We start from the raw sequence: 72,089 nt of genomic DNA, 5'->3' as shown, positions 1-72,089 counted from the left end.
CAACACAAGGTCTCCACTCCCTAGTTGAATTTATTTTAGACATAGGGTCTCCACCCCCAAGTTGATGATATTTTATACATAGGGTCTCCAATCCCTAGTATATTTTTCAACATAGGGTCTCCACTCCCCAGTTGATGATTTTCCAACATAGGGTCTCTACTCCCTAGTTGATGATATTTTAGACATAGGGCATCCACTCCCTAGTCTACTTTTGCAACATAGGGTCTCCACTCCCTAGTTGTGATTATTTTAGACAAAGGGTCTCCACTCCCAAGTCTCTTTCCCAACCTAGGGTCTCCACTCCCTAGTCTCTTTTCCAACACAGGGTCTCCACTCCCTAATTGATGATTTTTAGACATAGGGTCTCCACTCCCTAGTCGCATTTCCAACATAGGGTCTTCACTCTCTAGTTGATATTTTTAAACATAGGGTCTCCACTCCCTATTCGTTTTTCCAACATAGGGTCTTCACTCCCTAGTTGATCTTTTTAGACATAGCGTCTCTATTCCCTAATCATTTTTCCAATATTGGGTCTCCACTCCCTAGTTGATGATTTTTATACAGAGGGTCTCCACTCCCTAGTTGATAATTTTTAGATATATGGTCTCCACTCCCTAGTAGTTTTTCCAACATAGGGTCTCTACTCCCTAGTTGATGATTTTTAGACATAGGGTATCCACTCCCTAGTAACTTTTCCAACATAGGGTCTCCACTCCCTAGTAACTTTTCCAACATAGGGTCTCCACTCCTTAGTAGTTTTTCCAACATAGGGTCTCCACTCCCTAGTTGATGTTATTTTAGACATAGGGTCTCCACTCCCTAGTCTCTTTTCCAACATAGGGTCTCCACTCCCTAGTTGGTGTTATTTTAGACATAGGATTTCCACTCCCTAGTCTTTTTTCCAACATAGGGTCTCCACTCCCTAGTTGATATTATTTTAGACATAGGTCTCCACTCCCTAGTCTCTTTTCCAACATAGAGTCTCCACTCCATAGTTGATGTTATTTTAGATATAGGGTATCCACTCCCTAGTCTCTTTTCCAACACAGGGTCTCTACTCTCTAGTTGATGTTATTTTAGACATAGGGTCTCCACTCCCTAGTTGATGTTTTAGAGATAGGGTCTCCACTCCCTAGTCGCTTTTCCAACATAGGATCTCCATTCCCTAGTTGATTTTATTTTATACATAGGGTCTCTACTCCTTAGTTGATTTTATTTTATACATAGGGTCTCCATTCCCTAGTGTCTTTTCCAACATAGGGTCTTCACTCCCTAATTGATTTTATTTTAGGCATATGGTCTTAATTCCCTAGTCACTCATTCCTACATAGGGCCTCCACTCCCTAGTTGATTTTATTTTAGATATAGGGTCTCCACTTCCTCGTCTCTTTTCCAACATAGGGTCTCCACTCCCTAGTTGATTTTATTTTAGACATAGGGTCTCCACTCCCTAGTCTCCTTTCCAACATAGACTCTTCACTCCCTAGTTGATTTTATTTTTAGACATAGAGTCTCCGCTCCCTAGTCTCTTTTCCAACATAGGGTCTTCACTCCCTAGTTGATTTTATTATAGACATAGGGTCTCCACTTCCTAGTCTTCTTTCCAACATAGGGCCACCACTCCCTAGTTTCTTTTTCAACATAGGATCTCCACTACCTAGTTGATGTTTTTAGACATAGGGTCTCTATTCCCTAGTTGCTTTTCCAACATAGGGTCTCCACTCCCTAGTTGATATTTTTAGACATAGGATCTTTACTCCCTATTTGATTTGATCTTAAATGGAAGGTACACCGCTCCCCGATATCTTTGCCAATATCAGGTATCTCATTCCTTGGCCACATTTTCCCAACATAAGGTACATCAATCCTTAGTTGAGACATATTTTTAATAATAAAAGAACACCATCCAAAAAAATAATGACTTTTTCAGGGTACACCAGTTCCGACCTTTTATTGCTTTCAATAAAGAAGTAGTTTAGAATTTTGTAATGATAACTCACGAAATTTTCTGTAGTGCAAACTGGGGCAGAAATATTTCGTTTGTTTGTTTGTTTTGGTGTCTGAGTAGGTTTTACCTCGAGGCACAAAGTTCGAGATGACCAAAAGAAGAAGTCTCAATTCAGAATAAAAGAAATTAAAAAATAAGTGAATCCAAAATGCAAAAGCAATTGAAAAGATGTGGAATGCTCAAGACATGACTGAAGCCACAAGCATTGGAGTCCCGTTTTGATTAGAAGAAGCTATAGAAAAATGAACTAGAACCTACAATTAGCGAGCAACAAGGTTTAGATCAGAGTCTGCATGAAGAACCAGTCAAGACTCAAGATCAAGTTTCTGAAGACTCATAGATAGGAATCTTGTAACTCATAACTAATAGGCTTGTTTAGTTTCTTTTTTATTTTGATATAATAGCTGGACCGTGGACTGGAGCCTCGACGGAACCTCACTCGACTCCTCAACTCATAATTACACCATTCTCCTTGAACTACACGTGACCTGATTCCCCTATAACCCAAGATATGTAGGTTGTCCAGAACCAAGACTCAGTAGCACCCTATCTTTTATTTCTTTTCCTGTTGAATAATGATTTGGTCAAAAATTAGTCACATGGATCACCTAATCTTTGCCTAAAAACTCTTCATGTTTCCAAGCAAAGAAGGGACGCTGTGAGCACCTAATTTTTTACTATATTTGAATTTTTATAACCTTCTACTATGTAAATATTTTCAGAAATTTAATATATACGTTTTTTAAGCTTTATTACAGTTTTTTAGATAGGGTAAAAGTTAATAATAATTTAAAAGGTCAATTATTAATAATAGTATTATTTTTATTTTTATTACTTTTCTTTATTTTTAAATAAAATGAATTTAAAAAAACATGAAAATAAATAAAAATTAATTATTATTTTATTTTTAAAAAAATTGCGGATGGGAATTAAAAAAATTGTAAAAGTAGAAATAAAAAAGTAAAATTAAAAGTAGGTGGAAATTGTTTAATAAAAAAGTAAAAGAAAGTGAAAAATTAAAAAAATAAAAGAAAAAGAATGTAGAAATTTAAAAAAATAAAAAGTAAAGAAAAGTTGGAATTAAAAAAATAAAAGTAAGGGTAGCTGAAATTTCTTTTTAAAAAAAGTAAAATAAGTGGGAAATAATAATAAAAAAAAGTATAAAAGTGGGAATTTAAATATAATAAAAGTAAAGAAAAGTGGAGAATTACTTCTTCTTTTTTAAATGGGAAGTGGAAATTCTTTTTAATTAAAAATTTAAATATAAATTTAAAATAAATTTTAAAAAAATCTGAAAATTCCGAAATTGTTTTCTATAAATAGAAGAAAAATGTGAGGGGAAAAATGAGGAGAAAAAAAGAGGGGGGGGGGGGGGAGGAAGGAATTGAGAGAAATTTATTTTTTTTCTTCTAGGATAAGAGAATTTCTGCTCTTGTCATTCTTTCTTCGGCTTTCTTTCGAAAAATCCAGCAATTCATCACCTAAACTCCAGCCCTGAACCAACTGAAAACCAAGCTAAAAAGCCCCACAAAAACGTGCCGAAAACCCAGCGAAACAGTCCCCTTTTGTATAGAAAACAAGAGCTCCAAAGTTGAGTCGTCGAGTTCGAGCTCCATTTGTCGATTTTGGTCAAGGCTCCATTTACATCCTTGTCCATTGTCAGAGCTTCAAAACAGTCTTGTAAATGTCCATTTCTCTCACCATTATTTTATTAAGATATTATGCTTGAATATATAATTTGATCTTATTTAGATTCATGAAGATTGAATTTTTGTTTTTCTGTATTAATTGTTAGGTCTCATTAGCTTTGTTAAATTTTGCTACTTTCTTGATGATTAACATGAAAATTGATTAAAAAAAATATGATTTTTGGGCACGTAGTGAATGCTTGAACTTTGGGGATAAAATCTATGTCTGCTAGTTGAAATTGAAAAATGAGGTTTGGACTTTAAAAAAATAAATAATGATTGGTCCCGGTGTTTGGGCTTTTGCTTAATAAAACATGTACTACTATAATTGACTAATTGATAGGGGGTAGCTTGATGAACTAGTAACTGAGCATACTCATTAATTGGCTTTAAATGGTCAATTATACTACAATTCAATTTAATTTATGTGGTCCAAAATAGTTTATGTCATGCCCAATTTAGTAAGAGCAAAAGCTAATCCATTTTCCACAATTGATTTCCATAGCTCTTGAGCTTACACAGATCTCAAACCCGTAAGGAAAAACAAATCAGGAACACGTGCTAGTTGCTTTAGGCGCGATTAATAAATTATCGTGACTATGTGTATGGTTCCCGTGGCATGGTCACGATACGTAAACGCAACTCAAGTGCGCGTTTCACGCGACTTGACTTCAACTTCGAATAATAATAAAAATAAACATGTTGTAAATCGCGGGTGCGTTTCACGTGACGTGATTGGCAATATGTACAAAAACAAATGAGTTTGCGACATCGCGACTTGTACAAATAAGTTTCATAAAAAATTAAAAGCGGATAAAAGGAATAAAAATACACATATAGGTTTAAAACATGTATTAAATCAGATAACTAGGCCAATTATTAATAGTTGAGCAACCGTGCTAAAACCACGGAACTCGGGAGTGCCTCACACCTTCTCTCGGGTTAACAAAATTCCTTACTCGGTCTTCTGTGTTCACAGACCATAAATAAGAGTCAAATTTCCTCGATTTGGTATTCTAAAATAAATCGGTGATGACTTGGGACACCATAAATTATTCCAAGTGACGACTCTGAATAAATAAATAATATCATTTCGAATAATGTCACTTAAATTGAAAAAACTCTCTACTCCCCTATTTCGGGAAAAAAGGAGGTGTGATAGGTATATCTAGGGAATCTCTATATTCCTTAAAAATCACACAAATTGCTTCACACCTTAGCAACTTGAAGATGAGCACGTTTTGCTTTTCTTCACCCAAAAAAAAAAACAATGTCCCCTCTAAATCACATATACGTTTGGAATAATTCAATTACACTAAAAATCAAATTAAAGTCGAGAAAAGATCTCAGAGTACTCTAGCATATTCTTACACTTAACTATTATATTTTGGAAGACTAATTCATGCCATGTTTATTCGTCGCACATGTGAAGATGAGAGTACTCTGATGTAATGGAATGAATTAGTCTATATCTATGTTTTCACTTGGTATAATCAGAGGAGAAACTAAGATTTTAAGTTTATTAGTTCGAAATTCTAATTGTTTTAAGTTACTGATTTCTAAATTAATAATTTATATGCATATTCAATGGATTTTTAAAGATAAATAAATATATGACTCGACCAAAGCTATTGAGTTCGACCGAACCTGCTCCTGATACTCTAGCTCGAACCCTGGGTATAATCATGGATAATGGAATATATGATAGTTCAGATGCATTAATGCTTAAGTCACACTTCCAATCATTCATTGTTCATACGTTTGCTAAATTAAATAAGATCTATAATTATAAAGCACTAAAATAAGTTTATACTACTAGCTGGTTACACAAAAAATAATTACAGGTATGAGGTATGAAAATAGTAATACTAAAAATAAGATAGATAAACTGCTATAGGTTAAAATACCTATAGTGGACTTAGGGAGGAGGGGTTGAAGTGTGACGGATAGAGAGCGAGCACACAGATCTTCAAGCGTGGAATTTCCATGCAAGAACCGTGTGTGCTCACTCTCTTCTGTCACTATTCCTTTCATCGAAATAAAGTGAACTTGTTGCGTTACCTGTAAACAGAACTGTAACTTGTTGTGAGACGTGATACATCCAGCAGATAGTTATATCTACAATTTAGTAACGGATAACCCAATGCACTAAATTCCCCTTATACATAAGGTTCAGGAAAAAAATTACACTATAATAGGTTTGTCTTATACAGTCTTACCTCCAATTTCTTCTAGAAGTTGTTTCACAAGTTGAACTTCACAATCGCATGAACTCTATTATCATTGTGCCAAAATTCTCTTCTTTCTTTGCAACCTATTAGGGCAACAAAATAAGAGGATATTTACTAGAACACTAAGCTCTTTCTTGCTTCTATAATAAATGATGTGGTCGTCCATCTAATTGGATTTTTATAGAAGGCTAAAAGTGGTTTCTTCCTCTTCCATTTCATATTATTTTCCCTCCTTTATCCATTTGTTGATTAATTAAATATTAGAATGTATTAAAACAGCCAATTAGGATTATGCATTGGTTTAGTTATCCGACATGTGTATGTTTAGCTTTTCTTTTATCTTTTTAACACTCCAATCATACTAATCTAGAATCAAGGAAGTAGTAGTGACGAACTAGAATTAATACTTCAGTATTCTTTAATCACTTTCTCTAATGCAATTAAAATTTCCTATGATTTTTTAATCCTTTTATCTCTTCTCCTTTTAACAGCATTAACGACTTTGGAATCACTTGATGTTTCCCCTTCAAAAGCTTCAAATTAATGCGGCTGCTGGCCAATCCAATTAGGTGGTATTAATTTATGATGATTAATTCAGATGTTTCCATCTATTTGGTCTCCTAAATATATCTGGTCTAAAATAGTTGTCGTTTTAGAAAATCAAAGTATAATTAATGTATTGTTTTTTCATTTTACCTTTAGTATTAAATGTTCTTGAAAGTAAAAGCATTGATTATATAGCACACAAAACTTAATGGTGAAGAGTATTATTAAATAAGGGCATAGTTAGTTAAAAAAAACACTCTTATTAATAGTTTCTTAAGGACTGTGTAAAAGAGAAACATGACAACTAATATGGACCGGAGGAAGTAATAACTACATGATGTAACCGTCTATAAAAGGTGTAATTAGTGAAAATAAGGCAAATTACATTCTATAACATTAAAAATTAATACACTAGTTGCCAATATATATAAGTTAAGTCCTTTTAAGAATTTAAATTTCCTCGACTTCATCAAGGTTGACCTAGAAATAAAAATGTAGTAAGAACTAACTCAAAAAAAGATTTTTTTATTTATTGGATTAATATATCTTGTTCAATATTATTCTCTTCCGGTGTACGTTTATCACTATGAGATGACTGAAAGTACAAGGGGGGGGGGGTTCATTGTCGATTTTTCTTTTTATATCTTAAGTAGTTGAGTAGTTTACCAAATAGTTGACTGAAAGTAAAGGCGGAATAAAAAGACAGAAGTAAATACCTAGAATTTTTATATTGGTTCGGATTCAATGTGAATCCTACTCCAGTCCCTTTGGGTTGCAAAGGTGTTCTCTCTTCAAAGCTCCTTGAATAACTTCGTACAATTGTGTTGATGTTATCTCCGAACACCAACTCACTCTTGGTTCTAAGTACACTCATAATAATTGATACAATGTCTCACCAAAGTATTTCTTCTCTCTACTAATTATACAGTAAACTACACTTAGATTACAATGCTTGTTTAGAGTAGAACAAAGAGCATGGAGTTGGTTTGATCAAAGTATATGATTCTTCCTTGATAATCTGCAATATATACTCGAACTTTGGCTTGACTAATTTCAGCAGATCGTTGAGAGATTTGCGATCCCAAGGGAATTGATCCTTGGAGTTGAATATGTTATGATTCATTACAAGAATAAGTGCAGAGCTTCCTTAGTTTGGTTCTTGATTGCCGATCTTTTCTTTTTGAAATAGAATCTCCTTATGTGAATGGTCCTTAGATTATTCCTTGATCTAAAGGATTGATAGCTTTCCTTTGCAATGCATATCTTTAGTAATCTGAGCAGATACAATTTCGGCAACCTAGATCTTCTCAAATCTTGGTCCTTCCTTCTTTATACTCCGTCATCTGGGTTGTCGTATCTTTTACAAATCTCTTTATTCTTGGACTTTCCTTTCTTGTTTCTATTGACAGATCTTTGCATTCTTCCTTTCTTTCTTGTCTTCTTTAGCACATTATTGGCAGACTTGCTCGCATCTTCCTTTGTGTTTTGAATGATCCTGCAAACAAAGATATGTTATTTTTTATCATTAAAATCTAGATATAACAATGACCAATTACACATTTTTCATTTGTGTTCACTATCAACAACTTACAATGGAGTTTAAAGAACAACTGATAACTAAGAGTAAGTTCTTCTCCTTAATATATGGAAGATACAAGATTTCAACTTTATGGGTGATTGGGTTCTAGATTTTAGAGCGACGATTTCAAGTGCTTATAATTGAGTTCTAAATTTAATATGTGTACATATTTAATTAATTTCTTAAGAAAAATATATTATTTGAGCAAAAACTACTGAAATTTTGAGCTTCTAGCTTTGGCCCCGGAAGACAATTCAACCAATAGAAGTTCGACAGACATATATGAAAAACAACCAATAAAAGATCGACAGACATTCAACAGTATTATGTTCCAAAACTCAAAGACTTTCACTAATTAATTAGCACTTATGCTAGCTTTTGCGTTAAACAAAACTACTTTTACAAGAACCATTAATTCTGAGAATATTAACCTACTGGAGAGCATTATCATTATGACCTCATGCCTTTACAACATCTCTGATCCTATAATATAGCACTACTGTATTTTGCCACTGTGTTTGTGTTGCTAGATCGTATTCTTGGGAATGTTATTCAGCTCAAAATTAGGCTTATCCAAAAAGGAAAAAGCCATATCCAAGAATGCAAGCGTCCCATAATATAATATTCAATCATTGGTACTTTAATTTCATGCAAACATCAATTGGCTCAGTAAGTGTGATTCTTTCGTGTTGCCATAACTTTTAGCTAGCATTTGGACATAGATTTGATTAAAACTTGAAAAAAGTTGTGTTTAAAAGTAATTTTTGGAAGTTGAAATTGTATTTGGACATGCATTTTATTTGAAAAAAAGGTTGTGATTTTGTGTGTTGGAAGAAAATTTTCACCCAAACACTGCCGAAAACCAGCTTTTGGGAATTTAAATTTTTTTTTCTCAAAAAATGATCATATTTTATGAACAAATATTGTTTTCAATTGTTTTTCAAAATCACCAACCAAATCTATAGCCAAACGGGTGCTTAAACTTTCTTTTGATTGTCTTTGTCTTTGGATTATATCGTACTCGAGTTGCTAGATATGTGTGGGTACTAGTCAAAGTAGGGACGTTATAGTTATAGGCAAAAGCTCTTCTATATTAAATAATAATAATAATATGAAACGTCTCATCGGAAAAAGACAAAAAGGGCATCCTAGTGTACAAAGCACCCCGCGTTCATGCACGATCTGGGGAAGAGCTGTATCCCGAAGGGTGTGATGTAGATAACCTACCCTAACACAAACATTTGAGCCTCATCTCAAAGATTGATTTATTCTCGCCTTTCTCATATACATGTTAAATATATAATTAAGCAAAAAACAAATATGCTAACAGTTTAAGCTTTTAAATGATATGGTCACATACTTCAACATGGTATCAGAGCAGACAAAGGTCCTAGGTTCGAATCTCACCGCCAACCAACATCAGAAACAATTTTCACGTGCTTGGCTCATCAAAAAGATCAAGCCTACACGTAGGGAGGTGTTGAAGACATAATTAAGTAAATAGAAGTGTGTTATCTCTAACAGCCATTTATTGAAGCTAATAGAGTGCAATGAATCATTACATCAGGACAAAGAAGCAGAAACAAAATGAAATTGGCTAATTTATTTAACCATATTAACCTAGTCAAGATGTTATATGCAAAGCCTCGAGAGGCGGCGAATTCTATTATGAATCTGAAATGATGAGGCCTCTGTTCTAGAGAACAGATTCAAGAACTAATGTAGAAGGAACTACTCTAAAATGTAAGATAAGTTCTTATCATGGTTGCACCAGTTGGATCAGATAACAGATGTCTGATTAGGCCTTTTCTCATGTCATTTGGTGCAATAATAAACATGTAGAAGGCAAATAACATGAGGTCTGCTGATGAAAGACTAGAGCCAAGAAATCCTTGCCACATCCTGCAATAAGTACACTCCTCATTAGTACTGTTGAAACTAGAAGTTTCTTTTTGTATTCGGGAAGGACTTAACTTATATACACTGACAGTTTAAGAAATTTACGCTATTGGGATTCTTATGTCAGTTGGAAACATAGAAAACTTGTAAGTACTTTTCGTTTTGATTTTTGTTTCGTATAATGTTGACTTGAGAAGAATTTAAATAGGGAATATGGTTCATATAGCTGCTAGAGGCGGAGCCAAGATTTTAAGTTTATGGGTTCGGGATTCTAATCTTTTTAAGGTATGCTACATCATCGAAGATAACGAGGTGATGGAGCAAGATCAAACCATACCATTTTGGCACAAGGAAGAATGCGCGGAAAAATGACCTAATCCCCTCAATATCCAACTGCAATATGAGTGCCAAGCCAAATAGGAAAAACGATCTTTGCCTTTTTCGTTCTTGTGGCCAAAGGGTGTTCCAAGCTGAAGAAAATATGAGCAACTTGCTGAGTCTATATAGGTCAGGACACTACCAATGCAGTCAAAAACTAGTATAATTGGATAACAAGTACCTTGAGTTGAGATACTTGTGGTACTTGAACTAGTAAGCATGTTCTTGACATGATTTTGTCTTAAAATATTAGCAAGTACTGAGGCGCATTTTGGCGCCTCGGACAGTGATCTGACAACTGAATAACCTGTTTATGCAGTAGAGGAAGTTTAAGAAGCATTGCATTTAAAGAACACAGTAATAGTAATGTATTTTCTTCTCTTATTACCTGTAGCTGGATGAACCATGCTAGCAGCAGCGCCAAACGCAAGTGTTTTCTGCTCTGTATTTGGCAACGATCCACCAACTGGTATGTAAGACCATTCCTGCATAAAATTTTTGTTATCGTCATTTTTCAGTCATTCTCTAGTGTGTTCACGGGGAGCCTTGACGTAACTGGTAAAGTTGTTGCCATGCGACCAGGAAGTCACGGGTTTGAGCCGTGAAAATAGCCTCTTGCAGAAATGCAGGGTAAGACTGCGTACAATAGACCCTTGTGGTCTGGCCCTTCCCCACACCCCGCGCATAGCGGGTGCTTAATACACCGGGCTGCCCTTTTTTTCTCTAGCAAAAATTGCATGTAACTAAAGGCAGTGTGGATTACCTCCTCGTAGATTTGCTTAATTCTTACACCCAGTGTGTTCAATCGTAACATCAGCTTTTTCTTTAACAAATCAAATGGCATTGCATCTTTTGAAGCCAAACAAGTTTCCTGCAGATGGATACTTTTATCTGTCACATATAGCCAAGTCGTAAAGTGTGAGGCATAATATCAAAAACTAACCTCGAAAAAGACTCTTGTTTTAGTCATGGGCATGGCATAAAGAAATGTTGGATATTTAGCTTCTAAAGATTGAGCGTCGTGTCTGACATAGTCTCTATAATCCATGAAAACCATCAGACTTGGATCATACGGATTGTTATCGACCTAAAATTTGGCGAAAAGAAAAGACGAATGATCATATAATTGCAAAAGTAGCCAAGTTAGATGTCATAACTAATAATTGAGAAATGCAGATAGCAGTTTCTTGAATGTCCATAACATTATAGTAGTTTCCTTTTATCTGATGAATAGGAAGTCCCATTCTACGTTTACAATAGAAACAGAATCGCCAAATTGAATACATATTCTCCGAGACGAGCAGTGTAAGGATAAGCCAAAAAAAGGAATAATGCAACAATTTGTTCATATAAGCTCGTAAACGATAGCTAGAGATAACAGTTTAATGTTCTTCGAGTGTATAACATGAAAAAACTTCAGAGTTACTTATGTTTGATGATCTTTCTCTACCTCAACTTCCACTCCATAAGCTGTTTGAACAGAAACCCGAGGACCTCCCAACTCATACTGCAAGAATTTCCCTGAGGCGGCTCCAGATGCAACAGTGACAAACCTGTTATCATAAGTTAGAAGCGTCAGAACAAGGATGCAGTTAAGTTTCTAACGTGAACAGCGACAATTTGAAGTAGCGGTCCAACTATACCTGCAAGGAATGACAATGTCGCCCTCGCACTCTACAAGACTGTGGCCACTTGTGGACTCAACGATCCTATCCACTTTCGAGTTAAGATATAAAACACCTGCCTCCACACACCTAAGAAGATTAATGTGAATTGCAACTTTTAAGGAAAATAAAATGATGAAACAATTGAAAAGAATAAATTAACAACTTGTATTACATAAGGAACAAGTTCAGTGAATTTAACCTTTTGAGTAACTCCTCGTGCAGTAAATGGCGACTAACTCTTCCATAAGCACGACCGATAAGAATTGGATCGGCATCGTCAAGATATACAATGGTATCCCTCCATACATGTTCAATGCACGCTTGAAGTCCAAGATCTGAAAAAAAGAAAGTATAAGCATATGAAGTTTGGAGAGTAATTTTAGCCTGGAATATCATATCCTAAACATCAATTTTGCAGTGAAAAACCAAGTTGAGTATCAAAAACCTCAAAACCAATAATGACAGATCCAGTGCTCATGCATATATCTATCGGAAACAGTCTATTTACCTGCACAAAGTAGGAGTAAGGTTACGTACTCACTACCTTCCCCAGAACCCACTTATGAAATTACACGATGTTGTTGTTGTTGCCGGTGCTCATGCATATAACTAAAGTAAAGTGATTACTTCAAGTATCAGTTTATGTCTGTGAAATTAACTATCTCTTGGATCTCAAGTTGACAAATTGCTAAAAGGGTGAATGTAACAAGTCCTATGAATCTAGCATTTGATAAAAGGAAATCCAATGTGCTTTTTAGCTAATTGTTTCAAGAAAGTAAAAAAAAATGTCCTGTTTCTTGAAAGGATAGGGAGACAAACAAGTTCTTGATAAAAGCCAAATAAAGATTACGACCTTTGAACTCATCCTCCCAAACACCATAGTTATTTGTGAAAGGAAGATCAGGACCAACGAGCCCAACGTTCAATCCGAGTTTAGCAGACTCCGCGGCAAGAGCAAGACCAGCAGGACCACAACCTATGACCACCAAATCCAGTATAGTTTGTCCAGTTGATGATATTTGTCGCAACTGCAAGCTGAGATAGTATGATGAACAAAGCAATATAGTTGCTAGATATGAGAACTAATAGTTGCTAGATATGAGAACTAGTAGTTGCTACCATATTACAGAATTTACACTAACATTGCAAATATTTTCTCAAGCTAACTACATATTGCTTTAAATACTATGTGTGAGATGGCAATATAGGTAAGTAACATATTACAACCGGTTAAATAGTATTAGGAACCCGTTTGGACATAAGAAATTTTTTCTTTTTTTTCAAAAAAATTTTACTTTTTTTTTTAAATCAGCGTTTGTTCATAAAATTTCCAATTTTCACTTGAAGATCATTTTGGAAATTTTCCAAAAATTGAAAAACTCCAAAAAGTTGTTTTTCAAAATTTTCACTCAAATCACTCACAAAACTTCAAAAACAACCCAAAATTATATTCATGTCCAAACACAACTCTAAATTTCAAATACCATTTTCACTTGAAAAAAATTTCCCCCTATTTTGGAATTTTACAATTCTTATGTCCAAACGCCGACTAAAACTGTAAAAAAATTCCTACACTATAAGCTTATTAAACTGCACAATAGTCTAAACATTTTTTACTACAACAACAAACCCGGTATAATCCCACAAATAGGGTCTAGGGAGGGTAGTGTGTACGCAGACCTTACCCCTACATGGTGAAGGTAGAGAGACTACTTTCGATAGATCCTTTGTTCAAGAAAGGTGAAAAAAGGAAGCATTAGCAACAAACAGTAACAACAAGAGGATCTAAACATTTTTTACACAGTCAGTATATATGTTAATCCTTTTTAAAGAGTTTAACTTATATAAACATTGATAGACTAAAAGAAACTCTATACTATCAACTCGTGCCTAAGAGATAACTATAGTAACCATCCATAATAAGTGGAATTAGCGATCTGGAAAATAAGACACGTAACGTGCTACAACAATGTTAAAATCCACTAAAATTGTAAAATTTGTTACCTTGTCAATGCATACTTACACAATCAGGTTACTTATAAATTAATTACATGCAAATATGTATGATAAGCATTAATTTATAACCTAGTAAAGAGTTTACCTACTATCACATCTTAAACTAGGGGCGGAGCTAGGTGGGCGGGAGGGGTTTAGCCGAACCCATTTCGCGAAGAATTACATTATCAGTGTATATATATATATATTCTTTTTCTATTTCTTGAATCTTCTCGGTGAAAATACTGCTTCCGTCACCGTATTAAACTACACTGATAATGTAAAATATCTTTTATACTTATTAAAAATGGGATCAAGAAAATCACCTTATCAGAAAGCTTAGACTGCAGATCCATGTCTTTATTCTGCTGCATTTGAACAAAAACAAGTTCTGAACCACCAGCTTTTATATAATCCTCTTCATCAGCAAAATCTTCTTTAACTACTACACAACTCTCATTTCCACTACACTTCACTTGCATATGTATAGGCCAAAATGGTTGCTTTTTTCTTGGCATAATTCTCCTTCTTCCTAATGATTTGAATCTCGGACACGTAAAAACCGCCATTGTAGCAAAATTTCGAGCTCCAATACACTCCATTTTTTAGTATATATTATCTCAATGTAAATATATACTCTTTATCTGACTTCTCTGTTTTTATTTTTGTTTTCTCGAGATTTTTCAAAATATGAGATTTTCATTCATTCTTTTGGTTTAATGGAGTTTTGAAAATTGAAAATGCACGAAAAATTAGCAAGAATTGAAGCTGAAATCAGAATGGAGTTTTGTGAGTCTTTGCTGGTTTTTTGGATGGACAGAGAGCGAAGTTATGGATAGGAAGGAGGGAAGCTTTTTGCTGATGTGTTATTGTCATTTCTCAAAAATGACACGTGGATAGATTTGATTTGCTGGAGTTATTTCGTTCTGAAAATGTTGAGACGCTTTTTTTGAAGGTCAGTCCATAAATAATTTTCACCAAAACTAGTCCAAAATAATTTATCTATCAAAATAGCCCAAATATCATTTTGTAACACATCTAGTAGGCGTTTGGACATAAAAAAAAAATTAAAATTAAAAAAATAGTATTTTGAGTTAAGTTGAAAAATGATATTTGAAATTTGAAATTATGTTTAGACATGCATTTCACTTGAAAAAATATTGTAATTTTGTGAGTGAAAAATAATTTTCTGAAAATTATGAAAAACCGGTCAAAACCACTGTTTGGTTTTTGAAAAACTCATTTTCAAAAAATTTCCAAAAACTAGCAAACTTTCATGGATACCTTAACTCGATTTAGAAATCACTATTAAACATTAGTTTGTTGGATTGAGTGAATGATTAAACTGAAAACGTCGTGGATAACTATTGAAGCTTGTTTAAGCTTGAATTCAAAATTTTGAGTTTTCGAAACTGGAATGTATTTCAAGTGAGTGTTGTTGGAATAGATTGGGTACATCTTAATAAGTGTGAATCTCATTTTTGGGACGATTTGGTGGAGATTTTAGGTGGTTTAAATTGAAATTTGAGTCAAATTCGAAGTACACAAGATGAACATGGAAGAAGATCACGTGTATCACATTGTGTATCATTTATGTATCATATATGTATCAAATGTGTATCACACATATATATCCATGTATACTTGTATGTGAGATACATGCATGATACATGTTTGATACAACGATCGCAAAAGAATTTTTTAAACTCAATTTTAACTACGAGTTTTGATACCAAACCAGTCCAAATCACCTCCAATCTTGCTCAAAATTTGTATATTGCCTCATATATATATTTTTCAATGAATTCCAACTATACCCATTGGAAAAAAAAATCCCTTTTTGCATAATGTTTTTAATACTGTTTATCATTGGTAATGAATTTTGACTCAAAACTAGTCTAACTCATCTTCAAAGTTTGTCAAATTTTGTACCCTCGTCTATGTATTTTCAATGAATCGCAATAATACCCACCGGAAAAAAAATTCTTTTTTTGCCTATGTTTTTTGAATGTTGTATATCATTGATAATTTTTTCTATTTTTGGTAACATGACTAAAATGGCTAGTTGTTGGTAATTAGTATTTTTTTTCTTGGTACATTCCTATAAGATTTCTTTTTTTAATAGCACTCTCTATCTTTTGTGTTTGATTTCTTTTGAGTTCTCTAGAAAATTGGTCAACATTGGCGTTGTTTTCAAACATGTGAATAAAATTTCTGATTTTTTCTTTTTCAGTTTTTAGATTTTTAAAACCAAATATTATTAAATAAGTCTTTTTCATTTTGTGTTTGATTTCTTTTAAATTCTCTAGAAAATTGGTCAACATTGGCGTTGTTTTCAAACATGTGAATAAAATTTCTGATTTTTTCCTTTTCAGTTTTTAGATTATTAAAACCAAATATTATTAAATAAGTCGTTTTCATTTTTATAGAAAAAGGAAAGTTTGAAAGAAACTTCGAAAAAATAGGAGGCATATTTTCTTGTATTATATAAAGGGTTCACTTGCTGATGAAGAGGATTATATAAAGTTTGAAAACAAGTTCGGAGCCATATAGCCTCATAGATGGATACGTGAATTCATAGTTTCTCCGCCAAATTAAGTAAGGGATTGTTACACAAATAGCCGGCCAGATTAGTTATACATATACTATTATACATGAATTATGTTTATATTATACATTCCGTCGGCTATTTTTAGTTTAAGAAATTAGGCAGACAACTATTTGGGTTAATTCTTCTTTGTATAATCCATGAACCCTTGGAATAAATAAATTACCTAATTTGGCGGAAAGATAATAGGTTTCCGTGCCCATATATATTAGTCTGACCACTTATATTACTGATCTTTACTGTGTAATTCTTGTATTATTAATCCTTAAGTATAATTCTTGTATTATTAATCCTTATATTATGATCTCTGCATAATTATAGCATGTTTGACCAAGTTTATTTTTGGGCCAAAAGTACTTCTAGCCAAAAATTGATGTGTTTGGCTAAGCTTTTGGAAGAAAAAAAAGTGTTTTTGAGGAGAAGCACAAGCAGTATTTGAGAAACAGAAAAAAATAGTTTCTCTCCAAAAGCACTTTTCTGAGAAACACTTTTGAGAAAATACACTTAGAAACAGTTTTCAAAAGCTTGGTCAAACACTAATTACTGCTCAAAAGTATTTTTCAAATTAATTAGCCAAACACAAACTGTTTCTCACCAAAAACACTTTTTAAAAATGTATTTTTAAGAAAAGTATTTCTCAAAATAAGTTGATTTTAGAATCTTGGCCAAAGAGGCTATTAGTCTTCCAACCAAACGACCCCTAAGTTGTTTTGTGTTTGGACTAAGCCTGACAAGTGGGCCGGTCCAGGCCCGGGACCGGCCCAGGACCGCGGGCCAGACGGACCAAACGGCTAAACGGACTAGGACCGTTTGGTCCGATTTTAGTGGGCCTGGTCCGGTCTCGTGAGCCGGTCCTATGATTTGGCCCGCCAGGGCCCGGGACCGGACCGGGACCGGCCCGGTCCCTTAGCAGGCCTAGCGGGCCCAACGGCTAAATTTTTTTAAAATATTTTTTTTTTTTAAAACGTTTGACTGTAAAAAATAGCCGTTGGCTATTTATGAAATAGCCATTTAACCCATCAACTTTGTTTTAATCCCAAACTTTTTATAAATTAATATATAACTTGTATTTTGGCACATCTTGATTAGTTTCTTTTTCTTTTCAATGGTGGTAATTAGCACCTTGTTGTGCTCATTCCATAGGGGGGAGGAAGACTAAGAAAGATATTGCCATGATTTTTAATGCTATAATAAAAATATAACGCATTGATTTGAATATCTCTTTACAATATTTTTGTTCTTTTATATCTTAAGCAATACATATAGTATAATATAGTATATATACATAGTATACTAGATATATTTTCGATATACTACATATAGTATATACTATATATACATCTAATAAGATATATAAACTATATTCGATATAATATATATACATCTTAAGATATACTATATATACATAGTATACTAGATATATATAGTAAATATACATGTATATATAGTATATCTTAAGCTATACATATAGTATAATATAGTATAGTATATATATATATATATATATATATATATATATAAGCTTATATTTATACTATACTATAGTATACCATTTAACAAGATCAAGTGTCGGGCGGTAATCCGCCATGACTTCTCAATTAAATTAAAACAGAAATTACCGTTTTACCGGGAACTGGCTTCGTTTCGCACCTTCTTCGACACTACAACGGTCGTAAAGGTCTCCACCAGTTAAAGATTTCTATTTTAACGTATTTGAGAATTCTTAATCAAGCTAATTCAGTACCCTTATATTTAAAGACCGGCGGTAATCCGCACAATCAGTAAGGATAAGAATAGAAATATACTTGAATTTTATATATAGTTTAATGACTGTATGGGAGGTTAAAAACCTTTACTCAAGCAAGGGGCTTGTCGTGATATAATACATACTTTTATTGAGCCCATGTGTCTAGCAGTTCTAACCGTGAAAGAAGATGCCCTTTTAACTCATTTATCGGGCTGAGGTTCACGGCTGGCTAGACGAAGCCACTAAGGCAAAGCCAATAAGAGCAGTGTTATATCAGACTGTACCAACCATCTTGACACCAAGTCAAAACTCTATATATAAAACTCATTTATATTTTAATAGATGATGTCGCTTTCATGGTGTATATAAAAGAGAAGTTAGATACCCAACATAGATATGAAGTCTCTTAGCCGGACATTGTCGCGGCCAGAGAGGAGAGACTAGAAGAAAAACTAATTAAGAAAGACAGAAGTATGTACCTTGTGGCCAAGAAGCAAGGCCCTGAAGATGAAGAACTGAAAACTTTTATTTACTTGTTCTTCTATTACAATCTACAAACTTGAAACTTCAAAAACTAACTTAAAAACTTAGAGAGAGAGAGAGTCTAGAGAGATAGGGCCTCGAGCTTCCTCCTTCTGAAAGAATGAATGAATTCTATTTATAGAAAAAGAAAAGGAATCTATGAACAGTAAAAGTGGGTCCCAGTGGGTCCCTGTAACAGTGTTTCTACTGTTGAAACAGTGTATTTACTGTTGATGAACAGTGTATCTACTGTTTGAGTGGGTCCGGCGGCTTCACTGTGCTGTGGGTCCGGCGGCTTTACTGTTGAGAGGGGTTCAGCTGTTTCACTGTGCTGGTTTCTTTTCCGCCTTTTTCAATTTGCGGATGAATTCTTCTGTATCTCTTAAATCTTCTTCAGATAGTATCTTTTCTGCTTCAATGGGCTGAGAATCTTCAGCAATATCATCGTTGCTTGTTTCACTTTGCATTGACGTATCTGACTTTTCATATTGATTAATGGAAGACAGTAAATTCCTTTTAACCTCTTCCAAGTAACTGTTAATCATCTCTGTTTTATCTCCTTCCTGAAAGGAGATTCTTCTGGCAATATGCCTCATTGAATTGTCATCAATTACCTCTTTTTGAGGTTTACTGGAATATTCTTGGATCTTTATCTCAATTGTGTCCAAGAGCTCTTGACCATATAAGGTTTTTGTTTTGGGATCCTTCTTCATTAGTTTGTCCCAAAAATTATTGTAAAATGTCCTATATAGACAGGGAACTTGTTCTTCAGTGAATCCGACTTCCGGATTCCATTTGTGTATCCATGGGATAGAGAATTCCAGAAAGAAATATATTTGATTAATTTTTTCTGGGTAGCAGATATGGTCTGCGTGATATAGATCATTAATAAAAGGAGAAATCTTTACACATTCTTTGTATAACATAAGAAATGGATCTGGTAAAATCTTTATTGTTGGCCCGTGGTATGACCACCAGTTTAGAAACCAATTAGGAATAGTTGTTGCAAATATCTTTGCACATACTTTTATAAACCAAGTATGTTTATGTTTGTCATTGTTGTAATATAATGCTTTATCAAAAGCTTGGATATAATCCCAATAAGTAAAATTCATTTTTACTTTGTTAAGGCTTATCTGCCTTTCTTTCATTGTGGATATACCCCATTCTTCAGCAGATATAATCTGTTTAATTATGATTTTCGAGAAATTATAAACGTTCTCGTCTGTACTATATCCAGAAAAGTGCTGAAAATCTGCACTTCCCGTACTAATTAGTATTGTTTCATAGTAAGAACGGGTTTTGTATGACTCACCCGGGTAATATAACCCATTTATCAAATATCTTTGGAATATCTTCCATGATTCTTCCTTTCTCTGAATGTCAGAGTTTTCTAAGAGAAATATAATTTCTCTTTTTGGCACCTTTTCGTATGACTTGATATCATCATTGTCATCTCTAGCAATAGAAGCAAAGGTATCACTTTGCTTAACAGAAGTTTCTTTCTGTTTTTGAGCAGTTAAATATGCCTGCAAATGTGCGTATAACGGACTATCTTCAGGAATATCTTCCAGGTGGACGGACGGTCCAATAGATGATTCTTCTCTGAGAGATATCCTCTCATTGACTAAACTCCTTCTTCCCATTTGTATAACTGGGGAGTTTGATGAGGATCCGTATGACGATCCTGAAGGTGATGACCTTCCTTTGGACTGTGGGGATGATCTTCCCCAACCTCTACCTCTTCCCCTACCCCAGGGGGATTCCATCCTGTAAATATTCACGAGATAAGAAATCTGGCAGAGAATTATCAATTCCCTTTTTATATTGTATTTCAAAATCAAAAGGGGCTAATTGAGCCTGCCATCTTGCAAATATCATTTTTGAGGCATCATGTTTAAAATCTTTATTAAACATATATTTAACAGACTGTGCATCAGTTTTAATCAAGAATTTTTGATTGTATAAATCGTCCTGAAATTTTAAAACACATTTTACTATGGTTAACATTTCGTGTGCCACAGTAGCGTATTTTCTCTGGGCTTCAGACCATTTGCCAGAGTAAAATCTAATCAGATATTCATGTTTGTCATTGGGATTTATCTGTTTTAAAATCCCTCCGTATCCAATATTGGATGCATCAGTTTCTATAATCTTTTGCCATGCAGGATTAGCTAAGGTTAAGCAAGGTAAAGATTTAACATGTTACTTAGTAGTTTTTACTAATGCAGTGTGACTATCAGTCCAAGGATTTTTATAATTCTTTTTTAGCCTTTCATATAAGGGGGCTAAATCACGTGACAGATCTTTGTAAAAAGGTGAAATATAATTTAAGCTTCCCAGAAATCTCTGTAATTGAGTTCTATCAGTAATAACATCGGGAAACTTAGAAGCGAATTCAATCGATCGTTGAATAGGAGTAATCTTTCCTTGACTAATATAATGTCCTAGGAATCGAATATTAGTTTGAAATAAACTCATTTTTTGTTTTGAGATTACCAAACCATTTTGTATAACAATTCTTTTGAAAATATCTAAATGCTTAATATGCATTTCGAGTGTTTTAGAAAATACTAAAATGTCATCGATATATACAATGACGAAGTCTAGATAAGGGTTGAAAATATCATTCATAATTTTTTGAAATTCTGAAGGGGCATTTTTTAAACCAAACGGCATAACATTCCATTCATATTGCCCAAATGGGACATTAAAAGCAGTTCTATAAGTGTGCTCTTTAAATATTTGAATATGCCAATATCCAGATTTTAAATCAAATTTTGAAAATATATTGGCATCATATAATCTAGATAATAAATCTCTTTTGTTAGGAATGGGATACCTAACCCATTTTAAATATTTATTCAAAGGCTTATAATTTATGACTAATCTAGGAATACCTCGTTCCTTTTCAGCAGCGTTATTAACATAGAAAGTTGTACATGACCAAGGAGATTTCGAGGGTTTTATCAAACCCTTTGATAGCAAACTATCAATCTCTTTCTTGCAAAATTCTACCAATTCTGCATTCATCTGACAGGGTCGAGATTTAGTAGGAATATCATCCTAGGTGAAATTATCTTCATATGGAAGAGTGACAATGTGCTTTTTTCGATTCCAAAAAGTACTAGGATGCTCAGCACAAATATCAATAGCAATCTGCTCGGAAATTAATTTGATTTTTTCCTGTACTTTAGTAGAATTTAAAGTATCAAATATATTCATACTAAATAATTCTAATTGCAGAGAATCAACATGTTTTTGCTTCATATTGATTAAAGCATTAATATCTCTAGTTACTGGATCTGTAACGAAAGTATAACTAATTTCTTTATCCTTATAAGTAGCAGTAAAACCTTTTGAGTCTATGCTAGTAAAAGGATAAACAGCATTGATAAACGGTGTTCCAAGTATGATTGGAGGGTATAACTGATTCTTTACTAAGAAGAAGAAGTGAGGAATACATACTTTATTTTGACAAATACCCGTATTTGGAAGTTTATACTTTATATCTAAAGCATGTCCGGATGCAGATCTAACCATATGAGTAGTTTTTTGAAAATATTTCGTAGGTACTAAACCTTCTTGAATGCAGCTAACATCTGCTCCACTATCAATCATGGCAATGTTTGTAATTGAAAAGCTATTATCAATGAGAATAGTACACTTAATATACCATTTATGAGCAGTAATAATTTGCATCATTCCTAAAAATATATCATGTTTAGGATTAAAACTAATAGGTTTTTCTTCAATATCATTTTCAAAAATACCTTTGTTTTTATCATTAGATTTCTCAGCTGGAGAATTGGCTTTCTCAATCTGAGTAATCCTATGATCACAAATCATTTGATTTTGTTTAAGAGATTTGATCTCTTGTTTTAAGTTTTCAACTTCAATTTTTAAATCATTAAAAGAAGAATCTCTTGCTGGGGTTGCATTTTTTAATAAACGGTTATTAACCTCTAGTAAAGAATAAGGCGGGGAATATTCAAATTCTTTTTCAAAAGGTTTTTCAATACCTGATTTTGAATTAGAACTTGAACTAGCAGCCAAATTAATAATTTTTTCACGGAGTTTATCATCAGTAACTTCCTTTAAAAGTTCTATCACATTATCAGATGTAATAGTTTTCATGTTTAGATCTTCAAATTATGATTGTAATTTATAAAATTCATCATCACAAGTACATGTATCACCTTTACAAGCTGTACAAGTATTATCAATATTTTTATCACTATCAGATAAATCAAGCAAGTCAATTTCAATTTCGGAATCTGATTCAGAATAATAATCGGATTCTGATCCAGAAGTGTATAACAAACCATAAACCTTATCACGAAGTTCTTCGTCTAGTCCTAAGGTTTTCAGCTTTTGAAGCTTACAATTCGGGGCTATATGGCCAAATTTACCACACTTATAACACTTAATGTCAGCAAGATCTCGCTTAGATCTATTTTTGGTAAATCTAGTAGACTTGCGATGTGCTTTCTTGTCTTCTCGTTCTTCTTTGGATCTATATCTAGATCTCTTTTTCCTATAAGGACTGTCTTGGTTGGGGTATCTATGATACTTATGTTTCTTCTTCCTATGAGTAGAAGTCTCGGGTAAACCGAACTGGGTGCAAAAGTCCCCTAACTGGTTTCTTTCCTTAAGCTTATCCATCTTAAGCTGTCTAGACAATCTTAATTCATTGCACAGGTTTAACCCTTCTTGTGTGCAAATTCCTATTAATTTACCATAGGTATAGTCTGCGTAAGGAATTTCTCCATAACTACCTCTTAAAACCTTTCTAACTCTTTCGGCAAATAAAGAGGGAATGCCATCTATGAACTTAGCTTTCCAATGTTCAAACTTATTTTCAGGTAGTTCCATCACTCTACTCATAAAGGTGTCTTTATACCACCTAAACTCACTTAAAGTCTTACATCTAAGGCTATTAAGGAGGGTACGGGCAGTCTCATTTTGGTTGGTAAATCTACCATTGAAGTGTTCTAATATAGTAAGAATAAGAGTGTAAACAGCATCTTCTCTATTTGCTACTAGAGGCATGCCTAAGTTATCAATTCCATCCTCAGTGGCTTTGGCATTAATAACCATTGCCCTTTCGTCAATAGATAAATAATTGTCCCACCAGCCGCGAAGTTGGCCAGTAAAACCTGCAACAATCATCCTGCAAATATTCCTATCTGTATTCTTCACACTTTTACAGATAGTTGCATACATAAGCATTCTATGCACAAGAATAGTTAACTGCCTATCAGTTAATCCATCAAGATTCCATTCATAGATTTCGGAACCACTGTAAGACGTATTAGTCTGATTCCAATCACGTTCCTCTATTAAAACATCTTGAGGAGTAGGACGATTGTAATAATAAGTCTGCATTCTAGGTTTATCAGCATATCTGCTATCTACAAACTTACTATTCTTTTTGGGGTAACTTCTGAGTTTATTAAATTCTGACAAAACATCTTTTTTATAATCGAATGTAGAATCTAATTTGCCAGCAAAATCATTTGATAAATCAATGGGTTTGATATTCAAACCGGATAACTTTTTATCAAGAAGTTCTTCTAAGTCACCAAAAGATTTAAATTTAAAATCCTGAATATCAGGGGGTCTTTGAATATGAGTAGCAACAATTTGAGGTTCTGATTTGCTTCCTGAAAAAGAGGCAATATCAGTCAAAGTCTTTTTAGTACTCATATCTTTTATTAAGATTGTTAAATCATCAAGTTTTTTATTAAGAAAACTAATATTTTCACCCAAAACTTTAACATATAAACTCAAATAATTATTTTGAGAAATTAATTTATTAATTTCTGCGATGCTGACTGCAGCAACATCTTCATCAATAAATTTTTGAAATGCATTAAAAGTAATACCTGTATTATTAGGTAAAACAAAAGGTGATTGAGGAGGGTAAATGGCTTTAGTAGTATTGCCACTCCTGTCTTTATAAGATCTTTCCAAAACTTTTATAAAAAGTGGTAAATATGTGGTTATAAACCAAGGAACAAAATACATAATTTGATTATGTAAAGCACAAGTTTCATAGAATTCTTGAGAAATATTGTTTAAATGTTCTTTACTATAAGTATCAAAAAACCAAGTTTTAAACTGGTTCCATTTATCAGTGAAAAATTCTTTTTGAATATAACCTCTAGCTTGTGACCCTCGACTAAAATCAATTTGGTGTGGAATCATTAAGTATCATTGGGGTCAAAGTCCATTTCGGACGCAGAAGGAATATCCTTATCAGAAATATTATCACTATCTTGAACAATATTTGTTTTGGGGTTAATCTTAACCCTTTCAACAGGTTTATCACCTACTTTGGTAGAAATTGTGTGTAAGGATGCAGCACGATTTCTAGCTGGTCCATAGACTGGTTCAACAGGAGAAATATGTTGAATATCAGGCATCAGTCTACGATTGGTAAAGGAATGTCTATTATAATCCGAACTAATAGTAGGTAACAGTCTATTATTTGAAAATGACTGCCTACTATAAGTAGAACTATTAGTGGAACTTTTATCATCAAACTGAATACAAATCCTACCATCTGGATTTTGAGTAATATGAGAATACTCAGTATTACTGACAGCATCAGTTATCTGACTTGGGGATATAACTGAATCCAAAGTCCATGTAGTTGGAAAATTAATTTCCTCCCACTTAATAGGTCTCCTCGTGGTGACCTTAGACTTTGCAAAATTCGTTTCTACTAGAATAGTCTGATCAGATGTATCATATAATTTACATTTGGGGTTTAACGTAGAAAGTAATTTAAAATAAATTCTATATGATAAACATATAAGTTCAGAACCAGGCGCATAATTATAACCATGCGTTTTTATATTTAATGTTAAAGCATCTAATATATTAACATCAGATAGAGATAATTGCAGATTGGGTTGGGTATTAAAATATACTGGGCCATAGGCGACAGTAGATTCAATAGAACCCATCAGAGACTGTCTGAAATTTAAATTTCTGGCATCTCTGAGAGCAGCCAAAAATGTCTCTGGTAACCCTTTAAGGGTCAATGGTTTAAAAGCAATTTGAACCATACCAATATGCAAATAATTATACTGGTGTTTATAAACATCTACATCATGCTTGTTTAATAAGCGAATAGTCTGTTCAGACGAATTCAAAGCTAAAGACTGCTCAGTTGTTTTAACACGTTGTTTAGAAGAGAGTTTATCAAACCATCCATAATCATAGATTGTTTTTATAGGGATTTTAGGAATAGTCCATTTATTTAACAAATCAAGATTTTGAGGTATATCTACCTCTTCCAATTTAGTATTTTTCATACTAGTTTCTCCTAAATCCATATTTCAGAAACATATCTATGTTGAATATTTCATTTCTATCTTATATATACCATGAAAGTATCTAGGCTCTGATACCATTTAACAGGATCAAGTGTCGGGCGGTAATCCGCCATGACTTCTCAATTAAATTAAAACAGAAATCACCGTTTTACCGGGAACTGGCTTCGTTTCGCACCTTCTTCGACACTACAACGGTCGTAAAGGTCTCCACCAGTTAAAGATTTCTATTTTAACGTATTTGAGAATTCTTAATCAAGCTAATTCAGTACCCTTATATTTAAAGACTGGCGGTAATCCGCACAATCAGTAAGGATAAGAATAGAAATATACTTGAATTTTATATATAGTTTAATGACTGTATGGGAGGTTAAAAACCTTTACTCAAGCAAGGGGCCTGTCGTGATATAATACATACTTTTATTGAGCCCATGTGTGTAGCAGTTCTAATTCAAAATCATACTATATATATACATAGTATACTAGATATACTAGATATATATAATAGATATACATGTATATATAGTATATCTTAAACTATACATATTGTATAATATAGTATAGTATACATATATATATATATATATATATATATATAAGCTTATATTTATACTATACTATAGTCTATACTATATATACATCTCATAAGATATATAAACTATATTCGATATACTATATATACATCTTAAGATATACTATATATACTATACTATATATATACATATTAAGATCTACTATACTATATATACATATTAAGATATACTATATATACATCTTAAAATATACTATATATACATAGTATACTAGATATACTAGATATACTAGATATATATATAATAGATATATATAAAAGCTTATATTTTTACTATACTATAGTATATACTATATATACATCTAATAAGATATATAAACTATATTCGATATACTATATATACATCTTAAGATATACTATATATACTATACTACATATATATCTTAAAATATACTATATATACATAGTATACTAGATATATATAATAGATATACATGTATATATAGTATATCTTAAGATGTACATATAGTATAATATAGTATAGTATACACACACATATATATAAGCTTATATTTATACTATACTATATATACATCTCATAAGATATATAAACTATATTAGATATACTATATATACATATTAAGATATATATATATATACTATACTATATATACATCTTAAGATATACTATATATACTATACTACATATACATCTTAAGATATACTATATATACATAGTATACTAGATATATATAGTAGATATATATTAAGATATACTATATATATATATATAGCTTATATATCTTAAGATATATATATATATTAAGATCTACTATACTATACTATATATATATAGTATATCTTAAGATGTATATATAGTATATTTTAAGATGTATACTATGTGTGTATATATATATATATATATATATATATATATATATTTTAAGATGTATATATAGTATATAAATCGAATATAGCTTATATATCTTTATTACTATTTTTTTCTTTAACTTCTATAAAAAAAACAAATTTAAATAGAAAGTTTATGTTGGGCCCGGGACCGGCCCACTAAACCCAAGCCCGTTAGTTCATGGTCCCGGTCCCGGGCCGGTTACAGCAATAAGCCCGCGAGGCCCAGAACCGTTTAGGACCGGACCGTATAGGACCGGCCCACTTAGAACCGGCCCATTTAGGGCCGGGGCCGGCCCACTTGCCACCCCTAGTTTGGACGAACGTTTCCTTTTAGGACCGAGAAATAAAACCAACTTTACACAGTTGGAAATAAAATTCTAATTAATATTGGAAGGATAATAAGGAAATCTTAATTAGTGTTTCTTGGGCACTAATCTTTCCTTCCTTTAGCCGCCTAATAGTAAGGATTTCGCAGGCCACTTAACCACCTCTCCTCTCTATAAATAGTTATTTTTCTCATTATTTGAGATCTTATTGTTGAATAATAATTAATATATTGTTGAGAAATCGTTACAACTTTGCTTTCCATTCATGCCAAGTGCAGTTACAGAAGGGTCACAGTTTGATGCTCGCCAATTCGATGCAAAAATCACTGAATTGTAAGAATAATTGCCTCTATAATTACTTTGTTGCTTTTCAGTTATGATTTTCTTAGAACATGATCCCAAATAAGTTACATTGGACTATATGAATTCTCGCTTTTTCGTTTAAGCTCAACTCATGTCAAACAATATACCCTGTATATATATTCTTACAAGTAGGGTCTGGAGAGGGTAGTGTGTACCCTTATCCCTGCGTTGTAAAGAAAAGTTGTTTCCGATCACAGGCGGTATTTTTTGCTTTCAACCAAAATTTGCTTTGTATATAGGTACCACTATTAATATATCAATATTTTTTTTAAATATATACATGTATTCGTGGAAATTTTGCCGAACTTTTCGGGTGTTAGTGACCCTTCACTTGATAACATAGGTCCGTCCTTGTTTCCGATGGATTCTCGGTTCAGGAAAAGCACATCAACTCATGTCATCATAGCAAATAATAACAATTAATGATAATATTAGAAGTTGTTTAACAAGATTAAACTAGAATTTTTTGTTTTGGCTATACGTAGCGCGGATATTAAATTTTCTTGGTTTTGTGACTTCAGGCTTTCAGGTGATGGGCAAGAGTTCTTTACGTCGTGCGATGAGGTCTATGATAGTTTTGATGACATGGGATTGAAGGAGAATCTTCTGAGAGGAATTTATGCATATGGTTGGTTGCAAATCTTTTCTACTATATATATTGTTGTGCTTGACTAATGTATATACACATTACTCTATAGGTATTGTTAGTAATGGAGCCAGGAATTTGAGTAACGAAATTCAAAATTAGTGTCATGCTTAAGATATGAACAAATATTTCAAATAGGCAAAAACGATTTTTTTTATTATATATAAATTTTTGAATCCCTTTACACGAAGGGAAAATTCTAGTAAAGTGACAAAAGGGGTTTCAAAAGCTGCATCATATCATAGATTCAAATTCTGGATGTGATTGTCTAGTATTTTTGAATCCCTTTGTATAAGTTCTTGGTTTTGCCACTGAATTCAATAGTTTATATATATTACCCTATTTGCATCGAGTAACTTTCCGACAAGTTTGAACTTTTTAAATTCCCTTGTTCAAATTCCTGACTCTGCCACTGATTTCGATATGTATAGGTTTTGAGAAACCCTCTGCAATCCAGCAAAGAGGAATTGTACCCTTTTGCAAAGGTCTTGATGTGATACAACAGGCTCAGTCTGGAACAGGGAAGACTGCTACTTTTTGTTCTGGAGTTCTTAACCAACTTGACTATAAACTGTTGGAATGTCAAGCTTTGGTTTTGGCTCCTACGCGCGAGCTTGCACAACAAATTGAGAAGGTGATGCGAGCACTCGGAGACTATATTGATGTGAAGGCACTGTTGAGGTTTTATTTTTTTAAGATGTAATATTCTTAAAATGAGGGTGAATGGAAAATGGAGGGAAAATGAAATTTTGAGTAAAATTTTAAGTTTCCCCCTCTTAACAATGAAATATTGTCTCATATTGGAAGTGGAAGACATTTTTGGTGGGTATATATATAATTACTCTTCTTGTAGCTCTTAAAGAGTTAAGAAGAAAGCAAGCCTCGTGCCGTCGTCGTCGCTCGGGTCGGCTACGGCTTCGGCTTCGGATTTGGTCAAATGATCAATTGATTGATCAATCCGTGTATTGATAATCTGGCAGCCGGATAATGGTCTTCCCACCATGAAGTGCTTGCTCCACAAATATGTAATGCTTGCTACACCATGAAGGGTGGACATTTGGTCTTGCACTCCTTCTTGGCTGCTATATATATGAGCAGCAAATGGTAAAGAAAGAAACCAAAAACTCAACATACAATTCGCTCAACAAATTGGCTATACTTTGCACTCCTTCCTCTCAGAACTTCCATACGTTTTTCTGAGTATATACTCCTTCGTTCTGCATTGTTTTTAACTTCAAACAAAGCAACTGTAAGTGTGATTTGCTACCGAACTTTGTGTTCGCTGAAACACTGGGGTTTGAAGTACCGCTACACCAGTGTGTTATTCGTTCTATCCTGGGAGGAAATAATCCATTACCTTGGGTACTAGGAGGGGATTAAATTCCTTAAGGAAACACTGTGAATTCAGTGGGCTCGAATTTATAACTGTTTCATTACGTTAATTTATATTTTGCAGAATTAGAATTATTATTTACAAATATAGCAATATTGACGGGGAATAACAGGCACATGCTTGTGTGGGAGGAACCAGTGTCCGCGAGGACCAACTCGTCCTTTCAAACGGAGTTCATGTCGTTGTTGGGACGCCTGGCCGTGTATTTGACATGTTGAGAAGACAATCGCTCCGCCCTGATTACATAAAGATGTTTGTATTGGATGAGGCTGATAAAATGCTTTCAAGAGGCTTCAAAGATCAGGTCTGTTTTCTTTTTTCGTGAGTTATCTGTGACAGCCACCTGTTGTGTCCCTTGCTTCGGTTTTCATATTGCTTTGTTGTTTTGCCGTTGTCACTGTGCTTGTCTTTATTATTTTCAACATGGTTTCTTCACTATTATTTTCTCTTTCAACTTTTTCAAACATGTTGAGATATGCTTTCTTTAGCCGAGGGTATATCAGAAACAATATCTTTACCTCCTCGAGGTAGGGGTAAGGTATGTGAGCACACATGTCCTGTTTGTCCATGTTACAATATATCTATGCACACACAAGCAGGGGTGGAGCTTAGTGTATTATGCGCGAGTTTCGTTCTGGTTCTTCTCGTGTTCTTATCAGCACAGATCTTTTGGCGCGAGGAATTGATGTTCAACAAGTCTCGCTTGTCATGAATTACGATCTTCCTACTCAGCCTGAGAATTATCTGCATCGTATCGGACGTAGTGGAAGATTTGGTAGAAAGGGTGTGGCCATCAATTTTGTAACAAGGGATGATGAAAAGATGCTGTCTGATATTCAGAAATTTTACAATGTGGTGATTGAGGAGTTACCTGCAACTGTTGCTGATCTCCTGTAAACAAGATTTTTCTTGTTCATTATTTTCTTGCTTTTGTTGTTTTACCCTTTTCTTCTAGTTTGCATTAGAATTGTGTAGTCCATTATTATCTTATATAGTAATGACTTAGCTAGTTTTTTTTTTTTACATCAAGGGTTGTATCTGAAATACATTGTCTCATAGCATTCGTTTAATATTAGTACTCCCTCCGTTCACTTTTACTTGTCACGTTTTGACTTTTCACGTCTCTTAAGAAATAATAAATAAAGTGCATAATTTACCATGATACTCATATTAATTGATGTATATTTTTAATGGTTTTGAGAAAATGATTTGAAATGAGTAATATAATTAATGTTGTGGGTATAACAGGAAAAAAGAAATTGTCTTATCTTGATATGTTAAAAGTGACAATTAAAAGTGAAAATTCATTTTTAAAATAAAAAGTAAAAATGAACGGAGGAAGTATTTTTCATATACATGCTTTAAACAGAACTTCTACTCTGATAGATATGGTTATCAACGAAAGAAGGAGCATTTAGTTCTATGGTATAAGGACTTGGTTCAATGGTACAAGGATAGCCCGGTGAATAAAGCATCTCGCCTTCAAATTATATAATATTGTTCTCTGATAAACTTCTAGTATATTATTGATCCGTTATTATGGAAACAAAAATTTCATTTTTACCCTTGACCCCCGGAAAAGTTCCAAACTTAGTATGACTTTAGATCATAGTTAATCGTTGAGTAATAAATTTGAACCTTTTTTCAAAGAATTTGGACATCCACCCATTATTATTTTTATATTCTATTACGCATAAAATTTTGCATAACTTAATGTCAATATCTTAATACGACCAACTAGGGGTATTCATAAAAATCCGAAAAATCGAACCAGACCAAATCGACTAAAAAAATCGATATTTTTTCGGTTTGGTTTGGTTTTGGTTTTGAATTTTAAAAACCGACCAAATTTAGTTTGGTTTTGATTTAATAAAAAAAATCGAACCAAACAGAATATAGAAGTAGCTATTTAAAATTTATTATTATACCTATGTATGTGTATATTTTTATATAAAGTTTCTAAAATTTTATGTTACATTTCTTTACCTTTACATTCTAGTTTGATTAGTCGCTTTCTTTTGCTAAGTACAAAAATTTATTTCATATAAAAATAATTTATTTTTAATTGAGTTCTAAAATTATTCGTTTAGTTCAATTATCACTAATATATTTTGATAAATGATAGATTTCTCAAAAATCAATTGGTTTGATAGTGTTATGTTGAAAATGTAATCGTCGGAATATGTGTTTCGTAGTGTATATCTTATATTTAAGAAAAAATCGATAAATAACCGAAAAAATTAAAAAAATGACATACATAGAATCGATAAAAAACTAATTTAATTGGTTTGGTTTGATTTCAATATTTGAAAAATAGACTTAGTTTATTTTTAGAGAAAAAAAACGATGCAAACGGAACAGCTAACAGTGGTACGGCCAACCAACCAAACACAATGTAAACGCGGGTATTTGTTCTGGAATTCCCTATAAGAAACTTCCTAGCCGCTCTAGTCTGACTATATTATATTACAACAGATTGTCGTCACGTTCTTCTCGAATTCATGGCTCCACACACCTTCCCCTACGTATATTCCTTAACAATATACTATATAACGAAAAACAGTTCGAAAGTTTAAAACCCGCCTTTTTTAGCACACGCTTATCTCCATCCCTTCACTATTATTCATCTTCTTTCTACAGTATCCTTTTCAATTTCTAGTCAAATTCCATTCTCTTGTACAGTTTTTTCCCCGAAAATTCGCTATTTCTGTCGAAATTTCCATCACTTTTCTGGTGATTTGTAGAAGTAATAAAGCGATCGATGACGATCACGGAGTCGCCGGAGAGTATTACGTCATCGAGCGACGATAACAGCAACCTTCGAAGGCGACGTGGCGGTGGTGATAAAGCTGTAGAGGATGTGACGGAGTCGGATTCGAGCTCCGCGATGGAAGCTTCTAGTAGCTCGGATGACGTAACAGGTGACGGTGGAGATGGCAGGTTCAGTGATGGAAATGAAATTCAGGAGGAGCAGAACGATAAAGTTGAGAATGAGGAGCAGAGAAAAGCAACCCAAACGACGCCGTTGAAGTATGTTTATAGAGCGTCGGCGCCGGCTCACCGGCGAATCAAGGAAAGTCCTCTCAGCTCCGCCGCCATTTTCAAACAAGTATGCTCTTCTTCTTAACTCTTTTGACTTTGTTTTTTTATAAGAGTTTAAGTTGTGTAAAGATTCTTTTACTGTCTCTTAAAAGGAAATAACAATTAATTTTATTTAATTAAAGCTACAATTGTTAACCTATAATAAACGGTTAGCAACATAATATAGCAGGTTAAATTGCACGAATGGTCAGTGTATATAATGATTGGCTGATGTAATTTTTGTTTGAATTCAACTGATGGAAGACTGTTAAAAGGTAGAATCTCAAATTGGTGTTATTTGGAGTTGCATTTCAGATGTCTGACGAGTAATTTCTAACATCGTTAGTCTGAATTCCCCATAATTAAGCGGTTGTGGAGCTCTTTTCTAATTTAGTTCGTGCATCTTGTTGTAGAGTCATGCAGGGCTACTCAATCTCTGTGTAGTGGTGCTTATTGCCGTAAACAGCAGGCTGATTATCGAAAATTTGATGAAGGTACATTTCTTTCTCTAATGTCAGTCCTCTGTTCCATTTGGCTAGTCAGCGGGAACCTTCCCGATGTATGATGCATCTTTCTCGATTGCCGTCTCTAATCCCTGTAAGGTTTTAGTAGCAATAGGTTTATAAGTTATGACTATATTTCAGAGGGTTCTTAGTATTCATGTTGCACATGACAAACTCTTGACTACTATTGCAGTATGGCTTGTTAATTGGGTCTGGCTTCTGGATTAGTTCAACATCATTAAGAGATTGGCCAATTCTGCTGTGCTGGTAGTGTTCTTAAGCCCTTTTGTAATCTGGTTTTTATGCTGACATTATTTAAGATAAAATATTAAATTTGTTAATGTGCTTGCAGTCTTAGTCTCCCAATTTTCCCTTTTGCTGCTTTTCTTGTCGAGAAACTGGCACAGAAGAAGTATATGAGTGAACGTGTAAGTCAGAGTAACCTCCTCTTTTCTTCCCTTCATCTTATGTTAATCTTCAATATCAATGAAAAGAGTCTGCTCAGACATGGATGAGTCACACTTCAAGAAGGTTTACATTGGACTAATTCTGGCTCTTGTGACCTGTCCTTCTTGGTGTTTTCACTCTTTCAACTCATGTTACCTTTTATTGTATTTTGACTTTAAGTTTAGCAAGTGAATCTTCTAACTGAACTTGCAGGTAGTTGTCGCTCTTCACATAGTTATAACAACAGCTGCCATTTTGTATCCAGTATTGGTTATCCTCAGGTTTGTTCTCGTTCTGTGGTCATGAAACTTTGATAGATACATCCTCTTAAGAAGGCGCTCAGCCAGCCTTCACTGGCGGGTGTGTGTGTGTGTGTGTTGTAAAATTGAGACATTGTTATGGTAGATTTGGTGAACGTTAAAAAAATGCGGTATTATCTGGGTTTTAGAAGTTGTTGCTTATGAGTTAATTTTGATTTCAAAGTTGGATTTTCGGTTTAGAGCTCGTCTTTAAACATTAAGCTATTGCATATGTGGATTATTAAGGAAGCTTTATAGATGAATTAGGTTGGAAAATAGAAAGTTAGTAAAAGAAAATTAATCATGGATCTGAATTAGAAATTTGCTGCATGGACAAGGGGACAAGTGAATAATTGCTAATTCAGAGATTTAAAACAATTTGTGAACTTAAATTGACATCATTTTTACTTCATATATATCAACAAATTGCAGCTTCTTAATTTTTTGGTCCATATAGGGACTGTTTATGTAGAATTATCATTTCTGTGTTACATATACTTTTTTTTTTCTTCATTGCGCTTTTCTTCACTATAGCTAGTGGTTGCCTAAAGTCTAACAGACTTGGTGCTTTTCTACGCTTTTTGCCTTTGATTACACTGGCTCAGATAGCCGCCCGTTGAAACTCAGTTGAAATTTAAATTGTGAGAGAATCTTCAATTATGTTCCGTACTCTATTTTATTGCTAATATACATTGTAGTGAGTCAAAATGTTTTAAATTTCACAGGTGTGATTCTGCTTTCCTAGCGGGTGTCACATTGATGCTTTTTGCTTGCGTTGTGTGGATGAAACTGGTTTCTTATGCACATACAAGTTATGATATGAGACAGCTTGCGAAATCTGTGGATAAGGTATGACTAGTTTATTCTTTGTCGTGGGTCCCGAAAATCTGATCTTGATTAAGGCTTCATTTCTCGTGAAAATGTTCAAGACAACCAACTTTTCTATTTAAACTACGGTATCCTTGCTGCAATTCTGTTGCAAATATGAAGTCTCTCATATTAAGTTTTAAACGTTTTCAGGGTGAACATTCAGATGTCAACTACTCATACGATGTTAATTTCAAGAGTTTGGCTTACTTCACGGTTGCTCCAACTTTGTGCTATCAGGTAGGATTAGCTGACCCTTCCAGAGTAGTTGTCACTGATTTCATCCCCCGGCAGAGTGCTTACTACATGTGCATTATAGATCAGCATTTTTTGTTTCTCTAGATTCACCAAGATTTATTTACATGACTATGTCGAGCAATTTAGTTCGATGTTTAAAATTGTTCTGTTTTCTGCCGAGTCTGCATGGATTTGAAGAAATTGTGGGTCTTTTGATAGTACTACCTTCCATGTGATTTTATTGCATAGCATGTGGACATTTTTTCCAGAATTGTGTCTGTGCTAAAAATAGGGGGACTATGCTTTGAACCCGTTATTTTCTCTTCAAGTTTGTACTCTGAAGCATGTCCTGGCCTGAATTATTCATATGCATGTTAAATGGTGAAGCAAATTGGATGTGCTTAAATTATGCTAAAAGGATCAAATTGCAATATCAAACATTGCTATGGCCCTTGGACACATTTTTCCAGTCACGTGCATATATTCTTATGGAGCTGTAGTTAGTATGCCCATCTGCTTTTGTTCGCAAGTACTTGTATTTCATACTGTATAATACTTGAATGTGGTCTGCGCAGATGCAATGGGCTACAGTTAGCGAATACTACAATTGAGGCCCCTCTGGTCCTTTTCCCGTGGATTATAGACCCATTTCTTTCATAGTAATAGGAAATCAATTATCATCAGTAATATAACAATGAAAATTCCCTTTTGATCAACTTTCTCTTACTGTTTGTTTCATCAACTCATTATTTTTTGGATTATGTATGTTATCTTATCTGAAGCTTAGTTATCCTCGCACTGCATGCATTCGAAAGGGTTGGCTGGCACGCCAACTCATCAAGCTGGTAATTTTTACAGGATTTATGGGATTTATCATTGAACAGGTAACTTCTCTTTAGCTTGACAACCCAATGTGCCTTCTCTCCTGGCAAAGCAAAATATATTAACCTTTGCATCTTAATGCCAGTATATTAACCCAATTGTGCAAAACTCACAACATCCATTGAAAGGAGACCTTTTATACGCCATCGAGAGGGTATTGAGGCTTTCACTTCCAAATTTATATGTCTGGCTCTGTATGTTCTACTGCCTCTTTCATCTTTGGTATGTTCTCTGAATTTGATGTATAAATTTAGTTTGCTTATGAATTTTATTTGTAGATCATTGTCTTTCTTGCCATATTTTTTGGTGTCGCAATCTTATTTGCAAGGTATTTATACTTTATAGTAAAACAAGTGTGTGTTAGGAACATTCTTGCTGTGTATTTGTCATCACGCTTTCCTGTATTTTCATTTCAAGTATGTTTAACTAAACTGTTCCATGTCACTTATTAACCATTTAAAGCGCACATCACATTGTACTTGATCTGGAGTGTCTAAATGTTGTGAGTGCTGAGTAGAGGGAGAGAAAAACTGAAGGATCAGAAGGTGCAAAATGGGATGGTCGGTGCTTAGTAAGCCTGAATGGTTTTAATCCAGTAATGTTCTTTTCCTCCTTTATATCTATCCAAACCAACGCATGGGTAGCTGCCTGTTAAATGCCGGAACTGAAACTTGAATGGGTGTACTGCAAGATGAGATAAAGTTCCTAGGAAAGAGGAGTGTGCATTTAAGTTCTCAATAACCTAATTCTAACTATTAAGACAATTGGTTCACATTAGACCTCATATCACAATTGGGTTTTAGAATAATGTTTTCTTCATCAAAGGCCAAAATCTGCACTTGATGTTTGCATTAAACTTGTGTGTGTTTTTGTTAGTGACATAATCGCTTTTATGAGATTCTATGTTATTATTTCATGCTTCATAGTGAAATAAAAAAATTATGTCCATCCAGCCCAGTTCATGATGTCACCATGGTGAATCTGTGAAAGTCCATAGACTTCATTTTGGTTATAGTTTATCTGTTTGCTATACTCCTAGTAATGGATCTCGTGTAAGATTATGAGAAGCTTCACATTTCAGGATAGAACACCAGAACTTGTTCTGTTATATCTGAATAACTACTAAAATAAATATATGGATTATGTGTTCTTGCACTGCAACAGAATGAATTCTATTTACATAGTCCATTTCTTTGTAGGCTAAATATACTTGCGGAACTTCTGCTATTTGGGGATCGTGAGTTCTACAAAGATTGGTGGAATGCAAAAACTATTGATGAGGTAAATTAAAATATCACACTACCTTGTTCTTTTTGGTTCTGCATCCCAACAATTCAGAGCTTGCTGGGATTTCTCATTTATTTCTTTTGTGTGGTTGCACCATGTGGTTGCTGTTATCAGTATTGGAGACTCTGGAATATGGTATGTAATTCTTCCTTCTTTTTATGTCATTGCCTGATTTTTATGCATGCAGAAAAGATTTGTTTGTCTAGTTACCTAGAACTGGAAATTTCAGAAGACCATTGATGTTTCAGTCTTGTGATAAATGGCGTTACAAATCCTAATTGGTCATGTTTGGACTGCTCAGCTTTGCATTGGGGTAAATTTTGCAGTAACACAAGCGGATGTTATAGTGTCTAGCTTGATCTTGGACATATGTGAACCTATTATAACAGAAGTCTTACCTGTTTTCGGTTGTCTGGCTAGCTCTTGAGAAGAATTGAAATGTCTGACATTCAATGAGTCTCCGAAGGATGAAAGTGGAAGCCTGGAGGGGGGGGGGGGGGTATGCACTTATTTGGCCACTATGCACATATGTGGCCAGCGACCACATTAAGAAATGACGTAGTTGCATCCTGCATGTAGTAGCATACTTGCTTGTGTGTATCGGTATCGGGTATCATGTCTCGGGGGGGGGGTCTTTCTTGCTTGAGAGTGTTTTTTCAATGAATCTGATGCGCGCAAAATCTTTGCTTTTCCAGCTGTGTAAGCCTTTTTCTCGCCTCTAATTTTTCCTGATAAAATGTGATTCTTTTATAAGCCTCGGGCAAAGGGAGACTCATCAAAGGGTTTCATATCTATGTTTGTGTTCTGTTTGTTAATATGACGATGGTATCAGCTCACCAACCACCATTGGTTTTCAGCATTAGAGAAAGTTAAATAAGCGGTATTGCCATCTATTACTTGATACTTATTTAGTTGTTGCAAACATTTTTGTGGTCTCCCTTTGCTGTTCTTTAGTCCTAATGGAGAAGAAAAAGGAATTACTCTTACTACCGTATTGATTTACTCTAATATAAACTTTAGCGGATGATCTGACACTGCAACTATGAAATTGACATGAATTTGTAAAAGTTGTTGAAAATTGGTCCGAACATATATTAAATAAATAAATGTAGAATACATGAAAAAGATAGTAGGGCAACGATCATTGTCACAAGGAGAAGTGAGGTATTTGTTTAGATACCATTTACTATAAATTGAAGAGTATTAAGGAAAAAGGTCTGGATTTTGTCAATTAAACGGCTGCTGCAAGTCTAGAATTTTCTATGATTTTCTAAACTAATGTAAACGGTTTCAAAAGTGAACTTAAGATTATATCTAATGCTGAAAAGTAAACCAAAAACTTAAGAAGCACCAGATCAAGTGGGACAGAAAGATTGTTCAGATCTCCAGATAAGTGAATAATCCTACCCTTGTATTTTCTGGACACAATTTTATTATGTCTAGATGCTGCACAGTATCTCCTTTAGTGGGTAGATGCAATTCATATCTAGGGGAAACTGGTAAAGAGGGACAACTTGTCTTTGTACGCACTTGTTCGGTTTTGGTTTAGTCTTTGATGATTGTCAAACATTTTTTTGACAATAGTAACCCAAGTATTGGTGACAACTGCAGCCTGTACATAAGTGGATGGTTCGTCACATTTATTTCCCATGCTTAAGGAATGGCATACCTAAGGTACTATCAGACTTCTCTTGTTCTAGATACTAATTTGTTTTTAATTATCTTTTTTCTGCTTAATTTGTAATCTTTTATGTGCTATTAGTTTCTTGATATATACAATATACTTGACATGAAAGGTGTCACCTTAATTGTCATTATCTTGCCGTGCAGCCATCTATATGCACTTACTTGATCTTGTACTTACACTGCTCTTCTCAAAGAACTAAAATAATCATAGCACTTTAACCTTGCATCCCAGAATGATTTTGAATTACCAAGTTTCGAGTTTATAAAGGTTATAAACTCGTAAGATTACATTTAACATTAGACCTTCATGAAGTACTTTTTTGGGTTGACATTATGCTTGATATTTTTCATGTCGTTATTTTTATTTGTCAGATACTCAGTTTTTTGGTAAGTGTATGCCTGGTGTAAAGCATCAGTGTTTGCTGCTTCGCATGATTTTTCCACTTTCTACTTTGACAGAAGTTTGGTTCTTACAATTTGTATCCTATTCCTTATTTCATGATCTATTGTGTTAACTTAATTGCCAATGAATTCTTGGTGCAGGGGGGTGCGATGTTGATTTCTTTCTTTGTATCTGCTGTTTTCCACGAGGTACTTCCATCTTTTATTTTTAGAGCAGAAGCAAATAGTACAGCTTATGAAAACTCAAAATGACTGGCTTTGAATGACATGTGATGCTGTTATCTTCAGCTGTGTATTGCTGTTCCTTGTCGACTTTTCAAGTTCTGGGCCTTCTTTGGAATCATGTTTCAGGTAATGGTGTTTAACACACGCACATGCGTGTATGTGTATATATTGGTATAACAAGGGAGCTCTAATTAGTAAATACTTGATCGGAAGACTTGTATCTTCATTGATCTGTATGAGTACTGACATGTAGTGGTGTTTTCTCTGATCAGATTCCCTTGGTCATACTCACGAACTTCTTGCAAAACAAGTTCAAAAGCTCGAATGTATGTCTTCCTGCGCTGTTATTCTCATGAGCTTATTCTCTTTTTACTGGTAACTTTATGTTGAGAAGCCAATTAAAGAAGTATGATATTCATAATGCGGCAACTGTTTCAGGTGGGCAACATGACATTCTGGTGCTTTTTCTGCATTCTTGGTCAACCAATGTGTGTGCTTCTGTATTACCACGATGTGATGAACAGAAAAGGTAGTGCTAGTTAAGCTTCATCAGAACGCTTTGAACTGTCCAAGTGCTAAGCTAGTTCCCCGGGAGGGAGATCGGTAAAAAACTGCATCAATTGCTATTGCCACGAGTAAGTTCCTGATAAGGAATACCTGCTGTTTTACTTGTCTGCTGAAATGGATCGCATCACGTTAAAATCCTTTTGTAAATGTGATACTAGGGAATAGAGCAGAGTTGTTGCTTTGTACTATATCACTCTGTTAACATTGAAAAAATGTTTATCATTCTTGATTAATGTAAGTGTAATAGTTTAGTTTAGAAAGTATCACAAAAGTAAACCAAGTTGGGAGACTTTGAAATTTCCCTATTTAATATGTCACATTCATAATGGTCAATATATAGTATACACATTCACTTATTGTCATACATGTTTATTATTTGCGTACTTGTTATTGCTACTACTTTTATCCATCCTATATATATATATATATATATATATATATATATATATACACTTGGAGTAACAGTAAAGTTGTCTTCGTGTGACCTATAGGTCACGGGTTCGGGCGGTGAAATCAGCTATTAACCCTTGCGTTAGGGTAAGCTGCCTATATCATGCCCCCTTAGGGTGCGACCTTTCCCGAACTCTTAGGGTGCGACCTTTCTCGAACCCTGCGTGAATGTAGGATGCTTTGTGCATCGAGCTGTCTTTTTACTTTTATTTATCATATAAATTAATGAACATGCTGAACTTATGAAGGCTTGTAAAACGACTGAGGAAGAAAGAACACAACGGAATTCAAATTTAATATGTTTTGCTGTGGTTCAGCTCAGGGAACAGTATACAACTTTGTTTTAAGAAATGTTTTTACGACTTAAATTCAGAAAAGATAAGGTATATTATAACTTAAGATTATAGTCTATAGACTCTGCTTAGCCGGTCAGTAACCTCCTACTACACCTTGTAAGTACCACCACTCCCATCGACATAACCAAAAGGTGAAAAAACTAATAGTAATCGGCAGCTTCACATGAATAATATGCTCCTAAATAATTCAAATAAATTCTACATTCGGACATTAAAAACGATAGGTCGAACAAATTAAGAAATTTATGCTTCTGCAATGGAAGAATTCAGATCCAATTCATATAACGAGTGGGCAAGAACTAAACTAGAAAACTTCACTTATGTTGCTAGTGGAGCTCATGTTAACCCCACCTCAAATACTACAGTAGTAAAAACTTATCCTTACCGAGTGTTAACACCAAACCAACCTTAAACCCAAGTGGAATTCACGACCTTAGATGCTACAGTACTTCATATGTGTCTTCATCATCTTGGAATAACAACACTCAGATGGAGATGGTCAAAGAAGTAAAATTCAAGAAAGCAAAGTCAACAAATGGGTCAACTTCAAAGAACAGGAATTTCGTTGACCCAGAGTTGCAGAGGAAAAAAAGAGTAGCTAGTTATAAGGTTTACACAGTTGAGGGGAATGTGAAAGGGTCGATTAAAAAGAGCTTTCTTTGGATTAAAGAGAAGTGTTCAAAAGTAATATATCGTTAGAGGTGAAGTAATCCTGTCCAGCCACCAAAGGCATGTCCAAAAATTATGTGTTCGGGCATTATTTGAGTTAAAAGTTCGCTAGCGTTTGGATATATATTTGGTTGTTACTTAAAAATAGAGTTTTTGAAGTTGTGTTGAAAAATAAATTTTTGAAATTGTATTTGGAAATTGGATATGTATTTTATTTGAAGAAAAAATAAAGTTTTGTAAGTGGAAGAAAAAATTTCACCCAAAAACTATCCTAAACCATTTTTTGGAAACTTGGAACTGATCATATTCCATGAACAAATATTGTTTTCAAAAAAAAAAAATTGGAAAAAAATTATCAAAATCTATGGCCAAATGGGAGCATCTTTTCCTGGAAAAAAATATATTTGAAGTTGAACTTGAAAAAGAATTAGTGAAAGTTAAAAAAATAATTTGTAAAAAATTGAAGTTGAGTTTGGATATGAACTTTGTGTAGACAAGTTTGTTTGTGAATATGGAATATTTGTGAGTAACAACCAACAACTTCCCTTGAAATACACCTTCAAATCAACATATTCACTCGAAACTCAAATATTCAAATTCAATTAGTTGCAAATGTTCATGGTCAAACAGGGGCGGACGTAGTTAAGGGCTTAATGATTCGCTGAACTTGAACTTAGTAACTTTGTCTCGACTATTGTATATGTGTAAGAATTTCACTAAGTAACTACAAATTAATATTAAAGTTATGGGTCATTGAGTTGTGGTGAGATTCCTAACACGAACCCACAATGTTCAAACCCACAAGTTGGCTATATAAGTCCTCACTGGTCATGCTTCTATTTACGTCCTTCCCAGTTCAATATTATAGTACTAGTTTCTACGGCACCAGAAATTCTTTACATTTTCAACAAGCTTATGAATCTTTAAGAAGACTAAAGATTAAATGAAACATACTAACATGATTAAAACTTAACACCCAACTAATTGGAAGACGACAGTAAAATGCTGGACGCCTAATTCCAATATAATAGGGGTCTATCATTGCAAGCTAGTTAAACACAATGATTGATGAGTGGGTCGATGGGTTATCGCCTATAATAAATAATTGTTTCTTCTATTGTGTCCTATTTTAACTCAAAAAAGGTTATAAAAAAACTCAATCATGGTTACTATCCAAGATTCAATGAAGAGTAAGGAAGATAAATACAGATTAAATTCCTACGTTTCTTGTACAACAGTTTGAGGAAAATTTAATTCAAAGTCATGAAGTCAAAATAACATGCATAACAAATGAATGAGATCCTGACTATATTGGTCCACCTTTTGACTGGACTGGTCCTAAGAAGAAAATATAAAAAGTTGTCCAGGGTAGGCAAGGAGTAAAGAATTTTGAATGCAGAATTGACTGGGAATATAGGAGAGACAATTCAACAGATTTTGAAAAGGTTACAGAGGACTCATATAGCCGACTTCAACTAGTTCGAAATTTTGACTTGTAGGTTGGCTAATTGGAAGTAACTATGCTACTCAGCAACAACCAAAAAAAAAAAGCACTAGTACAATCCCACAAGTGAGATCTGGGAAAGTAGTGTGTACGCAAACCTCACCCCTACCTTGAGGGCAGAGAGACTATTTCCGATAGACCCGACTAACTATGCAACTCAGAAAATGAAAAAAGATAGACTTTCAGTTATGGTACATTTAAATGGGGCAATTAAATGGATTTCTTGTAAGATTTGAGGAAGAGAATTGCAAGAATGGACATAGAAACTTTGCTATGTATAAAGAGCTATCAACTCAGCTACATTGGAGCAAAAAAAAATGAAAGAATTTGACATGTTAATAAAAGCCAGCCTTCAATTACAAAAGAGGCAAAACTTTGAAAAAAGACGATTAGGCTCAATGAAAGCCATGCATCTTGTACAAATAAAGCAACATGAATGAACGAATAAATAACGATTTTCGTTAGTTTGTTACATCTGTTGTGTTGTCTTCTTTAGCCAAGGGTCTACCTTACAAGGTAGGGGTTAGGTTGCGTATATTGTACCCTCCCCAGACCCCACTTGTGGGAATTTATTGAGTTTGTTGTTGTTGTTGTTGTGTTGTCTATAGTCAAAGGTGAGGACACTAAAAAACCAGAAGTTTATCAGCTGGTGCAAATGCAAAAATGTTGCTTAGTTAACTGCTGAAATAGGTGTCCTTGGACTAGGTAGTCCCATATGTGCAATCCTAGGAGAGAGTCGAATTTTCGGGCTTGGCCTTGGTGAGGGGATCGGACCATATATGTTGTAACCTCCATTAGCCACCCGAGGTGACAAGTTAACTTGTTCAAGTGCTCGGAATTGTAGTTCTGTTGGGTAGTCCCTAACGCAGCCAATGCGAGGTCCATTTCCTGTTGACCATTTGCGAGATAAACGTTTAGCAAAGCTAAACGATGATTGTGTCTTGTTATTGATGATGTCTTTGCGATCATCGTCTGTTGTGACTGCTTTTGCCTCAGTTTGATCATTTACAGCAGAAGTGCTTCTCTTTGGTGATTCTTTTGCAACAGAATGATGGACAGGTGGTTGGCGATTTGATCCCTCGTTATTAACTTTAAATGAAAGATCATCATCATCAACTGAACATCTCTGAATACACAAAACAGAAAATTGTTGTTAGCAATGCAATGTATTTCTCTATCACTATAACATTTTAAGCAATGCGGAGCATGTTCAACAGTTCAAGACACAAATTCGAACAATTACCTTAACATTTGTAAGATCAACGTTGTGCTCCTCGAGGAAGCCAATGAATTCCCTGAAGTTCTCTTCCGTGGGGTGATAGTGCCCGCTGTATGGCCAAATAGCCTGCAGATAACATGGAAAAGATAAGTAAATTCATTTTGTATGTATCGATAAAGATTAAAAGGACAGCCCGGTGCACTAAGCTCCTGCTATGCGCTGGGTCCGGGGAAGGGCCGGACCACAAGGGTCTATTGTACGCAACCTTATCCTATATTTTTGCAAAAGGTTGTTTCAACGGCTCGAACCCGTGACCTCCTCTGGTCACATGGCCTTCTGTATCGATAAAGATTGCAGAGATATATTTATTGTGCATTTATATAGAAGATCGATCGATAATTACCTCCAAAATACCACCATGAGAAACCAGTCTTCCAGCTGCTGTGATGGCACCACCGGATAGAAAACTCGAATGTTGAAACACACCTTTCTTCTTTTTTCCTACATATAATGTTCTTGTTGTGCTAAGAACAAAAATCCACTTTGAACCTTCTACTGTCTCCACAAAGGCACCACTTTGTTTATAGACAAGTTTCCCATCTTGAATAACTACTTCATACGATTCGCGCTCTTTCTGAAATAGTAAAAGGAGAAGCAATTAAATTACCAAGAATCATCGTAAGATTCATTGAAGGGGAGAGCAACGGTAAAGTTGTCTCCGTGTGACCTATAAGTCACGGGTTCGAGACGTGGAATCAGTCATTGATGATTGCATCAGGGTAGGCTACCTACATCACACCCTCTCAGGGTGCGACCCTTCCCCGTACCCTGCGTAAACGCGGGATGCTTAAGCACCGGGTGGCTCTTTTTTATCATAAGATTCATTATGTTGTAAAAAAAAAACTTAGACAGAATCTGGACTTACCGGCCCGAGATATTTGATGCATTGATGCTGCAGATTGGTTCTTGGACACTTCTCAAGATTTATTTCTTTCCCATCTCCAACATCCAACCTTCAAAGAACAAGATTGATAATGTAAGACGACGTCCGCTGTGAGATAATTCAACTCATCGATACATTTGTTAAGCATTTCTATTCATATAGTAAAGGTGCAAATTCCCCAATAGATAACTCACCAGTAGAAGAAAGGTTGAGAGCTTTCACTTTCAAACCATACATCATAGTAGAAGTGTAAGTTGTGCCCATACCGATGTCGTGGATCAATCTACACATAGGATTGAGGAAAGAAAGAATCAGTATCATAATTTATAGAACTTCTTTTATTAACATGAATTATATGCCATATAACTCAAGATGTCAAAACAATTTCAAGAACTTACAGCTTCTAACCAATGCTGCAAAGCAAGTTTTTGAGCTTTCTCATCTTTTGACAATCCTTTTCCTACTTTAGCAGCTCTTGTACGCGCTCTAGCCCACCGCGATACAGCAGTCTCTGGTTTCTCCCCGTTAAAGAAAGAAACAGAACTCCTTTTAAGAGCAGCAAAATCCAAAGCTTTCCACCTACACACATATATCACACACAACCACTTCAATAAACCGGACGATATAACAGAAACATTAAATCAACAACCACAAGAAGGGAAAACTACACTGCATAGCCGCTCTAAAAAATAATAGCCGGCAAAATGTATATCTTCTGTATATTAATGTATAATATACATATTTTATATAATCAGTGTATATTTTTTTATATTTGGCTAGCAAATGAAATTATTTTTGGCCGTCCAGCCAAATGTGCAACTTGTCCAATCAAGAATCAATTTTTACAAAAACTTAAGGCCACATACCATAGTTCTTCAATCACAACAGCACAATCCGCGAGATTTCTTCTTGTCCTATAACTCTTGTATACTTTTTGTAGCTTAACAGCAGCAGCATCGAGCTCGCTAACAGGACGCGGAGAAAACAGAATCGAAGGCTCGGGTAATGAAACTGCTCTTGTCTTAGTTTCATTCCATTCTGATATATTTATGTCTTGAATCAGATTCTTGAATGATAGAGTCATTTCAAGCATCAGTTTCTTTGGTTCACAGTTCCTTAAATTTATCGAATTCTTTCGCGTCATCTTATCGACACCATTTGATTGGATTATTGTTTCCAAATGTGTTCCTTTAAAACTATTTGATCGTACTGTCATCTCCAAGTTTTTTTAAATACTAAAGAGCCTTTTAACCTGCAAATTTGATTGACAAACTCCATTAATACCAAAGTTATCAAAGAGAGAACTAAAAATTAAAAAATATTACTAGCAAATTTAACTATTCAGAAACAGATTTTCTGTTAACTCTACTTAGAATGCAGAAACTTCCATTATTTCAGGTTAATAAAAGGGTAGCCCGATGCACTAAGCACCCGCTATGCGCGGAATCCAGGGAAGAGCCGAACCACAAGGGTTTATTGTACACGGTTTTACCCGGCATTTTTGCAGAGGTTGTTTCCACGGCTCCAACACGTGACTTCCTGGTCACGTCTTGAGCTAAATTATCAAACTTTTGGTAAAAACAACAATTTAAAAAAATATATAGCCTTCATACAAAATTGAACTAAAGCCCATCCAAACAGAGGCGGATGGAGAACCAGTATTTTCGACGCAAAACATAGATATATATGAAAAACCACTAAAATTTTCTCTTTCTAACTCTACTTAGAAGAAGAAACTTCCACTATTTCAATTTCTTGAGCTAAATTATCAAACTTTTGATCAAAATTGAACTAAAGCCTATCCAAAAAGAGGGCAAAACTCAGTATTTTCGACACGAAACATAGATATATCTGTGTGAAAAAATCACTTATTTTCCGATAATTTCAAAAACATAATGCATTCAATGCTAAAAACGTTAAAGATTGAATAGAAAGCCTAAAACACAAGACCCCATGTCCCAAAATAAGATCAAATAAACAAAATAAGACTGGGAAAAAACAATTACCTGAATATTAGAAGAACCAAAAAATATCTCAAAGTTGTAAAGAGAAAAATCCCAAGTTTTTTTTTTTCCAACTGAACACAAAGATATCTATGAATATGACTACCATTTGTATACTTATATATAAGCAGAAGCTAAAAGCGTGGAAATGTAGAAAAAAGAATTTAATATTTTGAGTCAAAGAGTTCGTCTAACTAAGGAATAGCACGTGGAAATGGAAAACTGACAAACTATACAGTGAATTGCAGACAGCTAGCTTAGTTTACTGAAAATTTTCTTGAATAAATGTGAATGGAAAAAATGGAAAAGAATTGGAATTGTGGGTTGATTTTTATAACTTTCGTAACTTTCAAGTTTGAACCCCACGAGCTAATATTTGATCAAGTCAAATATTGGAAAATTTGAAACTACACTTTTTGGTTTGGAAAGAAAAACAAGAAAGCTTTTTGTGTCCTCCTTTTGTAATACAAGAAAATGAGAATATATTGGTTGGAATTTTAGATGGTCAAAGAAAGTAAGCTTTTCTATGAGAGGCTTCTTCCATGATTTTCTTGTTTAACCTTTTTTTTTGGGGGGGGGGGGGGGGGGTTTCCAATCTTGAATTTTACTTCTAAATTAAACTTTTTTTTAGTTTCTCACCCGGTATTCGATACCCACATTGGGGTCCGACTAAATCAGGATTCGCGTCAAGAATTCCCACATTGGAGAGTAAAGCGCTCCCTAACAAAGACGACTCCATTTCCAGGGACTCAAACCCAAGACCTCTGGTTAAGGATGAAGGAGTATTTACCACTCCACCACAAGCCTTGTTGGTCTTCTAATTAGAAGTTAAAAGTCGACTAATATAGCTTAGGGTGGTAATGGAATGGTCGGAACTCGGAATATATTCATTTTTAATCAGAAATCACGAGTTTAGGCTGAATTAGCCAAGCCGGTAAGTTATCTTAAAGAATTCAACCAAATAGTCGTTCACTTAATCTCTTAAACTATAAATAGCTGACATATATACTGAATTTGACCGACTATTGCATAAATGACCCTTTTTTAGGCTTTCGTTTAATTTTTGTCCCTCGATAGTCCAGTTAGCTAAATTTTTCTGCAAAGAGAAATTTAAAGGCAAAATTTAGCCCACCGAGCTAACTAAGACAGAATTAAATCGAAAAAAATGAAAAGAAAAAAAAAAAAAAAGGTCAACTACTTCTGCGGTCTTGGGTCATGTAAACGCGCCAACACGTTATGGAGTATGCTGATGATGTTGGGATTGTTAGCTGCAATTTGTCTTCTACAAAATAATTTTTTTACATCGACAATGTAGAATGACAGATTTACCCTTGCTATATTTGACTTATGTTCTTTATAACACGTAGTAGTTGATGAATTTAAAGAAACAAAAAAAATATCTTTCTTTTAGTGTTCATTAAATGTGCAATTGGGATTTGGGGGTTAGTTAGTTGCAAAATAATAAATGAAGTGGAAACAAATACGTTTAGTACGGTTTGGTGGAAACACGTCAACACGTCATCAAGTATGCTCATGATATTGGGATTGCTAGTTGCATTTGTAAGGCCAGCCTCGCACACAAAATATCTCGTATTCACACATAGTCCGAGGAAGGGTCGCATCCAAAGACGAACCCAGAATTTGAGGGTAGCAGGGCACATGAGCGAACTGCTCAATCAGTGTCCCTATATAGCTTTTAAGCTTAAGGGTTCAAAGTAAAATATATGACCGTTTTCAACATATATAAACATATATATATAGAATTTTTGCCAAAGTTAACAAGGTCCGGTGACCACTCTATTCCTAACATAGGTTCGCCTCTCGCCGCACCCCAAGAGTGTGATATGGGCAATGGCGTGCAATATAGACAGTCTGCCCTAATGCAAGCATTACTGACTGCTTCCGTGGCTCGAACTTGTAATATATAGGTCGCACAGAGACAACTTTATCATTGATCAATTGCTCCCCTTCTTTAGCTGCATTTGTTTTCTAACTATTTCCCTCGGTCCTTTTAATTGTCGTAGTTATTTAAAAAAATTGACTTAAAATAGTTATTATTTTATGAACTAAAAAAAGAATTATTAATTGTTTTCACCTTCACCTAATAAATGTGGATAGAGACTAATTTAGTGAAAACAAGAGCAATAAATAACCAATTAAGATTAAAAAACAAAATAAAATAATTTAGTCAAATTATATTTTTAATTAATATTTTTAAGGATCGTGAAAAGGTCAAAAATGACAAGTAAAAGAAATTAGCCAGTATATATTTTTCCATCGACGAGGTCAAATATATCCATCTACTTTGGTATATTATTCACACCTACCATATGTTATACTATTGGGTCATGTCTACCCTTACGGTTAGTCAAACATTTTAAAAATACCCCCATCTAATGGAAAGCCATCAAATTAAAAAAAGACTTTAATTTTTTTAAACACATTAATAACTCGTTAAACCCCTTTTATTTGCTGCACTTTTTCTCAAAAATTAGTCATCTCCTTCGTAGTAACTTGTCGAACTGAAGAAGTGAAAGATATAAAAATACCGACAACCATATATTCATTTATATATTTAGTCACAATTCTTTTAGTATCCTTATTGTATATTTATTATATTCTACCTTTTCCAATTTCTTATTTCCTCTTCTAGCTTTTCTCTTCTTTTTTTTTTTTTCGTCATGTCGAATTGTACCGAGTATTCACCATGATTTTCTTTCCACCATGACTTGAATGTTTATAGTATCTTATTAGGTTGACAGTTTTGAAGTCTTAAGGCAACTAACGAGGTATTTTTTCCTCCAATTGTGAGTCTTTATTGATGAGTATTTAAGCACTATGATTTTTTAATTCTATTTTAAGCATTTGAGCTACGAGTATTATCGTCAAATCACGCCTTAAGAACCAAAGTTAGAGTTCAAGCTATGGGGTGTGATACTCATAATTCTTAATAACAACTGAACTTATAATGAACGGAAATTATAAAATAATTAGAGAAAATTCAATTTAATATCAAACTACAGTCTAAGGAATTCATCAAAAATAAAAGAAAGTACACAACCAAGTTGGAAAGTAACTTAACATCATAAACACACTAACTTCATATATTAACCAAACACAAGTATTGTTAAAGTATATATAGTTGTTACCAACATACAAACCAACTATCAAATGTGCATTGCATTAGACAAAGGGATGTCATATTATAACCACACAAAAATACAATTGAAAGTGATAACATGACATTTTAATGTCGCCATGAATAACTAAGAACCAAAATATAAGTTTTTACTAATCGTACCGCCAGCATCATTCTCACTCTCTCAAAATGAATAAAATATGTTAAGAAGTCTCAGAAATTTAGGTTCCGTATTTTTATATGATGGATTTAACGGTTTGTGGATTAATTTATTTTTTTTAAATGATTTTTTTAATTTGATGATTTTTCGTTAGGTGGAGGGTATTTTTAAAAAGTTTGGCTAACGGTAAGGGTATATATAACCTAATAGTATAATTGATGATAGATGTGAATAATATACCAAAGTAGAGGGGTATATTCAACGGTTTTCCCTTCTTTTAGTGTTCATTAAATGCGCAATTGCCAGTAGTGGGTTGGTTGCAAATAATTGAAGCGGAAACAAGTACGTGTAGTACGGTTTGTTGGAAAATTCAAGTTGCTCTTGACCGACAAATGTGAATAAGATTTATTATACGTGTTCTCTAATATATGACAAACGTGAGTTGCTATAGTGGTGAATATCCTTACTTTCAATCAAGAGTTTGTGAGTTCGAATTATCCTAAGAGCAAGATTGAGAGTTTTTGGAGGGTGGGAGCCGAGGGTCTATCGGAAACAGCCTCTACCCTCCCCCAATCCCACTAATAAAATTATACTGGGTTATTATTATTGTTGTTGTCTAAGCAGTATCCATCTTGAATGAGAGATTTCAGATTCGAATTCTCGAAATAAATAATAGAACTTATGCGATACAAATCCTAATTACAAAATCTCTATGCAGATATCGAATGTCGGGTCACGAGAAACAAAAAAGGTGATATCCCTTCTTGCTTAACAAAAAAAAAACAAGATTAGCTTTAATCGCAATTCATATTATTATTTAAATACATATAATGTATAATATCTGCATATATATATATATCTATGTATAATATGTGTATAATTCTTTTAATGGACAATAAATTAATGATAACGAAATTTCATATACCTCCTTTGATTAATCCAACCTTTTCTCCGCTTCGATAGGGAAATAAAAAGAATTGTATGTGCTTACTTCGTCCTTTTATGAATTGTATGTGCTTACTTCGTCCTTTTATGAATTGTATGTTGTAGAAGACATTGGAAGGATAGGTTCTGCAAAAATAAATTCTACGCTTCGAATGCAGTAATATAATTATTATCTGTTAAACTCCGATGTAATGATGTTTAGAGTAATTTAGTCTATTTTTAATTATTTATGAATACTTAGCAAAAAAACCCAATGAACTTGTCATTCAATGAAGAATTTATGTTGATGTGAACAAAATTATCTATTTGAATTATTAAAAAAACGACGCTCCATTCCTATTTTGAGGAGTAGATTATTGAAGTGTTTTATCTCTTTTTCTATTGTTTTTTCCGTCCCGTCCCGTCCCGTCTTGTTCCATCCTGCTTCATATTAATGTCCAGTACAAAGTTAATTTTACACACGCAAGAATGATGGCCGGTGACAAGTTTATATAACGTCTGATTTTTTTTTTAAATGTAAAAAGAGTTGTTTAATAACGTAATTGAACGCTAATCACGTTATTAAACCCTTATCCTACGCCAGAAACGTAATGAAAATTATATTTAAAAAAATAAAAATGGATAGGGTGCCAAACCTAAAATATAGACTTTGAAAATTAATGGTCAAAATCAACAGAGATTGTTCAAGAATGAGGACAAATGCCATTCTGGATTTTGGAATATATTTGGATCAAATTGACCCCTTGAAAGTTGAAACAATTATTTTTCTAATAAATCCTGTCAGGTCAGACTGTTAGCCTTTAAGCCGTTGTCATCAACTTGGTTTCTCTATACATTTTTATATTATTTAACTATTATTTTTACAATTATTATATAACTAGGAAAACTTTTATTTCAAAAAAAATTGAAAGAAATGTTTTTCTTACACTAAAATTAAATACATGGATAATTGCATTCAAGCTCCACGGATTACCGGATCAAGAAGTGTGATGTGATGGTTGAAATCTCTTCATCCTTAATAAGAAACTTAAGATCTGAACGTTATTATTTAAAAAATTAAAATTAGTTACAAATTTCGTCCCTAAATAGGATTAGCAACGAATTTTGATGTTTAGCTACAAAATTTGTAAGTCGCTAATTCCTATTTTTTTTTAGTAGTATGGAGAGTTTGTACTCCTACGACGGGTGAATCTGGATTAGTAGGACTAATGAACTTGGAATATGGGATGATTAAACCAAAAATAAAGAAACATTATTTTGTTGGACAAAGAGAATCCATGCATGTTAGCCACCTCTTTAAAGCTTATAGCAATGGCCCTGTGGATATAATATTCCTCATTCCTCATTGCTATTCTAACCCTCTATATAGATGTATACCTCCTTTTATATTTAAAAGTAATAAATATTTGTTCTTTATATGTAAGCCACCATTTGGTTAGAACTATTATAATCTAAAATCCTATTATCTCCAAACAAGACCATTAGGGGTTGTTTGATTAAAATTAAGGCTAGAATTTTAACACCTGAATTTTCATGTGTTGAGTACTACTGAGTACTAATATTATACATATATTATTAGGCTAAGGAATAACAATATATATAGAGGGAGATTAATAAGCAAAAGTTACTATACCAATGTATGTGTATCCTAGTATTGTTATATATACACGTATTTTTTCCACATTTCTAAAAGAACTACTTCACATTTTTCCTTGTAAGAATGTTTATGTTTTTTCTTTTTTATATTTAACAATATTCTTCGCCAACCCTCAATAAAGGTAATGAAAAGAAAAATAGAAAAAATGTTGAACAATCACTACAAGAAAAAAGAAAAACTGAAATTAACTACGAATTTCGTCGCTAATCTGTTGCTAAATCGTTCGTTGCTAATAGAATTTCTTGATAATTTGTTGTTAATCCGTCGCTAAATCGAATTAGCAGCGAATTTTTCTATTTAGCAACAAAATTAATCCTTAAATTCTTGTTGTTTTAGTAGTGAATCGTTGGAGTTTCATTCATGGTATGTGGAATTAATATAGACAAATGGTAGATTTTGGTAGATAAAGTTGAAAGCTACATAGCCATTAACAAAGTAGAAAGAAATTTAAAAAATAGAGAAGATAAATTAAGAACTACATTCAATGTTATAACACGACTTTAGAAGGTTACTGGAACTGTGTTAGATATGTTGATAGGCTAACAAATCCTTTTGATTTAATTATAATTTGGTAAAATATGAAGAAGAAACAAGCTTATATAATTGGAATATTAACGTAGATGGTGAAGTGGTTGATAGGATGACGTTGTTGTGAACAAAAGCAGTTGATTTAAATGATACTTTATGTAATTTTAAATACGTAATATTAGATACACTGACTTTCATACTTTAAACTTTACTATTATTTTTGGGAACGAATATTTTTCACTTAAAGAAAAGCTAAGTTTGAAACATACCATTTTCTCCGCGTCCAACACACGTCTAATGTTGTATTATCGACAGTTACGTCGTTCAGGATTTAAATTTTATAGGTTCAATTTTTAAGGTTTTAGCATTGAACTCGTTATATTTTTAAAATTTATGGGTTCATATCTACTATTTTTATAATTTTAACGAATTTTTACATATAAATTTTTACTCCGCTTGAAAAGTTATGGGTTCAATTGAACCCGTCGTCAACACTTTACATCCGCCTCTGTCTACAAGGGGTGTTATTCAAATACTGCTTCATGAAAAAATACAAATATCATATCATTCATATCATACGATATTATAAGTGTGAAGCCCAAAGTTAAGAATTAAATTACCAAAATAACCTTATGAAGTTGAGTGACTATAATACCCTTTAACATAATACTTTTTCAAATATAATTTTGTATAAATATGTAAATATACATTCTACGAAAATTAACTAAAAAGATAATATTTAATTGAAACAAAGACAAAGTTGGCAACCCTTTGATCTTCATCATTAAAAAATAACCTCTTATTAAATATTAAATAATTCTCCACTAACATGAATGTGATTAATTGAAAATCCTATTAAATGATGACTTATAACAACACGTTAATTTATTGTAAACCATAAAGTTTAGGCGTTAATTACCTTAGCTTGTATTTTCCATTTATTTTTGCTGCTAAATAATGAGCTAATAAGAATTATTTATGTCATTTGTGATATATTGGTTAACTTTTATTTTTCAAAAATTAAATTCTTCTAACCTTCTATGCATGTATCACTATTTAAGAGCTAGCCTTTATAATTCCATAACCGGTTTACCAAAAACATATTAACAAACTTAATTACATTAACTAATGTTCTCTTCATTTTTGTAAAATATTTGGAGAATTTGAGGAGTCACTTTGAATATTTTGTTTGCCTAATTTCATCCAACAACTTATCCCGTTACTATTCTCTTTTTTCTCTTCCTCTTATTTCTATTTTCAAACTTTAAACACTCAAAATATATTTTTTCAATAAATTGCAAAAGATTTAACTATTTGTGAGCAATCCATACTACTCTATAAAAATTAAAAATGAATTACATATTTTGAGATGCAAATCCAATTCCTATAGTGCATTACAAGTTATCTTTTTATATTGATTTGTTCATTAAATTTTTTAAGATATAATACTGAAAGTATCTCAATGAATTGCTAGAATCATTTTGAAGTAAGATAAGTTAACATGTCCTTATGAATGCTTATTTTACCAGTAAAATATTGAAAATTATTTATCTTTTCATTTTTAATTTATCAAAATCACTACGCGCCTCCCTAAAAGGAAGCATTATGAATGCGAATTGGGTATTTGAGAAAATGCAAAGGCATTTTGGTCCCTCTTCAATGTTCAAAATGACGATGTGGACTTGAGGAATCTAACACACTTCCTCACTCTCGATTGGAACTCGAATACAAAAATACTTTGTCTCTTTAATTAATTATATATATATATATATATATATATATATATATATATATATTACTTTTAGTTTTATAACTCAAATACATTTTTAGTAATATAATTTTTTTTTAAATTTTGTCATTCATATGGGTTATACGGGATTACGGGCATCGCGTGTGTCAAAAAACTAGTATATATATATTGTTTGCCCTCAAAATCAGATAACAATTAAATTTGTAAGTGGTTTTAAGGATGCGTGGATTAATTTGATACAAAGCAATGATTAAGTCAAATTAAACAAACAAAGATAAAATGGATACAAACCACACAAGGAGGATAGTTTCAGCCTTAATGAAGTATTTGCCCTCGATCCGGGCTCACTATGGCCAGCACTGATGAACAAGAGAAAGAGCTAATAACAGATAAAATTATAATATATTACTTTGAAATACGTGTTACAGTGTCCCCTTTGAATAAAAATCATCTCTTTTATATAGCAGGAGAGTTTCATCCCTAGTACAATTCTAAAAAAGTAAAAATCTTCTTTTTCGTTAATCACTGATCTGTTGCCGATACAGGCCAAGATCCACACCGTAATATCCGGTCGAGTACAGATATCACGGCCCTTCGTTAGTCGTGTGCAACCGTTTAGTAAGGCTTTTCGAGGTCTTGGAGCTTGAACCGAATCCAGGGGCGTAGTCTCGATGGCTCCGGTGGTAAGCGATCTGTTCGAGCCTTAGCACGAGAGGTATATCCGGTCGGTCCAGGACATAACGGCCCTCCGTTGTTCGTGCTTAATTGTCCGACAAGTTCTTCGAAGTCGTTCAAGGCTAGGACCTATTGCGAAACATGACTCGATGAGACTCTTGCCTCGATTTCGGTCCTCTATCATCATGTCTCGAGCTTGGCTTATTTTGTCGGAGGTCGGGGTGTACCATGAGCTCAATTTTAACTGTATATAGATAGTCTCCTCGTTTCTCGGAGAGTAAATAACGAGAAACGACATGAGCTCCCGATTCTTACTTCGACATATCGCGGCAGAAACGACAAAACATCTAAAGCATCTCGTCAGTCATGTCATAATGGTATTGAATGCATGTCAGCCGCCAATCATTCATCCCTGGAAATGAAATGTCGCTGAACTCCTATAAATACCCTCTCTTATCCATTTTTCACTTTACACCAAACCTTATACTTTCGCACCTTCAGGACTTCAAGATTCTCTAGCGTTTTTACCCCTGTTATCCAAGATTCTTCAGTACTTTGCGAAAACTTTTACTCATCTCCTACTTAAGCCAACAAGTTTGATCTTTCAACTTTCACTTTTTCTCCATCTTTTCCAAGCTTTTTCTTCCATAACAATGGCAAAAATCTCAAAATCTGTTCCTCAGAAGGATGCTCATTCTTCCTCGTGACCAACCACTGAGGTCGAGGAGACCGTCCCCGATACGATTATTGATGAACCGGTGGAAAAGCCCCCCTTAAAGATGTTCATTCCTGGTGGTTGTTTGGTCACCGACGACTTTAAGGTTGAGAAGCCTTCTTTTGTACTGGGTCGGTGTCACGCCCCAAAACCGAGGAGCGTGACCGACGCTCAGCCGAGTAAACCTGGTCGAGCAAGCCTATTAGATTCTTCCTACCCAATTCACCCATGATCAAGAAAAGACATGATTTCATAAATTATATAGCAGGAAGTTCATGCATACGATGCTAAATCATTTGATTAGCCATTGCGCCTTTAAGTCTCAAAATACATATTTCTTATAGTTCGAATGGAATAAGTGATCCAACACAACATAACTGGTTTAACATTCCCAACACCCATATATAACCCACATAGTATCTACAGAGCCTATAAAGATACAAAAGAGAGTAAAGATGGTGCCGGGAGCAAGGCCCCAGCTATACCTCAAAAAATGACCACAATATAAACAAAAGGTACAATACATGATCCCGGAATGAAATGGGGCTCACCAAATCAACACTGTCTGCTATGTAACCACCTGCATCCATTTAAAGATGCAGCGTCCCCGGCAAAAGGGACGTTAGTACCGTCGAATAGTACTAGTATATAAAGCTAAAACACCATCCCAATAGAATGGACAATAATACAAGGGGGAAATAGTCATGAGTTCAATAAGAGCTTCAAAACAATACTAAAACATCAAGTAAGGATCACATAATTCTCAAGTCAATTTCCATCTTATTAGGTTGGGTAATATTTAGTGCAATAAGCCACAATCCACAATACCACCGTGTTCTTACACGGAGTCCGATCTCGACCCGATCGGCTAGGTCATCTCATTTGAGACATCAACCATATCCACAATTTCAATTATCATTTCCAGCACAGTTACCACCATGTGTGCGGTATGGCGTCCGATCGCGGCCCAATCGGCTAGGCCATATCACTTGAGACATCGACCATAACCCAATTTCAATTACAATACCACCGTGTTCTTACACGGAGTCCGATATCGGCCCGATCGACTAGGCCATCGCATTTGAGACATCAGCCATTTTCACAATTTAATCCACAATACCACCATGTTCTTACACAGAGTCCTATCTCAGTCCGATCGGCTAGGCCATCTCACTTGAGACATCAACCATTTTCTGTCAATCATTTCACATAGTACTTCTTTCATATACTTTCAATTCATTGGCACTAATGATTTCAATTACAAAGTCATTCTTGGCACTTGGCCGTATTTCATAGTTCCAGTCCCCTTTTTCTACATTCAAATATCATTATCTTTATCCTCAACAATAAGCCTTCTCATTCAAGACATTAGATTCACATATGAGCAAGTTTGAGAATCTTAGGCACATAGAGGCTTTTCATACAATTTGGCACATACCTCAATGAAGCTTCCTTAAACTCTAAAATGATCCTGAATTCTTAGCAACTTCGATCTATTTTAGAAATATAACAAGTTGGACCAAGATTAGGAAGATGAACATGGTTTTAGCTCATTTGAGCATATTATCAAACACTAGATGTGCATCAATATTTTTATGCCCCCTTTTTGAAGGGTTACATCTTTCCCAGACCCATTTACTACCATTTTTAGCTCACAACCTCCCCACATACTTCAAAGATACATGCATGCAAGACAGCAACCCTCACACCCAATAATTATCTTGTTAATTACCCATTTCTAGACAAAATTCAAAATTGAGGGTTAGGGTGCATAATCCACCTCTTAGGAAGAAGACCTAGGTGCCTCTCTTGATAATCTTCAAGGTTTTAAGTGAGAGTTGAAGGAAAATTTTGATGAATATTCACTTCTCCCTCCAGGACTCTCTCACTCTCTCTCACTCTCAAACTATCGGAAAATATGTTCAAAATGGTCCAATGTAGGTATTTTAATGGAATAGGGTCGGGTTTAAAACATAGGAAAACGGATACTCCGAAATTCTGGATCTCGCTACAGACCTGGCCTCGCCAGGCTAAAGCCTGGTCTTAGCATGCTACAGGCCTGGCCTCGCCAGACTAAAGTCTGGTCTTAGCGTGCTACAGGCCTGGCGTCTCCAGGCTAAAGCCTGGTCTTAGCGCACTACAGGCCTAGCCTCGCTAGGCTAAAACCTGGTCTTACACTTGGCCTCGCCAGGTCGAAAATTTTCAACTCCCCAATGCACTGTTCAACCCAAAAACTCTGAAAATACAATATATTAGCTTACCTTGGCACCACAAAACCTTAAATTATTTAGTACAATTTTTTGGGGTCTTACATTCTCCCCCGTTTAGGATCATTCGTCCTCGAATGAGAAGTAAAGTGCGCCCCAAACACTTAACATAAATTATCTCTTTTCTTACACACCTCAAACTCCCAAATTTTGACTAACTCCCAAACTTTTCAGAAATTTCGGCAGAGTTTCCTTTGTAATTCGACCTATCCACCTGCCAAAGAATCATCAAAAACTAATTCTAACAACATATACATAATCCAATAAAGCAACATAATATGAAACAACACCAACCGTGGCCTTATAAGCAATACATTATCGGAAGGAATACCCTTAGCATAAATTATACAGGTGACACACAATTCATAGGGAAAAATTTCATAGAAACGATTACATAGCTATTCAAACAAATGAGGGTACTTCTTATTTATTTCTTCTTCGACCTCCCAAGTGGCCTCTTCAACCTGTCGGTTTCGCCATAACACTTTCAAAGAGGCAATATCTTTATTTCTTAGATTTCGTACTTGCCTATCAAGAATAGAAACTGGAATTTCTTCATAAGTCAATTCTTCATTAATCTCAATAGTTTCAACTGAAACAATGAGTGTCGGATCTCCAACTACTTTCTTCAACATAGACACATGAAACACCGGGTGTACTAATGACATCTCAGGTGGTAGCTCGAGCTTGTACGCCACCTCACCGATCCTCTGAATGATTTTGTACGGTCCGACATACCTCGGACTCAATTTCCCTTTCTTACCAAATCGCATTACGCCCTTCATGGGGAAAACTTTCAAGAATACCCAATCATCTTCTTTGAACTCCAAATCCCTACGACGAACATCCAAATAGGATTTCTGACGACTCTGAGCAGTCTTCAACTGCTCCTTAATGATTTTAACTTTTTCCATAACCTGATGCACGAGGTCTGGCCCTATCAACTCTGCTTCCCTAATTTTGAACCACCCAATGGGAGATCTACATCTCCTACTATATAGAGCCTTGAACGGTTCCATCTGAATGCTAGCATGATAGCTATTGTTGTATGTAAATTCTATGAGTGGTAAATGATCATCACAGCTACCTTTGAAGTCTAGAACGTAGGCACGTAACATATCCTTAAGCGTCTGAATAGTCCGCTCTGCCTACCCGTCAGTCTGCGGGTGAAAGGCTGTATTAAGATTCACCTGAGTACCCAAACTTTGCTGAAATTTCTTCCAAAAATTAGTAGTGAATTGTGCTCCCCAATCAGAAATGATAGAAACTGGGGTGTCATGCAACATGACTATTTCTTTGATATACAACTGAGCATATTTCTCCGCTGTGTCGGTAGACTTAATCGGCAAAAAGTGTGCTAATTTCGTGAGTCGATCCACAATCACCCAAATTGAGTCAAACTTGTGCGGATTGCGCGGTAATCCTACCACAAAGTCCATATTAATTATTTCCCACTTTCATATTGGAATTTCTATGTTCTGTGCCAACCCACTGGGCCACTGGTGTTCGGCCTTCACTTGCTCACAATTTGGACACTTCGCCACAAACTCCGTTACATTCCTCTTCATATCGTTCCACCAATAGACTTCCTTAAGATCATGATACATTTTCGTAGAACCTGGGTGTACGGAATACCTAGAAGTGTGATCTTCAGTCATAATTCTTTCCCAGAGACCATCCACATTTGGAACACATAGACGCCCTTGGTCCCTTAGTGTACCATCATCCATGCCAAGAGAAAAGCCATGATCTTATGTTTATAAATCCCCTCCTTCATTAGAGTCCGCAAGACGAACTCCCAAACTAGCCAATCGATGAACTTCCTTGGCCAACGACCTTTGACATGCCTCCAAGTGAGCCAAACTACCCATAGATTTACGGCTAAGAGCATCCGCCACAACATTGGCTTCCCCGGATGATATAGAATATCAATATCGTAATCCTTACGTAATTCAAGCCATCTTCTCTACCTTAGATTTAATTTCTTCTATTTGAAATTATATGGAAGGCTTTTTTGGTCAGTGAATATGTCCACCTGGACCCCATACAAATAATGATGCCAAATCTTTAATTGTCAAAATCACAACCGCAAGTTCTAAGTCATGTGTTGGATTGTTTTTCTCATGATTCTTGAGTTGCCTTGAAGTATAAATGATCGTCTTGCCACATTGCATCATTAGTGGAACATCTATATCACATTTCTCTTTCATATGACCTCCTAGGAATTGAGTTCTACAAAAATTTCCTCGATACGGTTACAGTCTTATTAGTACTTGTAACTTGCTTTTCCAAAATTTCTCAAAAAAAGATATTACTAGGTCAGTTTTCTTATAAGACCATCTGCTTCAAATGAATAATATCTACTAGCTTACGCGCACACCCTGATGACATCAACATGCATGGCATTGCCTCGAATGTGAAGTAACATCGTGCTCATACCTTTCTTAGCCACCCTCTTTCCTCATTATAAGTCTTATAGGATTTTAAGAAACCACTCTACTTCCCTTGTGAACATTCTCACGATTCCTCTTTACTGCTAAACACTTCCCAAAACACATATCGACACCCTTCATGTATATTCCTAACTTCTTCAACGATGACTTATTTTTTTTCCTTATGAGTGTAGGACTTAGTCCACCTGATTCCATCCTCGATGAGTAACTCACCTTATTTCCAGTATCGTAGTCACCAATAGTGTTTCCTGGTGTTACAGGCTAAGAGCTATCATGTTAAATATGTTTGGTTCGTAACAAGTGTTCATCCTCTCTCAATCTGTTTCAAATATTTCCCTTTTGGTATAGATTCCATTTTGCCCTTAATTCATAGTTGACAACCTTATTGTGCCACATACTTATCTGCCTCCATGAACTCGTAGTATCATTGTGCCTGGTTTGTTGAGTTTATCACACCACTACTTCATCACTAGTAGTCTCACTTTCCAAAGTAATATATAGACATGAACTCCCTCTAAATCTTTTAGTTGATATTCGGCGTCACTCAAGTCGGCTGCATTACAGTTGATCCTTTATATCTTCTATTAACACTAGTGCTCTAGGCGAGTCCACCATTCTGATACGAACTATTTTACGATAACCATGACCATCTCAATTTATAGATTTTTCTTCCAATTCTTCTCGACTCATTCCTCCTAGTTAGTGAATAACTATGTGTTTTTCCATTACATGGTCTTTTCCCTTAGTTGGGAATTCATCCTGCTCGCTTCTCGACACTTGTTGGGATATCTGTGGGAAAGTGTATTCATCCATGTATCACATAACACTTCCTTGCTTGTAAGATTCTTAAGAGACTCTCCATCAAGTCCAGATGCACTCTTGGGTTATTATCACATCACATTTATCTCTCCCACTCGTTCTGTCTTTCTTAAGGCCTTGGAACTTTAGCTAAATTGCAAATCCGTGATTAACGCATTCTAAGAACTCGCAAGCCTTTCACATTTGATCTATAGTACTTCCTTGGGTTCCATTGTCCCTGACTCTCTAACAAGTATAAAACCCTTTTGCAAACCTTACTCTTAGTTTCTAGTTTCGTTGACCTTGTCATGTATATTGCCACGTACAAAGAATTTACATTTCTTAACCTTCCCCATTATTTTTGTACTAGTGGTTTATCTTTTGCATTTTCTTTTAGAGAATCACGTTATCCTTTACCACTTTTCTGGACTACACATGTCTTCAACAAAATATCCAAACATCATAGCTACATGGACCTACTCTCGTGTTATTGCACTTAAGTAACCTCACCATGGTCCTTCCCTCCCTACTTGGGGTGAATGTTTCACATTTCGACACAAGTCTTGAATTTAGCAATTTGAGGGACATATGTTTCACATCTCTAGTCCTCTTGTATATGATTGACTATTAGGGAGATTTAAGTCCCCATGGTATTAACCTCATAAGTTCTCTACTTTTATTCAGCCACATAGGCTTGGGATCCAAATCCCTCGTGTCAATATCCTTTTTGGAGTGTAACACAACTTCGTACATTCCTGGGATTTTTTATAAAATTGATAATGCTAGGGTCTTTTCATTGTGGGTTAAATTGACTCTTCTTTCATACTTTTTTGTCTCCTGTGAGAGACCTACACATTTATCATTACTCTCCAGGCCATGCCTTTCATATATCACGTGCCTATGTAACAAATTTACATCTTAGAATCAAACACATAGTTCCCACACTATCTGCTTGTACTAGTTAAGCTTAGGTCTCATTTATCACGCCAATGCCTCTTTGGAGGTGGGTAATCACTTCTAGCACTCTTCTCATATAAAGTATGCTCATGGTACTATATACTTGTCTCATATGGCCATACCATCCATTAAACATGATACATGTGCCATCTGTTTAATATTCAGGCGTTTACCCATTTGTTATGTCACACGACAACATTGCTTGGAATAAACCAAAAGAGCATTTAAACTTACTTTGAACCTCAACGCACGAGTTAGAGGAAGAACAATTTTACCATCATCTTTATCGCACGATTGACAACATGAAAGAAGAGTATTATTCCTAAATGCCCATGTAGCATCCTAATTATAGATGTGGTCGACAATATACCGATAATAAGGACTCTACTAGACACGGCTCCGAGACATCCTAGGTCATTTTAAAACCATAGGCTCTAATACCAAGTTTGTCACGCCCCAAACCGAGGAGCGCGACCGACGCTTAGCCGAGTAAACCCAGTCGAGCAGGCCTATTAGATTCCTCCTACCCAATTCACCCATGATCAAGAAAAGACATGATTTCATAAATTATACAACAGGAAGTTCATACATACGATGCTAAATCATTTGATTAGCCATTGCGCCTTTAAGTCTCAAAATACATATTTCTTATAGTTTGAATGGAACAAGTTATCCAACACAACATATCTAGTTTAACATTCCCAACACCCATATATAACCCACATAGTGTCTACGGAGCCTCTAAAGATACAAAAGAGAGTAAAGATGGTGTCGGCAATAAGGCCCCGGCTATACCTCAAAACAATGACCACAATATAAACAAAAGGTACAATACATGACCCCAGAATGAAATGGGGCTCACCGAGTCTGCTGGGAAGATGATGATGTACCACTAACTGCGATCAACATTGTTTGCTATGTAACCACCTGCATCCATTTAAATATGCAGCGCCCCCGGTAAAAGGGACGTTAGTACCGTCAAATAGTGCTAGTGTGTAAAGCTAAAATACCATCTCAATAGAATGGACAATAATACAAGGGGAAAACAGTCATGTGTTCAATAAGATCTTCAAAACAATACTAAAACATCAAGTAAGGACACATAAGTTCTCAAGTCAATGTCCATCTTATTAGGTTGGGTAATCTTTAGTGCCATAAGCCACAATCCACAATACCACTGTGTTCTTACATGGAGTCCGATCTCGACCCGATCGGCTAGGTCATCTCATTTGAGACATCAACCATATCCACAATTTTAATTATAATTTCCAGCACAGTTACCACCATGTGTGCGGCATGGCGTCCGATCGTGGCCCTATCGGCTAGGCCATATCACTTGAGACATCGATCATAACCCAATTTCAATTACAATACCACAGTGTTCTTACACGGAGTTCGATCTCGGCCCGATCGACTAGGCCATCTCATTTGAGACATCATCCATTTTCACAATTTAATCCACAATACCACCGTGTTCTTACACAGAGTCCTATCTCGGTCCAATCGGCTAGGCCATCTCACTTGAGACATCAACTATTTTCTGTCAATCATTTCACATAGTACTTCTTTCATATACTTTCAATTCATTGGCACTAATGATTACAATTACAAAGTTATTCTTGGCACTTGGCCGTATTTCATAGTTCCAATCCCCTTTTTCTATATTCAAATATCATTATCTTTATCCTCAACAATAAGCCTTCTCATTCAATACATTAGATTCACATATGAGCAAGTTTGAGAATCTTAGGCACATAGAGGCTTTTCATACAATTTGGCACAACAACCTTTATTTCGATCTTGACATGAAGTCTTAACATTCCTAACAAATATTCCACGTTTTGAACGATTTCTCAAATGGCAAGATGACATGATGGAGCATTTAGAATGAACATTGAACAAACATCCTTCAACACAACCACATTAGGAATAGCCAATTCAATAATGATCAAGGACTTACTCTAATTACATGAACATAGTGGGATTTGATTCTAAGAAGAAGGGGGTTTAGCCAACATACCTCAATGGAGCTTCCTTAAACTCTAAAATGAACCTGAATTCTTAGCAACTTCAATCTATTTTAGAAATATAACAAGTTGGACCAAGATTAGGAAGATGATCATGATTTTAGCTCATTTGAGCATATTATCAAACATTAGATGTGCATCAATATTTTTATGCCCCCTTTTTGAAGGGCTATACAGGATTACGGGCATCGCGTGTGTCAAAAAACTAGTATATATATTGTTTGCCCTCAAAATTGGATAATAATTAAATTTATAAGTGGTTTTATGGATACGCGGATTAATTTGATACAAAGCGATGATTAAGTCAAATTGAACAAACAAAGATAAAATGGATACAAACCACACAAGGAGGATAGTTTCAGCCTTAATGAAGTATTTGCCCTCGATCCGGGCTCACTATGGCCAGCACTGATGAACAAGAGAAAGACCTAATAATAGATAAAATAATAATATATTACTTTGAAATGCGTGTTACAGTGTCCCCTTTGAATAAAAATCATCTCTTTTATATAGTAGGAGAGTTTCATCCCTAGTACAATTCTAAAAAAGATAAAAATCTTCTTTTTCGTCAATCACTGATCTGTTGCCGATACAGGCCAAGATCCACACCGTAATATCTGGTGGGGTGCAGATATCACGGCCCTTCGTTAGTCGTGTGCAACCGTTTGGTAAGGCTTTTCAAGGTCTTGGAGCTTGAACTGAATCCGGGGGCGTAGTCTCGATGGCTCCGGTGGTAAGCGATCTGTTCGAGCCTTAGCACGAGAGGTATATCCGGTCGGTCCAGGACCTAACGTCCCTTCGTTGTTCATACTTGATTGAACGACACATTATTCGAAGTCGTTCAAGGCTAGGACTGATTGCGAAACATGACTCGATGAGACTCTTGCCTCGATTTCGGTCCTCTGTCATCATGTCTCGAGCTTCGCTTATTTTGTCGGAGGTCGGGGTGTACCATGAGCCCAATTTTAACCATATACAGATAGTCTCCTCATTTATCGGAGAGTAAATAACGAGAAACGACATGAGCTCCCAATTTTACTTCGATACATCGCGGCAGAAACGGAAAAATTCTTAAGCATCTCGTCAGTCATGTCATAATGGCATGAAATGAATGTCAGCCGCCAATCATTCGTCCCTGGAAATGAAACGTCGCTGAACTCCTATATCTTTTATCCATTTTTCACTTTACACCAAACCTTCTACCTTCGTACCTTCAGGACTTCAAAATTTTCTAGCGTTTTTACCCCCGTTACCCAAGATTCTTCAGTACTTTGCGAAAACTTTTACTCATCTCCTACTCAAGCCAACAAGTTTGATCTTTTAACTTTCACTTTTTCTCCATCTTTTCCAAGCTTTTACTTCCATAACAATGGCAAAAACCTTAAAATTTGTTCCTCAGAAGGATGCTCCTTCTTCCTCGTGACCAACCACTGAGGTCGAGGAGACCGTCCCCGATACGGTTATTGATGAACCGGCTGAAAAGCCCTCCTTAAAGATGTTCATTCCCGGTGGTTGTTTGGTCACCGACGACTTTAAGGTTGAGAAGCCTTCTTTTTACTTGGTCGGTGTCACGCCCCAAAACCGAGGAGCGTGACCGACGCTCAGCCGAGTAAACCTGGTCGAGCAAGCCTATTAGATTCTTCCTACCCAATTCACCGATGATCAAGAAAAGATATGATTTCATAAATTATACAGCAGGACGTTCATACATACGATGCTAAATCATTTGATTAGCCATTGCGCCTTTAAGTCTCAAAATACATATTTCTTATAGTTCTAATAGAACAAGTGATCCAACACAACATAACTGGTTTAACATTCCCAACACCCATATATAACCCACATAGTATCTACGGAGCCTCTAAAGATACAAAAGAGAGTAAAGATGGTGCGGGCAGCAAGGCCCCAGCGATACCTAAAAAAATGACCACAATATAAACAAAAGGTACAATACATGACCCCGGAATGAAATGGGGCTCACCAAGTCTGCTGGGAAGATGATGATGTACCACTAATTGCGATCAACATTGTCTGCTATGTAACCACTTGCATCTATTTAAAGATGCAGCGCCCCCGGTAAAAGGGACGTTAGTACCATCGAATAGTGCTAGTGTGTAAAGCTAAAACACCATCTCAATAGAATGGACAATAATACAAGGGGAAAACAGTCATGTGTTCAATAAGAGCTTCAAAACAATACTAAAACATCAAGTAAGGATCACATAAGTTCTCAAGTCAATTTCCATCTTATTAGGTTGGGTAATCTTTAGTGCAATAAGCCACAATCCACAATACCACCGTGTTCTTATACGGAGTCTGATCTCGACCCGATCGGCTAGGTCATCTCATTTGAGACATCAACCATATCCACAATTTCAATTATCATTTCCAGCACAGTTACCACCATGTGTACGGCATGACGTCCGATCACCGCCCGATCGGCTAGGCCATATCACTTGAGACATCGACCATAACCCAATTTCAATTACAATACCACCGTATTCTTACACGGAGTCCGATCTCGGCCCGATCGGCTAGGCCATCTCATTTGAGACATCAGCCATTTTCACAATTTAATCCACAATACCACCGTGTTCTTACACAGAGTCCTATCTCGGTCCAATTGGCTAGGCCATCTCACTTGAGACATCAACCATTTTTTGTCAATCATTTCACATAGTACTTCTTTCATATACTTTCAATTCATTGGCACTAATGATTTCAATTACAAAGTCATTCTTGGCACTTGGCCGTATTTCATAGTTCCAGTCCCCTTTTTCTATATTCAAATAGCATTATCTTTATCCTCAATAATAAGCCTTCCCATTCAAGATATTATATTCACATATGAGAAAGTTTGAGAATCTTAGGCACATAGAGGCTTTTCATACAATTTGGCACAACAACCTTTATTTTGATCTTGCCATGAAGTCTTAACATTCCTAACACATATTCCATGTTTTGAACAATTTCTCAAATGGCAAGATGACATGATGGAGCATTTAGAATGAACATTGAACAAACATCCTTCAACACAGCCACATTAGGAATAGCCAATTCAATAATGGTCAAGGACTTACTCCAATTACATGAACATAGTGGGATTTGATTCTAAGAATAAGGGGGTTTAGACAACATACCTCAATGGAGCTTCCTTAAACTCTAAAATGATCCTGAATTCTTAGCAACTTCAATCTATTTTAGAAATATAACAAGTTGGACCAAGATTAGGAAGATGAGCATGGTTTTAGCTCATTTGAGCATATTATCAAACACTAGATGTGCATCAATATTTTTGTGCCCCCTTTTTGAAGGGTTACATCTTTCCCAGACCCATTCTCTACCATTTTTAGCTCACAACCTCCCCACATACTTCAAAGATACATGCATGAAAGACAACAACCCTCACACCCAATAATTATCTTGATAATTACCTATTTCTAGACAAAATTCAAAATTGAGGGTTAGGGTGTAGAATCTTACCTCTTAGGAAGAAGACCTAGGTGCCTCTCTTGATAATCTTCAAGGTTTTAAGTGAGAGTTGAAGGGCAATTTTGATGAATATTCACTTCTCCCTCTAGGACTCTCTCTTTCTCTCTCTCACTCTCAAAATATCGAAAAATATGTTCAAAATGGAAAGACTGCAACAGAGCCGACAAAGACATATTGGTCCCCGACCCCGAAGAAGCCATACCACCCATGTCGAGGGATATCTAAGTTTTTACACTTATCTCTTTACATTGGGCCAGTAGACCCGATCATTTTAGACTTATGCAAGAGGTAAAACGTGTGCCTAGGCCAAATTCATCCATCACTGTGGAGGATCATGATCCATCTCCGATTTTTTGTGAACAAAATCGATGGGTGCTCGTTCACCATCGATCATCTACTCCGCTTATACAATCCTGAATCTTCTGGGGGGACTGATAATGCTAGTACGCTGGGCCAGCAAAGCCCTATTCTCGAGCATCGACGAGGACCGGGATCGGGGTTGGCAACGACGTTTTGTTCGAGTGAGAACCGTTGACCTGATACTTGCCGAGTGGAGGCCGTTCCCCGAAAGGTGGAATGCATCACATAAGTATTCCCTTTAAACATTGATTTTATGACTTATCTTCCCTTTTCTTATCGGTGTTCGTTATGTTGTAGCCCTTGCTCGGGTTCCGAATGTTATCCCTCGACTCAAGAAGTGGGTCGAGGGCATTGTGTCACAGATGCCCTACTCTGAGGGCTCATGGTGCAAACTTTCAAAAGGCCATTGGGAGGCCCGCTCCCATGGTAAGGTTCTTTTCCCGAACAAGTCATAGTGAACTTTTTCTTCTAACATCGCATCCTTATCTCCTTTACTTTCCTTTGCAGGTTTGCTTAAGAATGTCGAGCTTAGGCCTTCGGTTGGGGAAGAGGAATTGCCCGTTGAGTCTGATAAAATGAAAACAAGGAGAAGGTTGGTGCGCAAGCCAAAGGAAACCACCAACTCCAGAGTACCAACTTCGGACATACTCTATCGGCTAAGGGACGAGCCCGAGGAAGAAGAGCCTTTTATTTTATTGGCCCGCGAGGCGTCGCCCTTCGAAGAGCAGGGGGACGTCAAAACAGAGACCCGTGAGGCTGATCTACCTCAGGCCAGGGAGGTCGATGAGGAGGCCGGGGCTGAGGCTTCCCGGGATATGGGCAGTGCCCCGAAGGAGGCACTTGGTGTAATAGACATCACCTAGTTGCCCTCGTTTACCGAGTTGAGGTATAGCGAGGCACAAACTGTGAAAGAATGACCCAACGAGGGGGCCCACAGAGTGGACGATCCCCTCCGCCATTTTTTTGACGGCGTGGATTCCACCTCCACGGAGGATGTCACCGGGTTAGGTGACTTAGAGGTACCGAGGAAAGGTTCGTCCTCAAGGGAAGGTGGACCTAACTCGAGCCCGAGACTGGTCAAACGGTGCCTTGCTCCAAGTACGGATCCTGGTTAGAAGCGGTCAAATATCATCACTGTTATGGAGGATGTCCGGGTTCTTTCCGCCCCCGTAGGGATAGCCAGTTACCTCCGGTTCCTGGTGATTGAGGAAGACCATGCCAAAATGAATGAGGTAGACTCGCCATGCCTGTTCAACAAAGCACAACAGGCGTTGAACCGGGTAACTCTTGATAACCCGTGATGATTCTAATTTTTCTTCTAATATTTGAACTAATTTTTTGATAATTCTAATATCTTTCCTCGTATTTGCAGGCCTCGGTACTCCAACATGAGACCTTCCTCCGGTATCGAGACGAGTTGAGACAACTCGAGGCCGAAGCCAAAGAGCTTGCTAAGAAAAGAAACATGTATAATCATCTCAGCGAGCAACGCGAGGGTGAAATCAAGAGAATCTGAGCCTAGTTGGATGTTGCTCAGAAGGAACATGCCGACCTGTTGGAACAGGTAAAAATTTTTGAAGTTAGTGATGATGAGCTAGACACGGTGTCTAACAGTTAGAATTCACAGGTTTTAGCTGAAGGTAGATCGGGTTGACCAGCTCCAGGCCGAGATGGACGAAGTCAAGGCCCTGGCCGAGGAGTGGAAGGGCAATATGGACCGGTTGGATTCTAAAAAGGAAACAGCCCAGGAGAAATTAGCCTCGGCATAGGTCCAACTTCGATTGATGAGGGAGAAGGCAGAGGCACGGTCCCAAAAAATTAAGAATCTCCAATTTCAACTCAGCTCGTTTATTGCCGATCAAGAAACCCTCACCAAGGATCTTGAAGCAGCCAAGACAGTGGCTGAAATAGCCAAGGCCATTGCCAATGAGATGGTGGCCCAGTGCAAAGCTAATATTGAGGCTGTTCAGGAGTGCCTAAAGGCAATAGTCGATCATGCAAAGTGGCAGTCCCGTAGGGAGGCTCTCGAAGAGGTTCATGCTCGGGAGTTCTATTTATCGGTCGAGCTTGAAAATGTTAAGAAGCTCGAGGCCAAGAAGTTGGCGTACCCCGAGGATAAAGAAGATTTCGAGGGTTCGGATGGGTCCAAGGACGGG

At 35.3% G+C, this 72,089-nt stretch overlaps 4 protein-coding genes and 1 pseudogene across 5 annotated transcripts; 2 read left to right on the top strand and 3 right to left on the bottom strand.

The window, feature by feature from the left end:
- Positions 1-9,563: 9,563 nt before the first annotated feature.
- On the bottom strand, positions 9,564-14,821 carry LOC104113690 (lycopene epsilon cyclase, chloroplastic). The gene is made up of 11 exons (XM_009623940.4): positions 14,318-14,821; positions 12,850-13,024; positions 12,196-12,331; positions 11,973-12,083; positions 11,780-11,882; positions 11,273-11,416; positions 11,093-11,200; positions 10,718-10,814; positions 10,511-10,636; positions 10,289-10,421; positions 9,564-9,954 (listed from the first exon to the last, which is right to left on the bottom strand). The coding sequence occupies exons 1-11, from the start codon at positions 14,591-14,593 to the stop codon at positions 9,789-9,791; spliced, it is 1,575 nt and encodes a 524-aa protein (XP_009622235.1). The 5' UTR covers positions 14,594-14,821; the 3' UTR covers positions 9,564-9,788.
- Positions 14,822-20,814: 5,993 nt separating this feature from the next.
- On the bottom strand, positions 20,815-25,842 carry LOC138893571 (uncharacterized; annotated as a pseudogene).
- Positions 25,843-28,138: 2,296 nt separating this feature from the next.
- LOC104094251 (eukaryotic initiation factor 4A-9-like) lies at positions 28,139-31,280 on the top strand. Its single transcript, XM_070178199.1, has 6 exons — positions 28,139-28,314; positions 28,866-28,972; positions 29,422-29,660; positions 30,496-30,687; positions 30,872-30,921; positions 31,043-31,280. The coding sequence occupies exons 1-6, from the start codon at positions 28,247-28,249 to the stop codon at positions 31,278-31,280; spliced, it is 894 nt and encodes a 297-aa protein (XP_070034300.1). The 5' UTR covers positions 28,139-28,246.
- Positions 31,281-32,882: 1,602 nt separating this feature from the next.
- Positions 32,883-41,228, top strand: LOC104094249 (diacylglycerol O-acyltransferase 1A-like). Of its 2 annotated transcripts, XM_009600125.4 has the most exons (16): positions 32,885-33,492; positions 33,878-33,958; positions 34,161-34,234; positions 34,320-34,395; positions 34,628-34,695; positions 35,439-35,562; positions 35,734-35,820; positions 36,600-36,701; positions 36,785-36,921; positions 37,899-37,980; positions 38,101-38,121; positions 39,598-39,660; positions 40,216-40,263; positions 40,363-40,425; positions 40,572-40,625; positions 40,738-41,228. In XM_009600125.4, exons 1-16 carry the CDS (start codon positions 33,145-33,147, stop codon positions 40,840-40,842), a joined length of 1,533 nt encoding a protein of 510 aa, XP_009598420.1. In that variant the 5' UTR covers positions 32,885-33,144; the 3' UTR covers positions 40,843-41,228. The 2 variants fall into 2 exon arrangements, with proteins under 2 accessions (XP_070033213.1, XP_009598420.1); XM_070177112.1 differs by lacking the exon at positions 38,101-38,121 and having other exon boundaries at positions 32,883-33,492.
- A 2,871-nt stretch (positions 41,229-44,099) lies between these two features.
- Positions 44,100-48,232, bottom strand: LOC104094248 (IQ domain-containing protein IQM1-like). The gene is made up of 8 exons (XM_009600124.4): positions 48,014-48,232; positions 46,874-47,259; positions 46,406-46,586; positions 46,202-46,290; positions 45,990-46,077; positions 45,468-45,698; positions 45,089-45,190; positions 44,100-44,971 (listed from the first exon to the last, which is right to left on the bottom strand). Exons 2-8 carry the CDS (start codon positions 47,221-47,223, stop codon positions 44,516-44,518), a joined length of 1,497 nt encoding a protein of 498 aa, XP_009598419.1. The 5' UTR covers positions 47,224-47,259; positions 48,014-48,232; the 3' UTR covers positions 44,100-44,515.
- Between the last annotated feature and the right edge of the window lie 23,857 nt (positions 48,233-72,089).

This window comes from Nicotiana tomentosiformis, chromosome 6 (genome assembly GCF_000390325.3).
Source record: "Nicotiana tomentosiformis chromosome 6, ASM39032v3, whole genome shotgun sequence".
Lineage (NCBI taxonomy): Eukaryota > Viridiplantae > Streptophyta > Magnoliopsida > Solanales > Solanaceae > Nicotiana > Nicotiana tomentosiformis.
The sequence above is the reverse complement of the archived record's forward strand: the minus strand, read 5'-3'. Positions and strand labels throughout refer to the sequence as shown.

Bases quoted from the DNA above. Each gene is read 5' to 3' on its own strand.
- LOC104094249 (XM_009600125.4), top strand. From the start codon at position 33,145: ATGACGATCACGGAGTCGCCGGAGAGTATTACGTCATCGAGCGACGAT. The intron at 34,696-35,438 runs GTTTGTTCTCGT...TAAATTTCACAG, and splicing joins CCAGTATTGGTTATCCTCAG to GTGTGATTCTGCTTTCCTAG. The intron at 36,922-37,898 runs GTATGTTCTCTG...ATTTCTTTGTAG, and splicing joins TACTGCCTCTTTCATCTTTG to GCTAAATATACTTGCGGAAC.
- LOC104094251 (XM_070178199.1), top strand. From the start codon at position 28,247: ATGCCAAGTGCAGTTACAGAAGGGTCACAGTTTGATGCTCGCCAATTC. The intron at 28,315-28,865 runs GTAAGAATAATT...TTGTGACTTCAG, and splicing joins GATGCAAAAATCACTGAATT to GCTTTCAGGTGATGGGCAAG. The intron at 30,688-30,871 runs GTCTGTTTTCTT...TGCTTTCTTTAG, and splicing joins CAAGAGGCTTCAAAGATCAG to CCGAGGGTATATCAGAAACA.
- LOC104113690 (XM_009623940.4), bottom strand. From the start codon at position 14,593: ATGGAGTGTATTGGAGCTCGAAATTTTGCTACAATGGCGGTTTTTACG. The intron at 13,025-14,317 runs GTGATTTTCTTG...CTCAGCTTGCAG, and splicing joins AGTCTAAGCTTTCTGATAAG to TTGCGACAAATATCATCAAC. The intron at 10,422-10,510 runs GTACTTGTTATC...TATTTTCTTCAG, and splicing joins CACAAGTATCTCAACTCAAG to CTTGGAACACCCTTTGGCCA.
- LOC104094248 (XM_009600124.4), bottom strand. From the start codon at position 47,223: ATGACAGTACGATCAAATAGTTTTAAAGGAACACATTTGGAAACAATA. The intron at 46,078-46,201 runs GTGAGTTATCTA...TGTTCTTTGAAG, and splicing joins TCTCAACCTTTCTTCTACTG to GTTGGATGTTGGAGATGGGA. The intron at 45,699-45,989 runs GTAAGTCCAGAT...TTACTATTTCAG, and splicing joins GCATCAAATATCTCGGGCCG to AAAGAGCGCGAATCGTATGA.